This window comes from Helianthus annuus, chromosome 12, assembly GCF_002127325.2.
Source record: "Helianthus annuus cultivar XRQ/B chromosome 12, HanXRQr2.0-SUNRISE, whole genome shotgun sequence".
NCBI classification, from domain to species: domain Eukaryota; kingdom Viridiplantae; phylum Streptophyta; class Magnoliopsida; order Asterales; family Asteraceae; genus Helianthus; species Helianthus annuus.
Window position 1 is genome coordinate 77436475 of NC_035444.2, and position 72089 is coordinate 77508563.

The window sequence follows — 72089 nt, forward strand, 5'->3', positions numbered from 1 at the left end:
GGTATTTGATGTGTTGTAAATCCAAACATGGTTAAAAATTATGTTGGCAATGATAAGATAAACGCTTATCGCGTAACGAACAAAATGCGAAACGAATGTCGGTGACCGCCCGATAATGTTAAAATCTTAAAAATATTCTGTTATGATTAAAATGGTATTTTTAATCATGTTCGTAAGGAAAAATTAACTAAAACACTCAGAAACTCTATTTTTCAACTTTAAGCTCGTACCGCGCGTATATGACAAAATACTGTCAACGCAGCCAGTCGAGGCAACTGATAATTATTTCAATAATAATATGGCGAGTTTATTTTTATAGAGTGATAAAAATAATTTAAAACGCCTTAAAACAGGATTAAAACACGAGTTAAAATACCCGGTGATCAGTAAAATACCAGTTTAAAGCATATGAATTATATATATATAGGTGCGTGTATATATGAGAGAGAAGGAGGCAAGTGGCAGCTTGAGGAGCCACCTTTCCTTGGGTCTTGACAAGTGTTGAGTATTGGACCTCACAATAATGATTATAACTTCTTGAACACACTAAACATCACCAATTATAAATCAAAACCATTTTCATCTTCCTCCTACACTACTCTAGGCCGAACACCCCTTCGGCAACCCATTTTCGAAAATCTTGAGTGTTCTTGAGAGAACCAAGCTAAATCCAATGTGTTTTCAAGTTCGGGTGAAGATCTAAGAAGGATTCCAAGGTGATTCCAAGAAGAAGCAAGCTCCAAACATCAAAAATCTTGTCAAACCCCACTTGAATCTTGAAGGTATAAAAGTTTACTTTTAAACACGTACTCTTGATTCTTGGTGTTGTTCTTGATGTTGGAAGTTTCTCTTGAATCTTGGAATATTTTCCAAACTTGAAATCTAAAACAAATGGGTTTTTATAGAAAATTAAAATGGAAACTTGTGTGTTTGATGGTAGGGCCAAAATTGTTGATGTGTATGGGTTAGAGATTGAGTATTGATGTTAGTTGTTTTTGATGATGTGATTCATGAGATATTTGATGCATGCATGATCAAAGGTTGATTTTATAAAAAGTTCTATGATTAAAGATGGTTATGAAAAGTGGATTTTTGGATGTTTATGTGCACGTGTGTGTGTCATGTATGTATATATATGTACACATGCATGTGGGATTTTTGTCATATGTTCATAAATAAGAAGTATATCTTGCATTTATGTTAACATGATGATATGATGATGTGATAAATATGTTTTGAATTATATTAACTTGAATTAAATATGTGAGTAGTCGCATTTAACTTCATGTGAAATGATGATGTTATGATGACATGCATTAGAAGCTTGTACATAAGCATGCATGAGGACTATGTGATCAAGAAATGATGAAAATGTTATGATATGACAAATGTTGTTTAAATCAGATTATGAACACTAAAAATGGTATTATTTGAAGTGTTATAATGGTATGAAACTTTGTCATAGGTTAGATAGCTTTACATGTGGTACATGTAGCTTGAAAAGCGGTAAAATGGGTGAAACTTGTATGATTTATGTGGTTTGCATGAAATCTGAGTTATCATGAGTATGAGCACCATTTTATTCAGTAAATAACATGCATTATGTTAAAAAATCAAGTCGTTACGATTTGAGATGATTTTAGTAACGTTTGGTATGAAATTATGCAGTAAAAACGGTTAAAATCGACTTTTTAAGTGATTTTTATAAAACTGTTTTAGATCAGTAAATAAACTGATATTTTTGATATAAATATAAGTATTTTAACTTATATTAAGTATCCTTGGTGTTTGGTTAGTCATATGTGACTTTCGACGCCCAAAAACGTTATATGTATTGGATGGTCATGTTATTCAAGGAATAAATTGTGTGGCTAGTAAGAAAGATAGTGATCTTACTGTTTTGTGGCATAATAGAATGGATCATATCAGTATGCAAGGGCTAAATGAATTGAACAAAACAACTCAAAAAAGGTACCACAAATTTATGTGAACATTGTATAATGGGAAAGGCTAAAAGAGTTAAGTTTGGGAGCAAAAGCATTTTGGACTATGTTCATGCTAACCTGTGGGGGTCTGCAAAAGTAGAATCTCTAGGTGGTGCAAGGTACTTCTTGAGTATAACCGGATATTATTCAAAAAGGGTATGGGTACATTTATTGAAACACAACGATGATACATTTGAAAATTTTAAGAGTGGAAGGCCTAGTAGAACATCAGACTGATAGAAAGATTAAAAAGCTAAGAATAGACAATGGACTGAAATTATGTAATGGTTGGATCAACAAGTTCTGTAGGGAATAGGGGATAGCAAGGCATTTGTCTGTACTAGGGACATCATAACAAAATGGCCTTGTTGAGAGAATGAAAAGAACACAACTCAATAAGGTCAGGTGTTTACCAGTATGTTCAGGGTTACCCGAAACATTTTGGGTAGAAGCAGTAACTACTTCTTCATACTTGATAAACAGATCCCCTTCGACTACTATTGATTTAAAGACACCCATGGAGATGTGTACATGGAAAGACAGTGATGTTACTGATTATGAGCATCTAAAGGTGTTTGGTTTATTATGTTATGCTCATATTCGTAAAGGGAAATTAGAACCATGGTTTGAGAAATGTATTATCCGAGGATATCCTGAAGGCACAAAGGGATACAAATTATGGAGGTTAGAAAGAAGTCCTAAAGTTAAGAATAACAGAGATGTGGAGTTCAGAGAAAAAGTTATGTATTAGGATGTAATGGGTAATGGTAAAAACAAAGAAGTAGAAATCAGGAGGTTGAAATTGAGGTGGAGAAGTCTAAAAGTAAGAGGTTTGAAGTTGAGAGTAGTTCAGGTCACCCACAAGAGTTTACGGGTGCACAAACACGATATAGTTTGGCTAGAGACAAGGCGAGAAGAGAAATTGTCAAACTTGCTAGGTTCAGATCAAATGAAGATATCTCAGCCTTTGTGTTTAATGCGGCTGAGATGGATGCAGTCAATGAACCTTTGACATATCATGAGGCAACTACATCAATGAACAAAAAGCTTTGGATAAAAGCTATGGAAGATGAAATGGAATCTTTGGACAAGATTAAAACCTAGATTTTGGTTGATAAGCCAGAAGGGCAGAAGCTTATGGATTGTAACTGGATTTTCAAGTTGAGAGAAGGCATTCAAGGTGTTGAAAAACCATGGTTCAAGGCTAGGTTGGTGGCTAAAGGATATAAACAGAGAGCTGGAATAGATTACAATAAAATATTTTCACCAGTTGTGATACATACTTTCATAAGGGTAATCTTGGAATTAACTGCTTTATATGTTTATGAGTTGGAATAGTTGGATGTGAAGACAACTTTCCTGCATGGTGTGTTAGAAAAAAGCATTTACTTGAAGTAGCCTTTAGGTTTTGAGGTTGCAGGCCAAGAATTCAAGGTATTTTTATCGAAAAATCACTTTATGGGCTAAAACAATCTCTTAGGCAATGGTATAGGAGATTTGATGATTATATGATCAGTTGTGATTTTGTGAGAAGTAGCTATCATAATTGTGTGTACTTTTTGGAATACAACACATGGGAGTTCATTTACCTGCTGGTGTATGTTGATGATATGTTGATTTCCTGCAAGAATAAGGATCAGGTTAAGTGTACAAAGGAAATGTTAACATGTGAGTTTGATATGAAGGAGCTAGGAAATGATAGGAAGATTCTAGGAATGGAAATACATAGGGACAGAACATGTAGTATACTTGTGTTATCTCAAAAGGCATATGTAAGGAAGGTACCCAAAGCTTACTATATGAAAGTTATAAATCTATCATTACACCTATGGCACAACATTTCAAAATATCAAACCAAGATTGTCCTAATAGTGATGAAGAAGTCAAAGAGATTGAAAGTGTTCCTTATTCCAGAGCAGTGGGCAGTTTGATGTATTTGATGGTCTGCACAAGACCGTATATTAGTTATGCTGTAAGCATGGTTAGCAGGTATTTAGCCAATCCTGGTAGAAATCACTAGGAAGTGGTCAAGTGGATATTGATATACTTAAAAGGTACAAAGGATTATGGGTTAATATTTGGTTTAAAAGGGCATTGTGAACATGCGATTAGAGGTTTTGTGGATGTTGATTTTGCTGAGGACCTTGATAAGGGTAGGTCTCTCATAGGATATAGATTTATGGTCATGAACAGTCTAGTTAGCTGGAAGGCTACATTGCAACAAGTAGTTGCATTGTCAACAACTGAGTCCGAGTACATAGCACTTACAGAAGTTATTAAAGAAGCTATGTGGCTGAAAAGATTTGTTGCTAAGTTAGGAATCCAGAACACAACTGTAGTGGTGTTGTGTGATAGTCAGGAGCCTTACAGTTGTCTAGTAACTAGGTATTCCATGAATGCAATAAGCACATTAGTGTTAAGTTTCATGTTATAAGGGAGATTGTTCAATCAAAGGAAGTATTGGTTGAGCAGGTAGATACAAAAAAATAATGGTGCAGATGTGTTTAAGGCTTTGCCAAGTAACAGTTTTGAGCATTGTTTGGATCTTTTAGGTATTGGTTGACAGATGCGAAGGTGAGATTGTTAAGAATATTGCATTGAGTCAATTCTTTAATTCAATTTAATAAGTAAAATAAGTATAGGGACTATAAAGAAACTCGAAGGACCAAAGATGGCATTTCTTATGCAAAGTTAGTTAGAGGTTGTTAAGCAACTTTAATAGGGGGAATCAAGTTAGGTTAATCAGTTCATTCTTTTCTTCTTCAGAAATCAATAGTGTAATCTTGTTGATACTAATAATACAATGAATCATTGGAGAGTTGAGTTGATCTTTGATTGTTTGTTCTCGTGTGTTAGTGTTTTCTTTGTGATTTTCATTAACCGAAAGGCACATAATTATAATGCTACTGGTGTGTGCATTTGACTTCTCAGTCTCTTCATTTATTACTTGGATAAAAGTTTCACATGTTGTTTGGTATAGAGAATAAACTTTTTAATTGGATTGTATTGAGAAGAACATCAACTAGGGTTACAAAAGAAGGGTGTTTATATATAACACCATATTACACATTTAGCCCCTATACTATGACATATTTCTCACTTTCTGACACTCGCCCTCATGTTGAGTAGTGGGATCACCAATACTTAATTTGCTCAAGCAGCTACTAAACACGTTTCCATTAACGGCTTTTGTAAGAATATCTGCAAGTTGATCTTTTGACGATACATATGGGAGCTCTATGATACCTTCCTCCAGTTTCTCCTTGATGAAATGCCAGTCTACTTCCACATGTTTTGTTCGATCATGTTGGACTGGATTTTCTGAGATCTGTATAGCAGCTTTATTATCGCACATGATGTTGGTTGCTGTAGTGGGGGGGGGGGGAAAGCCAATCTCAGTTAGGAGCTTGCGAATCCACAGAATTTCTGCTAGGCCACATGTGTAACACCTCGTAAAATCACGTCCAATGATATATTGACACGTGTAATAAACTCTAATAAAGTCCGATGTTGAATTTAAGGGACTAATTTTTCGAAAAATCGAAAACTTTGATAATAAAAGGACTGGAAGTGTTAGCATACCTAAAATAAGTTCCAAATAACCTCTCACGATGTTTATATTCCCAAATGTGCCACTTGATGAATAAGTGTAGTCGTTTGCGTAATTAATTGAAAGTTTGCGCAATAAAGGGATTAAAAGCGTCAACATGTTAATTCTTACCTCTGAGTGACCTTCTAACAAACCGGGAGCTTAATAATATTTAATTATACTCTCGGGAATGCCAAATGATGGCCATCTAAGGTTTTTATGCCTATAAGTAAAGTTACGCGCAACTTTGCAAGTTAGAGGGGCTAAAAGTGTCAATATGTTTAATTATACCTCTGAATGACCTTTTAGCGAACCCGAAGCATCGTGATGTTTAATAATACTTTCAAGAATGCCTAATATGGATTAGATGAGGCTTCAATGCTATTAAATATTGTAATGCGCAAGTTTGCGCAATAGAGGGGCCTAAAGCGTCAACTTTTGAATCTATGCCTTTCGGTGACCATCTAAGCGAGCGAGAGCGCATTAATATTTAAGTATATGCTTGGTAAGGATAAATATGGGTCATGGAAGGCTTAAATAACATTAATCGGTATTTCACGCTATTTTGCGCAATTTAAGGACTATTTGCGTCAAACTGTAAAACTATGGCGATTCGTATGGTATCGGACCTTCCGGAAAGTGTCCATGAGTTAAACATGGCCTAATTATCATTTCTATAGCTTATATATAGGCCTAGAGGTGTTCGGTGCGCAAAAATAAACTTTTATGTCATTCAGGGGCTAAAAGTGTCAAAAAGGGCACAAGTTTGCACTTTCGCGCATATCTCACATTCTGAATATCCCCGGACACCCAAAAATTTATGTAAGCACTAAAATATTTTATTTTAGTGATCGCCTTGATAAAATCCCTTTCGTCGCGTCGTTTGGTTCGTTTTTAGCATCCGTCCGTGTTTCGTCGTAATTCGACGCATATCGTGACCATACGGCCAAACGAACCGTTGTCCGACATGTTTTTGAACATGTTTCAGGTCCCCTATATTCTAACATCATAGTGGGGCCTTTATACGAGGTTAACGGGCCTTGAACGTGCTTAAAATAGCCGTATAAGCTGGCAGGGACCAATTCTGTCGATTTTTAAACTGTTTTGTGCATACCAGACCTGTCAGGCGGGCCGCGTGAGTCTGATGTGCCCTCTACGCGGGCCGCGTGGCCTGGTCAGTCGTGCAAACAGCAGATTGCAACCTGTTTCCAGCTGTCTTTATGTGCAAATTAGTTCTAATACCATCAACTTGAGTCTAGGGGCTGCCCACAGGTTTTGAAAGGTGGTTTAACACCTGTCCTAATCTGATTTCATGTCCCCGACACTTGTCGCGATCATACGAAGTCCCGAAAGTATAAATAGGTGATGAGTTCACTTGTTACTCCACTTACATTCACAATTCTGAAGATCTCTGATCAAACTCGGGCTTTCTAATGATCCATAATCGTAATTAAGGCTGTTGTAAGTATTCCTAACCCTCTCTAATTCGTTCTAGCTTAGTTATTTAATCAAAAGTCAAACCACCGTGAATTAAGTTTGACTTTGAGATTAAACGGAAATTACTCAGTCATTTCTCGAATTGAAAGTACCTACAAGTTGGTATTTATGTGGGTAACAAACCCTTAAAAGGGTATTTTCAGATTCCCACTCTAAGCATGATGATTGTCGAGTCAAAGCTTTTCTTAAAAAGTCAACAGAATGGGTTTTTTTGCAAAATTTAGCATAATTAACAGTGTAGATCACATGCAACCTGTTTGATCATCAAAATAACTTTGTAAATAAAGTAAGAACGTGTTTCATCATGACCAACTCGACAAATTTTCAGTTTGAACCCGGATCGGAACCGAAAGTCTCATAAAATGACTTTTTCTTTGAATCTCAATTCGGATCGGTGCATGCATGTTTGAGATCTGCCTTAGAGCTTATTTGGACCATTTTTATATATGTACAACTCTCTAAGATTTTAAGGCTTGGTTCAACACTTATCCGATTCATATGCATGTTACCGGTTTATGCTTAAATATGACTATTTTGCCCTTTTTGCTATAAAACACGATTTTTGAAAAAGTGAAAGAGTAGAAACCTTTATTACTGATTTATAAACTTGCACCAAAAATTTGATATCAGTTTGAGGTCCAGATTAAGAGTTATGCCCGATATCGTAATTTGAAAGCTTTATGTTAAATAAACGGCGTAATTAGCATATAACCTATTTAAGCCTACTTTTTGATACCAAACTTTTTACCCACTGATGTTATATAATATTTTGGGATTTTTGAAGATTTTTATTTAATTTTTGGATGATCATATCATAGGTCTCTAAGTTTAATTCGGTTAATACCGGTTTTGACCTTTTTGGCCATAAAATGAGTTTTATAGATCTTTTTGACCCCAAACCTTTTTCTACTGATTTTGTTTGTTAAATAAATTATTTTGAGCATTCTAGAAATATAAAAATATCAGCTTTCTTTTGAAAACCCGGAAACGGCTCTAAATCGCCTTTTTAAGCGTTTTTAACGCCTAGTATGCACTATAACCATATTAAGCGTACAAGGGTTATATCTACTGATGTTTTTAACATACTTTTATAAAATAACAGTAAATATAAGTTTTTGAACTCAGGTTTCCAGTTTTGACCATTTAAGCCCTTGTGAAATTACCAAAATACCCCTAAGGTGCATAGTTCGATTTTAAATGATAAGTTTCATATATGGGTCATACCCTACTGTTATAACATGTCAAATTAAGTGTATTTACTGTATAAATCAGACCTGTAACTCAGATTTCAAATTTAACTCTTTTATAATCTTTTAAATGACCAAAATGCCCTTATGAGGCGTAAATTGAGTTTATTTCCGTATGGGGCAAAATAGAAGTTATCTTACTGATATTATAACATATTTAAAGCATATTATCTCAGGGAACTTGCATATGACTCTTATGGTTACCCGTAACGCTCTTTTAGCGTTCGGTTCGGTTTATGTAACTAGTTTGCATAAATTGACCGAAACGGGTCAAACATTATCATTTTTGTCTCAAATCCAGAATGTATTTAGCATACCCAAATTATACAAGTATTCAAACTTGTCGGGTCTAAATCACATTCTATCCGGTCTTCGCTTAATCGTGCGCTTGAACCGTATCGTCCTTAAAACTAACCGGTCTAAGCTTAGGCTTAAATAAAGACCCGTTAGAAATCTAATAGGTTATTATAAACCTTTGTTCCAGAATAGGAGACCCAGTAAAAGCTACCTTCACTTGCTAATTGTGATTCATACTTACCAAGGTAAATACTTTTAACTTATTTTCCCTATACGGGCTTGGGGTACGGTATATAAAATACCGCTTGGTCCGGCATTGAATTCTTTAATCGAATAGTGGTTAAATTTATTGAGATGACCCGGTTTTGAAGGTGTTCTATTACTTGAAGCCTTTGGGGGGTTAATGACCATGTCCCGGATATCCTTGGCATCATCTTACGAGATGGCCACGACCTGAGCACGGGGTGTAGGCGTACACCCGTCAGTGTATAACTCTATATTGTGGTGTGTCTATTAATCTTTAACCCGGTCTACGGATCGGGCTACTGAACGCGGAGTAACATGTAAATCCCTTACAAGATTATATTGTATAATTATCCCAAGTTATAAAAATATTTTATGCCATGTGCATTTAAATCAATTTTCAATCGTTTTCAAAATGAGTCAGTTAAATTGTATTTACCAGTGTAAACTGACGTATTTTCCAAAAGGTTAAGTGCAGGTACTACACGTAATAGGCTGGCTGTCTTCTAGAGCGTCCACAATAAGTCTCGCAAGCTTGGATGACAATAAGTCTGTTGAACAATATCCTATTTTACTTTTGATCCCCCTGTGGATCCTTTACATGCCGTTTGTAATACTTGATATTACTTTATATCGGTTTGTATTACATTTATCTCTTGCTTCCGCTGTGCATTTATATATTGTGTTGTTTGTCCATGATGATGCCAACTACGTCACTATACTCCCCACCGGGCCCACCGGTGACACGTGGAAAATTAGGGGTGTGACGGGTTGGTATCAGAGCCAACATTGAGTGAATTAAACACTAGCTTTTTGTGTTTAATCTCAATGACACGATAGCACATTCTTTGACCTTCCGAGTCTAGACTTAACATAGGAATACTCTCGACTCTATTCAGAGGATTGTTACTTTCAATTATATATATTTTAACATGTCGCCAAGCAAGGAGCTGTAGTGAAATTTCTCCCCATTTGAAGCCTAAGAAAGGCCGAGCTTCGTATTGCGATTAGGATTAATGTACAACCGATAAGAAGGCATTCAGAAATAAAATAAAGAAGAAACTCGTTTTGCTGAAGTTCGTTTCCTTAGAAATTCCTTGTAAGGACATTTTTATCTTTCAGTCTCTTTGAGGACAACATCATTTCTTTTAAGTCCCTTTTAGGGCAATTCTATACCTCTTTTAAAACCATTGGGATGTTTTACCTAAATTTCAATTATATCATTATATATGAATATAATATATAAAATAAATTAAAATAATATTTCTGTTATAAGATCTACCATTATAATAAAATGACAAAATCTAAAAGGACAAGACCTAGCCTCGTGTCATATTAAGACCCGGCCAAGATGGCAGTTCCTCAATTTAGATTCAGATCCTTATCAACATTTCAATTTAAAATTTGTTCTGCATTAATTATTAAAAAAAAAAAGAAATCTTAAGGGTAAACCTAGCCTGTATGACGAGGCCAAGATGGTAGGACCCATTCAAGAGATTCAAATCCTTAACATCCGTAATATGTTAACACTCCTAGCAAACGTGGTTCGATAAATTCACGTAAATCATCCCTATAAGGGGTTATTCCAAACCTTCCTTATTAAAATAATCATTCCTTAAGGATGAAGTGCCACGGGCTATAATACACTGTCCGATTGCGACATCGACAGTTGTGATCTTTTAAGATTCCCCGTCCTAAGGGGGTGAGCTATGCTCAAAGCCTTCTAGACGATAATCTGGTCGTCATGTCATTATTATGACCGCTGAACGACAATTGATTTAAATTAAAGTACTAATCCTGTCGTTATGTCATTATTATGACCGCTGAATGACAGTTGATTTAAATTAAGTGCTAATCCTGCCGTCATGTCATTATTATGACCACTGAACGACAGTTGATTAAATTAATGGCACTGATCATGTCGTCATGTCATTACTGTGACCGCTGAACGTATCATCAGTGCAATGACTATATGTCTTAACATCTTACGAGATGTTAATTGATAGGCCCACGGGCCAGAAATTTTAATAAAGACAGTCGTAACCTACAACTCCCTGTCAGGAAAAGGTAATGAACTTTGATTCAAACCTTAATGCCACGACTCTCTGAAATCATGGATTAAAAATCTAACTTGTCTACGCGACTAGGCCATTTGTGCTATTATTAACTTATAAATTAGGGTTTATGACAAAAATCCTGAATAAAATAAATATCCTTCCTTCCCTGTCAGTATGCATTTTAAAAAGAATCTTAAAGGTGAGACCTAGCCTTCGTGGCCAAGATGGTGAAATCTACTCAAGGGATTCAGATCCTTGTTAACACCTAAGAACGTGCTAGCACTCTTGACAAATGCGATTCGAAAAATCACAACAGTCATCCTTATATTGGATTCTTCAAATTCTCTTGCCTAGCCTAGCAATTAGGAATCATGGTTTATGTCATCCTATAAGATGATCATATTATAAACATCCGTTAGTGATGAAGTGCCTACGGGCTAAACTTGTTGCCCAATAAGACAACACGACGGTTGTGGTCTACGACTCCCTGTCTAAAAATATTGGACTAGGTCCAAACATAACAGTCTATAAGATCAATGCGATCATGACTAATATCATCTAATATGATGATCATGTTATTTAACATCCCTTAGTGATATTTTGCCTACGGGATATAATATATTGTCCAATAGTAACAAGGCAATCGTAATCTTTTATAATTCCTTGCCCAAGGGGGTGAGCTATGCTCAAATCCCATAATCTATATGATCAATACGATCCTGACCAGTATCATCAGTATGGTCACCATAATATTAACATCCCTAGTGATGAAAAGCCTACAGGCTATATTTTTGTTCTATTTGAGATTGGATAAGGCTAGTGGTGGTCTTTATGGTCCCCTGTTCAAAGTGGTGGGTTATACCCAACCCTAACAGTCTATATGATCAGTGCGATCCTGACTAATATCATCTGATACGATGATCATACTATTTTATAGGATATTTGAAGTACAGTCTTGGGCCTTCCTATCTTCATAAGGGGATTTTAAGAAGTACTATCCGACTCAACGGTTATGATTATATGCATCTTGACGGTGATTTGGATAACGAAACTAGAGTAATACAATAAACACATGGTGGATACGCTGCTGGTACTTCCTATATATAAGTGTGTTTATTGTACCACCCTTCGTGGCGTTATCCTGAATCACCGATAAGATCTATATCACCCACGGGTTATATATTAGATTGTCCATTAGAGACATTGTCAAATATGACCATTATGGTACATCGTCGAAGGTGATGGGCAATGCCCAAGCCTTAAGGTCTGTGAGATAGATAAGATCATGACTGATATACTCAATGATGATAATTATATATATACATATATGTATATATGTAAACATCCATTAATGATGTCCTAAGATGTGCCTATGTGCCAAAATAAATCGCCTTTCAAGACGACGACAATGGTAGCCTATGACTCCCTGTCCAACGGTGAAGAACTAGATTCAAATCTTAAAACCCCTAATCTAATAAGGTTACGGATTATAAATTAATGCCCTCTATGACAGGCATTTGTTGTCATATCTTATAACGTCCTATGCAACAAGGTCTTCGAGACATATGATTATTTATGTCCTTCCTGACGGACTAATGTTTCATATTTTAGAAAGCCTGTATGGCAAGCCTTCGAGCTATCTAAAATCATCTATATGCAAAAGACAGTTGGGACATTTTGATCCCCTGTTAAAAGGGTAATGGACTCGGTCAAAACCCTAAAGGCCATTAATGATCCTTTTGTGTCTTAGGCTGAATATGATTGATGTTCAAGCAAATAACACTCCTTAGGAATGTTTATATGGTTTAATAATACCATGGTTAATGTATGATAAGTCATCAGAGCAATGACTAGCTGTTGAAATGCACACAAATTGTTACATTTGGCATTTAATACCAAAAGATTCGAGTATGGAAAACTCATATAAGACAAATAACAGTCGCAATGCTAGAGATGCGACAAATGTTAACGGTGCATCAAGAGTGAACTTCAATATTAATGGAGTTAATCCCCAAATCGGTAATTAGCGCAACCATTAGAAAGGCTGGGAGAAGAGCCATGAAAAGGATCGAGAAAGCTGAATGTTGTTTGCTGTTTGCTCTAAAACACATGTCGCTGCTCATGAGAAAAAAAACTTTATTCGCACTTCAAATGCGAAGAATAAACCCAGCAAAACCATAAATGGCAAGGAGCCCATTCTTTTTGGATGTACTTAAAAGTACTTCGTCTCAGGGAAGTCCAGAGACTTCAATAAGTAAAAAGGAGCCATCGATTGTAGGAAATTAACTGATGAAGTAGAAACCATTAGGTGTATCAGTGGTTACGTTGAAAAGAACACTGTGAGGTATGCATCACAGCCATTCGATGGTAATACCCTTAATTAATAAGGACATTAATGAAGTCCACTAGAAGGATTCTCCTATACACTATGGGATGGACCAAGTGTTAAGGACCTTATTAGAAATATCTATTATTCGCATCGAAATGGAAAAAGATGGAATAAGAATTTTCTGACTCTCACCACAAAAGTTTAGACTGTCGACAGTATGTCGCAGATTTTAATCCATTGGCTGAGATAGTACCTTATTCCAATTACCCAAAGCCTAAGCTTAATGCAATAGTTATTGGTGGTTAGCACCGGCGATAAGAGGGCACATTAAGGTTCAAAGTCGGCTTGTCATAAATCCATTATGGATCTACCTCAGCTACTCGCGTTATATGGATTTAGAAATAACCAGTCAAAGCTAAGACTGCCCCGAAATTGTTAAAGATTCTGCAGCTGAGTTTAAAAGGATTAAGAATAGAGGCGTTTAACCCTCCTGATAAATGATTAGAGGCAGTTCGCATTAATAATGATATTAGATAAATCCCCTATTGTGATTTTTAGTACTGAGAATTTCGTTTGGGTTCAGGTACTGATAAGTTTCTCATAAAACCATAAGCTTAGCAAACTTTTAGAAAATATCCCGTAAGAACCCCAGATATTAAGTGTAAGGTAAATCATACAAGCAAATCGTAAGAACCATTTCTTCTGTCCCCATCAGAAACCTTCAGCCGTAAATTTTTGAAGTATCTTCTCTATAGAGGAAGTGCGTCGGCATATACAGTTGATATCTCCTTGATCTCAATCGATTGCGAATACCAGACGGTATGATAAAAGCGCCATATGGGGATTTGTGTATCTTAATATGTTCCATAGATTGCTTCCATGCCTGATCAGTATGGAGGTTTAATGCATGGGACCACAAAGATATCCCGATGGTCATATGGTACAAAAGTCTACTAATGGTATTCAAAGAAGATATCCGGAATGGGAGCTTTCATGCAAATGTTCACGATTAAGGAATTCGTGGACTTATAACATGAATGTGTCATTTATTTGACTCAAGCAAGGATGGATAAACTGGAGCCTGAGATATGGAAAGTCTCTATAACCTCCTTGTATCTTGATCATCTTCTCCTAAGAATACCCTGATACCTCCGGAGAGGCAAGTAGGGTTAAGATTTATATCCCATTTAGGGCTGTGTCAATATGAAATCTCCAAGACGGCTGGTACCATCATTGGATAAATCGAAACCCTGATTAAGTAAGTTTTAAAATAGAGGATTCATATAGCCTAACTCAATAATATGAGGATTCGATATAGTTAAGTAAGAAAGACGGTTCATTTTGCTTATGCATTGATTACCGCAACCCTAATTAGGCAACAATTAAGAATTTCCATCAGCCGCCCAGGATCGTCGATTTATTCGACTGACCGAAGGGATTAGTTATCCCTTAAGATTAGTTTTAAGCAGTGATTGGAATAACCATCTCACCTTAAGATCAGTTTTTCTATAATAGTTGTTATATAAGTATCAAGGCTGCTCCTTGGGAGACCTTGTATAAATGGGATGTTAACCATCTATTGTTAGACAGAAAATTGGTAAGTCCAATTATCAGGACCTGAAAGTTGCCTTGGAAACAACGAATAAGATCGGGCAATTCCATAACCATCTATAAGTTGTTAGTATTCGGCAGAGAATCAAGGATTCATGGAAATAGCAAACCTCCTATGTTCCTGTTAAGAAATAAGGTTCAACAAAAGATATCACCCTGGAAAGGTGTGCCAATCGGTTAATTGTCAGGCGAAGCTCTGAATATATGAAATCGTTCGAAGTAATCGAATATATCGAGATAAAATAACTTATGAGCTAAAACCTATCTAAAGAGCTTGGTGGAGCTCGCAATGTATTACACCCTAAGGATTAAAGGATATGTTCGCCAATAAGTCAAGAAGCGCTATCACATAACGGTTGGCGGACTTGTGATATAATGATAAACCTGTATCGAATGCAGATCGCCAGGATAAGAAACCTCAAAAAGGATGCATGAACCTATTACATAGAGGTCAAATTGGGAGTTTGGAGAGACTCCAGATATGCTATAGAAGGTAAGTCCGTTATGTGACAAAAGGTACTTCCAGCATTTTAGCAAATCTCGAGGTCGAGATTTCTTTTAAGGGGGTGAGGATGTAACACCTCGTAAAATCACGTCCAATGATATATTGACACGTGTAATAAACTCTAATAAAGTCCGATGTTGAATTTAAGGGACTAATTTTTCGAAAAATCGAAAACTTTGATAATAAAAGGACTGGAAGTGTTAGCATACCTAAAATAAGTTCCAAATAACCTCTCACGATGTTTATATTCCCAAATGTGCCACTTGATGAATAAGTGTAGTCGTTTGCGTAATTAATTGAAAGTTTGCGCAATAAAGGGATTAAAAGCGTCAACATGTTAATTCTTACCTCTGAGTGACCTTCTAACAAACCGGGAGCTTAATAATATTTAATTATACTCTCGAGAATGCCAAATGATGGCCATCTAAGGTTTTTATGCCTATAAGTAAAGTTACGCGCAACTTTGCAAGTTAGAGGGGCTAAAAGTGTCAATATGTTTAATTATATCTCTGAATGACCTTTTAGCGAACCCGAAGCATCGTGATGTTTAATAATACTTTCAAGAATGCCTAATATGGATTAGATGAGGCTTCAATGCTATTAAATATTGTAATGCGCAAGTTTGCGCAATAGAGGGGCCTAAAGCGTCAACTTTTGAATCTATGCCTTTCGGTGACCATCTAAGCGAGCGAGAGCGCATTAATATTTAAGTATATGCTTGGTAAGGATAAATATGGGTCATGGAAGGCTTAAATAACATTAATCGGTATTTCACGCTATTTTGCGCAATTTAAGGACTATTTGCGTCAAACTGTAAAACTATGGCGATTCGTATGGTATCGGACCTTCCGGAAAGTGTCCATGAGTTAAACATGGCCTAATTATCATTTCTATAGCTTATATATAGGCCTAGAGGTGTTCGGTGCGCAAAAATAAACTTTTATGTCATTCAGGGGCTAAAAGTGTCAAAAAGGGCACAAGTTTGCACTTTCGCGCATATCTCACATTCTGAATATCCCCGGACACCCAAAAATTCATGTAAGCACTAAAATATTTTATTTTAGTGATCTCCTTGATAAAATCCCTTTCGTCGCGTCGTTTGGTTCGTTTTTAGCATCCGTCCGTGTTTCGTCGTAATTCGACGCATATCGTGACCATACGGCCAAACGAACCGTTGTCCGACATGTTTTTGAACATGTTTCAGGTCCCCTATATTTTAGAATCATAGTGGGGCCTTTATACGAGGTTAACGGGCCTTGAACGTGCTTAAAATAGCCGTATAAGCTGGCAGGGACCAATTCTGTCGATTTTTAAACTGTTTTGTGCATACCAGACCTGTCAGGCGGGCCGCGTGAGTCTGCTATGCCCTCTACGCGGGCCGCGTGGCCTGGTCAGTCGTGCAAACAGCAGATTGCAACCTGTTTCCAGCTGTCTTCATGTGCAAATTAGTTCTAATACCATCAACTTGAGTCTAGGGGCTGCCCACAGGTTTTGAAAGGTGGTTTAACACCTGTCCTAATCTGATTTCATGTCCCCGACACTTGTCGCGATCATACGAAGTCCCGAAAAGTATAAATAGGTGATGAGTTCACTTGTTACTCCACTTACATTCACAATTCTGAAGATCTCTGATCAAACTCAGGCTTTCTAATGATCCATAATCGTAATTAAGGCTGTTGTAAGTATTCCTAACCCTCTCTAATTCGTTCTAGCTTAGTTATTTAATCAAAAGTCAAACCACCGTGAATTAAGTTTGACTTTGAGATTAAACGGAAATTACTCAGTCATTTCTCGAATTGAAAGTACCTACAAGTTGGTATTTATGTGGGTAACAAACCCTTAAAAGGGTATTTTCAGATTCCCACTCTAAGCATGATGATTGTCGAGTCAAAGCTTTTCTTAAAAAGTCAACAGAATGGGTTTTTGCAAAATTTAGCATAATTAACAGTGTAGATCACATGTAACTTGTTTGATCATCAAAATAACTTTGTAAATAAAGTAAGAACGTGTTTCATCATGACCAACTCGACAAATTTTCAGTTTGAACCCGGATCGGAACCGAAAGTCTCATAAAATGACTTTTTCTTTGACTCTCAATTCGGATCCGTGCATGCATGTTTGAGATCTGCTTAGAGCTTATTTGGACCATTTTTATATATGTACAACTCTCTGAGATTTTAAGGCTTGGTTCAACACTTATCCGATTCATATGCATGTTACCGGTTTATGCTTAAATATGACTATTTTGCCCTTTTTGCTATAAAACGCGATTTTTGAAAAAGTGAAAGAGTAGAAACCTTTATTACTGATTTATAAACTTGCACCAAAAATTTGATATCAGTTTGAGGTCCAGATTAAGAGTTATGCCCGATATCGTAATTTGAAAGCTTTATGTTAAATAAACGGCGTAATTAGCATATAACCTATTTAAGCCTACTTTTTGATACCAAACTTTTTACCCACTGATGTTATATAATATTTTGGGATTTTTGAAGATTTTTATTTAATTTTTGGCTGATCATATCATAGGTCTCTAAGTTTAATTCGGTTAATACCGGTTTTGACCTTTTTGGCCATAAAATGAGTTTTATAGATCTTTTTGACCCCAAACCTTTTTCTACTGATTTTGTTTGTTAAATAAATTATTTTGATCATTCTGGAAATATAAAAATATCAGCTTTCTTTTGAAAACCCGGAAACGGCTCTAAATCGCCTTTTTAAGCGTTTTTAACGCCTAGTATGCACTATAACCATATTAAGCGTACAAGGGTTATATCTACTGATGTTTTTAACATACTTTTATAAAATAACAGTAAATATAAGTTTTTGAACTCAGATTTCCAGTTTTGACCATTTAAGCCCTTGTGAAATTACCAAAATACCCCTAAGGTGCATAGTTCGATTTTAAATGATAAGTTTCATATATGGGTCATACCCTACTGTTATAACATGTCAAATTAAGTGTATTTACTGTATAAATCAGACCTGTAACTCAGATTTCAAATTTAACTCTTTTATAATCTTTTAAATGACCAAAATGCCCTTATGAGGCGTAAATTGAGTTTATTTCCGTATGGGGCAAAATAGAAGTTATCTTACTGATATTATAACATATTTAAAGCATATTATCTCAGGGAACTTGCATATGACTCTTATGGTTACCCGTAACGCTCTTTTAGCGTTCGGTTCGGTTTATGTAACTAGTTTGCATAAATTGACCGAAACGGGTCAAACATTATCATTTTTGTCTCAAAATCCAGAATGTATTTAGCATACCCAAATTATACAAGTATTCAAACTTGTCGGGTCTAAATCACATTCTATCTGGTCTTCGCTTAATCGTGCGCTTGAACCGTATCGTCCTTAAAACTAACCGGTCTAAGCTTAGGCTTAAATAAAGACCCGTTAGAAATCTAATAGGTTATTATAAACCTTTGTTCCAGAATAGGAGACCCAGTAAAAGCTACCTTCACTTGCTAATTGTGATTCATACTTACCAAGGTAAATACTTTTAACTTATTTTCCCTATACGGGCTTGGGGTACGGTATATAAAATACCGCTTGGTCCGACATTGAATTCTTTAATCGAATAGTGGTTAAATTTATTGAGATGACCCTGTTTTGAAGGTGTTTTATTACTTGAAGCCTTTGGGGGGTTAATGACCATGTCCCGGATATCCTTGGCATCATCTTACGAGATGGCCACGACCTGAGCACGGGGTGTAGGCGTACACCCGTCAGTGTATAACTCTATATTGTGGTGTGTCTATTAATCTTTAACCCGGTCTACGGATCGGGCTACTGAACGCGGAGTAACATGTAAATCCCTTACAAGATTATATTGTATAATTATGCCAAGTTACAAAAATATTTTATGCCATGTGCATTTAAATCAATTTTCAATCATTTTCAAAATAAGTCAGTTAAATTTTATTTACCAGTGTAAACTGACGTATTTTCCAAAAGGTTAAGTGCAGGTACTACACGTAATAGGCTGGCTGTCTTCTAGAGCGTCCACAATAAGTCTCGCAAGCTTGGATGACAATAAGTCTGTTGAACAATATCCTGTTTTACTTTTGATCCGCCTGTGGATCCTTTACATGTCGTTTGTAATACTTGATATTACTTTATATCGGTTTGTATTACATTTATCTCTTGCTTCCGCTGTGCATTTATATATTGTGTTGTTTGTCCATGATGATGCCAACTACGTCACTATACTCCCCACCGGGCCCACCGGTGACACGTGGAAAATTAGGGGTGTGACAACATGCATCCCCTCGGAATTCGGCTTCTGCACTAGTAGGGCGATTACTTTTTGTTTTTTTACTTCTCCAGGTGACTAGATTTCCTCCGACCATGGTAAAGTATCCTGAGGTTGACCTTTTCGTTCCTTTATCCCCTGCCTAGTCGGCGTCTGTATATGTTTGGATTTCTGAGTGCCCATTTGATTTGAAAAGTATACCGTGACCCGTTATTCCCTTGAGATACGTGATGATTCTTAAAACTGCTTCCATGTGACTTGCTTGGGGCTGGTGCATAAACTGACTCATCACTCCTACTGCATAAGCTATATCTGGGCGAGTGTGGGAGAGGTATATCAGTTTTCCCACCATTCGTTGATATATCTCCTTATCTGCTAGTTCTGCTCCATCTTCCATATGTAGGCCGTGGTTAACCACCATTGGGGTGTCCGAAGGTTTGCACTCAATCATTCCGGTTTCGGCTAAGAGATCAAAAATATATTTCTTCTGACAAATAAAAATCCATTGTTTAGATCTTAAAACTTCAATTCCAAGGAAATATTTTAATCTTCCGAGGTTTTTCATCTCGAACTCCAAAAAAAGTTTATCTCTTAACATTGACATTTCCTCTTCATCGTTCCTATAAGTATCATGTCATCAACGTAGATACTTAAGCAGGTCACATGATTGCCCCTTTGTTTCAAAAATAGAGTATGGTCAGAATTGCTTTGTTTGAAGTCATATTTCCTCATAGCAAGGGTAAACCTCCTAAACCAAGCTCTAGGAGACTGCTTAAGCCCATATAGAGATTTCTTTAACCGACATATTTCTCCAGCCTTGAAATTCTCATTGAATCCCGGTGGGGCATCCATATAGACCTCCTCGTTTAGTTCTCCGTGTAGGAAGGCATTTTTCACATCAAATTGATGAAGAGGCCAACCTTTATTGGCGGCTATTGAAAACAAAACTCTGATTGTGTCTATTTTGGCTACTAGGGAGAAGGTTTCAGAGTAGTCAATTCCATATGTCTGAATATAACCCTTTGCAACCAGCCGTGCTTTGTATCTTTCAATCGTGCCATCGGGCCTGTGTTTGACTGAAAACACCCAACGACATCCCTAGTTTTTTTCCTGGTGGAAGGGTGCATTTCTCCCAAGTGTTATTCTTATTGAGTGCTTCCATTTTGGTCTCCATAGCCTTTTTCCACTCTTTTGACTTCAAGGCTTCTTGTGTTGCAGATGGCGTTTGTTCTAAGCACAAGGCAGCGGAAAATGCTTTAGCTTCCTTAGACAAATTTCCAGTGGCAATGTTTGCCACAGGGTACCTAGACCTTGGAGCCACCTTTTCTGGTGAGTATCTCTTGGGAGGAACTCCTCTATTTTCTCTTGGAGGGAGAGAGTATCTTCCGATTGTCTTTGCTGCAACTGGTTCAACATGTTCAACAACTGGTTTAACCTCTTCAACATCTGGTTCAATCTGTTCAGCATCTGGTTCAACATGTTCTGTAGGTTCTGTTGTTGTCGGTTCTATGTGTTCCCTTGTTGTCTCATAGTTATAAGACGTAGGACATTCAGGGTTCTCAGTATTTCTTACCTCTGGTATCACGTTGGATGGACTTTCTTCAGTGGTACTGTGCTCCGCAAATTGTGTGGTTATGTTTGAAGGTGACTGACTCGAAGTACTGTGATGGTCTTCTGTTGTTACTTCTTCAGATGATGGAAGTTGACTTAGCCAACTCAGAGTGTCTATATATTCATTCTCCCCCTGACCACTGAGTTGGGTGTTATAAAAGTATTTTGTTTCAAGAAAGTCACAATTCATTGCGGTGAACATTTGACGAGTTTTGGGATTATAACACCGGTAACCTATTTGATCAATCCCATAGCCGACAAATACACATTTCTCAGCACATGGGCCAAGCTTGTTTCTGTTGGTTTTTGGTATGTGTACAAATGTTGTACACCCGAAGATTCGAGGCTCAAGTGTAAGAGGATGGGGAATACTGGCAGACTTAGATAGACAATCTAAGGGAGTCTTAAACTTAAGAGCTTTGGTGGGAAGCTGATTTAGGAGATACACAGAGATTGCAACCGCCTCCGGCCAGAAAGATGTAGGTACATGAGATTCAATTAGAAGAGCTCGAGTCATTTCAAGAATAATACGGTTTTTCCGCTCGGAAACACCATTTTCTTCGGGGGTATGAGAACAAGAGGTTTGATGAACTAATCCTTTGGTTTTAAAGAATTGTTTCATGGATGTATTGACAAACCCCCCCCCCCCCCCCATTGTTGGATCGAAGGATTTGGATTTCCCTTTTGAACTGAGTATGAATCATAGCATAAAACGCGGTAAATTTCTCATAAACTTCAGCTTTGTTTTTTTTTTTTTAAATATACCCATGTCATACGAGTGCAATCATCCACGAATAGTAGAAAGTACCGAAAACCCTGCCCCCCCCCCCCATAACAGGAGCAGGACCCCACACATCAGAATTAATTAGTGAAAAAGGTAAATCAACTTTCGTATTGCTAGGTTTAAATGGTTGTTGATGGCTTTTGGCACGAAAACAGGTTTCACAATCTATTTTACCATTTGAAGGGAAGAGTTTTGGAAACAAAAGATGCGAATAACTAGTGGATGGGTGTCCCAAACGTCTATGGCATAGCCAGGCTTCCCGGTTTTCAGTTCCATGTGCCAACATCAGAGTACCCTGTTGAGCCACTTCATCCATGTAGTATAGTCCTTGGCGCTCAGTACCACGTCCAATAATCACACCCGTCCTGATATCCTGTAGGAGGCAAAAAGTAGGATGCATTAGTACCTTACAATTTAGTTCTTTGGTAATATGACTAATTGAGAGCAGTTTGTGTGATAATGATGGAACATAAAGGCAATTTGGTAATTTCATAGTTGGTGAAATTTCAATTATTCCTCCTCCTTTCACTTGAATTGTTCCGTTGTTTGCGGTATGGATTTGAGTTTTTTTGAGGTTTGATCATTGACCGTATGTCCAATGGTTCAAACGTCATGGTGTTAGTGGCACTAGAATCAAATATCCAAGAACTGTTTTTTCCATGATTGATTGCCATATTAACTTTTCTGACATGGAGAGTGACAAATATGTGTTTTTTGTAACTACGCTGTCTTTACAAAACTAGCTGACCTGCATATTTAATAAATACGTTGGACACTTGAACTCGCGTTCAAGATTTATCAATTACGCCAGAAACATATACGTTGGGCCACTTAAGGTTGTCCAAATACGCTGGGCAACTTAAATCTGGCAGAATAACAACGCCAGAAAAAACGATATCTTACCAGCGTATTTATCAAATACGCTGGGTAACTTGAACTCTAGTTCAAGGTTTAATGTTGGTTTATCAAATACATTGGGTAAAAAATACGCACCAGATTTGTTGACAGGGTGTGGTGTGCAGCGGACTTGTGTAACAGATTAGGGTTTTGTTGAAAAAGAAAGGTGTCGGCTGCAACTGGTTGAATCCCCAGCAGATATATCGGTTGAACTTAATGAGTCCCCACTTCCTGGAGACGATAATCTTTTGACGGCCTGGAAATAATCAGCACGACTGAACTTAGGGTTTCCGGTGTGCGGCTGAGAGGTTATTGATGCGGCGGCAGTTGGTGTTACATGATGCGGTTGATGTTGTTTCAATGGGTTCGTTTTTCGGAGTTTGATTTTGATTGTCAAGTTTTTCTGATTTGAGGCTGGGGTAGATTGTAGATGATGAGTAAAGTGTTCAAGAATCAGAAACACTGCTCTGATACCATGTTGTCTGGTATTGAGAATAAACTTTGTATTTGGGGTTTGAATTGTATTGAGAAGAACATCAACTAGGGTTACAAAAGAAAGGTGTTTATATAGAACACCATATTACACATTTAGCCGCTATACGGCTATACTATGAAATATTGCTCACTTTCCGACATCACAATATTTTTACGGTTCCTAAACTTGGATAAAAGTTTCACAATCTTTTTACGTTACTAAAATGATACAAAATGAATCCATAAGAATATGTGTTGTGAAATAACTAAACCATTGTCACATTACCATATCACTTTCACGTAAAAATCTAGGCAATAACTAAACATCTGATACCTAGGTGTAGTGGAATAACTAAACACTGAATATCAATAACTAAAACAAAAATAAAAAATATATAAAAAAGAAGGGTGTGTGATTGGTTGGAAAAGGCACAGCCCCCCCCCCCCTTTTCTCCTTTGGCCATCATTAACCGAATGACATCCCCAATAACTAGGCGGTGCACTGTTTCACCAGTTATTGGCTGATGTGGCATGCTTAGTTATTCAACAACGCTCAACCTAACCCTGATTGATGGTTAAAATTTCATATTGTGAGGGAACATTCACTAGTTTGTGCGTGATACGTGCCCACGTAGTCACACCACAACCTCACCTTAAAATCAGTTTATTTCATGCATGTTAATGTTTTTCATTGCATCAGTACTACCCACGTAGCCATTACCATCATTCATGGATTTGTTTATTAATGACATCCCCAATAACTAGGCGGTGCACTGTTTCACCAGTTATTGGCTGATGTGGCATGCTTAGTTATTCAACAACGCTCAACCTAACCCTGATTGATGGTTAAAATTTCATATTGTGAGGGAACATTCACTAGTTTGTGCGTGATACGTGCCCACGTAGTCACACCACAACCTCACCTTAAAATCAGTTTATTTCATGCATGTTAATGTTTTTCATTGCATCAGTACTACCCACGTAGCCATTACCATCATTCATGGATTTGTTTATTAATGACATCCCCAATAACTAGGCGGTGCACTGTTTCACCAGTTATTGGCTGATGTGGCATGCTTAGTTATTCAACAACGCTCAACCTAACCCTGATTGATGGTTAAAATTTCATATTGTGAGGGAACATTCACTAGTTTGTGCGTGATACGTGCCCACGTAGTCACACCACAACCTCACCTTAAAATCAGTTTATTTCATGCATGTTAATGTTTTTCATTGCATCAGTACTACCCACGTAGCCATTACCATCATTCATGGATTTGTTTATTAATGACATCCCCAATAACTAGGCGGTGCACTGTTTCACCAGTTATTGGCTGATGTGGCATGCTTAGTTATTCAACAACGCTCAACCTAACCCTGATTGATGGTTAAAATTTCATATTGTGAGGGAACATTCACTAGTTTGTGCGTGATACGTGCCCACGTAGTCACACCACAACCTCACCTTAAAATCAGTTTATTTCATGCATGTTAATGTTTTTCATTGCATCAGTACTACCCACGTAGCCATTACCATCATTCATGGATTTGTTTATTTCAATATTATCTAGTAGTTAATAGTAGTTGGTTATTTCCATATTATAATTTACCATTTACCAACATGTTGATGCTATATGTTGTTGTATCTTATGCATAGGAAGTTTTTCAAAAAAAGAAAAAGTTGATTTTCCATTTCTAACCCAAAGGTTTTATTTTTGTATTTTAACCCATTGATTTTTTAATTTTAATACAAAGGTTTTCATCTTATTAATTTTAACCCCAACACTTTTTATTTTCAACTTTGGTCCCTCACACTTTTCATCTCTAGCAAGTTTTTCGTTTTACGTTTCGTTTTAAATTTTGCGAGTTAACACGCCACGACGTGCGTATGAGGTTCAACGTTTTTTTCGTCTGGTTTACTTTTCTTTTTATTATTTTATTTTTACAAGCTTTTGCGCTGTTGGTGGTCCTGGCAGTGTGTGGCATTGGTGCAACTTGACACGGTTTTACAAACGTTTTTAACGTATTAAGTTTTTTACTAATAGTTTGTTTTGAGTTTACCCTTGTACTTCCTTTACTTAAAAAAAACTAATTTTTTACGTGCGTATATTTATGTATGTGTCGGTATAAATTTGATATGTTCTACGTTTCGACGTAAATTTTTTTCCGGAAACGAGTCAGGTCAAATACAATATATTTTCGTTTAAAAAACATTGTTACGTGCTTAGTTTATGTACGTTTTGGTATAAATTCAAGTTGGTCTACGATTGTACGTTAATTTTTTTGGTAATGAGTTAGGTCAAATATAATATGTTGTTGTTCTTATTTTATGGATGTTTCGTAAATTTTGTTTCCAACCGAGTGGAGTCCAATTGTGGTTTCTTATTTTTTTCAAAAGCTTTAATTAATCCTTTTTGATTAAACGTGTCAATTTTTCTTTTATAACCGTTATGTTTTCTTTATATGAGTTGGATCACATATAATACGTTATAATTGTACGAAATAAATTCGATTTACTTTACGTTTTGATCCAATCGCAATGCTTATATAGGTTTACATTGAGTTCAATCGGATATGTCGAAACACACATTTTCATATGGTTAACGCATCCCATAACGTTTGAATTAATTCATTCGATGTTTACGATGTACCCGCGCCACAACGTGCGCGGATGTTATTGCTAGTTTTCTATATTTTATAGCCTATAAAAGGCGAATTACGTTTGAGAAGGAAATAGGCAGAATATTGAAGTTAAAAAGAGTCTCTTCTTTATCTTTTGTTTTTGGAGCTTGACTGCTCTAAGGGTTATCCATCTTGGAACTTGATCCACTCTACGGATCTCTGTCAGTGCGCAACCCGTTTGTCACATGAATTCGAATCATGTAAAGATGAGTTCGTGTGTAGCTTGTTCCTTACATGAATTCAAGTCACGCTAAGATGAGGAGTTCGTGTACAGTAGTGTTGGATATAAAAACAAGTTTACGCGACATGTTCACCACATTCTACTTTGCATTGAATTCCAGTACTTATCTACTTCTTTGCATAATGTCATTCTTATCATCATCATACTCAGTAAATCCCACCAATAGTAAAAGCTAAGCTAGGGTCTAAGGAGGGTAAGATGTAGACAGTCTTACCTCTATACCTCTACCCTGTCGAAATAAAGAGGTTGCTTCCAATAAGACCCCCGACTCAATAGTAGTTTTGTATCAAGCCTTGGACATGAGACACATAACACTCAACAATCTAGACAAATGCCGATTTATGCATGTACCCCCTTGTCTTTCGGCTATCAACGCCACCACATGATGAATGATTAATCGTCTGCCGCCGCTAAGCCGCAATTTCACTTTTGCCCCGATAACACGCTGTCATTTCACCAAATAGTTCATTTGCTTTTGGATACATTGTTGCATTCCATTTTCTATTTAGTACTTGAATTTCATTCAATGACTGTCAACAATACATAGTCATTTAGTTTAAATAGATAATGGATGTGTTGAACCAGAACAAGAACTCAATGGAACAATATTAGTTTAAATGATCATGTCAAGTGACTAGATTATCCTCATCCATTAACTACCATCAAACCAAACAAATCACAACCAAATCCAAATACAACTCAAATAATCTAAAAAAAACTGTTGAACAGTAAAAACATCAATGATGTCACTCAGCCAAGCAACACAAAATCTAAAACAAACAAAATAAATAAATGGAACACACACACATCTAATCTGATCTTGATCTGATTTAGTTGCTAGGGTTGCTCCTGAATGAACCCAAAGCCTTGATGGCTGCAGCCCTCAAGATATACTGGTGATATGCTGCTGCAGCCATTGCTCCAACAAATGGTCCCACCCAGAAGATCCACTGCATCCACACACCAAAATAGTTACTTGTAAACTTCAACTAATCAAAATTCACCCAAGAGCAGTAAATCATATGTGTACCGTACAAGTTATTAATGCATCAAATTGTTAAAATTTTAAAATCATGACCTATACACTTGTAGCTAATGCAATATAAGTTGTATGCTACATTGGTATTTTAAGCTTTAAGGGTGAACACTAGAAATTATTGGGTATTTAGAGAAAAAGCCTAGCCTCTCTTTCCATTGGAAACTTTAAATTCAGTTGTACTTAATGCAATAGAAGTTGTATGGTAAATTGCTACCAAACTTAAAAGTCTATAAAAAAGATGGCTAGCTTCTCATTTCATTTATTTAAATAGAAGAATGAGTAAAACGCTAAAATGGTCCCTGAGTTTAGGCCACTTTTGTCACTTCGGTTAAAAAATGAAACCTTTTGTATCTGGGTCCCCAAGATTTCATTTTTGTTGTCATTTTCATCCAACTGGCAAACTTGGTTAGAATTTTCAGTTAACTTCTTTTTTTTTGTCGTTTTTTCTCATTTAATTAAAATTAAAATATATTATGGCATAAAACGACGATTATACCCCTCATTTAAATGAGAAAATGACAAAAAGGGAGAAATTGACGGGAAATTCTAACCTATTTTGCCAATTTGATGAAAATAACAACTAAAATGAAATCTCAGGGACGCAAATATAAAAGGTTTCATTTTTGAACTAAAATGACAAAAGTGGTCTAAACTCAAACTGTTGGACCATTTTAGCATTTTATTTTCAAATTCAAAGCAATGTACAACATTAATTGCACACCGTACGACATTTATTAAATAAGGTACAAATCATAAAAAATGCATGTTCAAATATATGAAAGTATTATCACGGGGCTTGTATGGTTGTAACTAATGCACTAAAAGTAGTACATTGCAATTCCCTTGTCCTATTTTGAAGCTCAAGAAAAAGCCCCACCTCAAAACAATGTACAACATTTTATGCACCACTTCCAAGTCATGATTATAAAGTTGTATCTAATGCATCAAAAGTTGTACATTGCACTTTCCCATGTCAGAACAAGTTTGAACAAAAAACACCCTCAAAAGTAAAAAAACCAAATTAACACACAAGTTACAATGCACATGGTACAAGTGGTAAAAGCATGAGAAATCTTACATGATCATCCCAAACTTTTCCATTGTTGTAGATAACCGCAGCACCAAAGCTCCTAGCCGGGTTGATCCCGGTTCCAGTAATGGGTATAGTGGCTAAGTGAACCATGAACACAGCAAACCCAATAGGCAATGGAGCCAAAACCTAAAAATAAACCAGTTAAACAAACCATCACTAAAACGTACAAACAACAAAACCAAAGGTACAAGTGATACATACTGGAACGTGAGAGTCACGTGCACTCCTCTTAGGGTCGGTAGCAGAGAAAACAGTGTAGACAAGTACGAAGGTGCCGATGATCTCAGCACCCAGTGCCGTACCCTTGTTGTAGCCTGGTGCAACCGAGTTGGCTCCACCACCCAGTGAGTTGTACGGGTTTCTCATGAACCCTTTGACCAGACCCACACCACAGATCGCACCCAGACACTGAGCCACCATGTATCCCACTGCCCTTAGTAATGACACCTTTCGCGCCAGAAATAACCCAAATGTCACCGCGGGGTTTATGTGACCACCTGTTCAAACAAACATTTTTTTTTTCAAGAAAATAATAATAATAATAATTTCAAATGTTCATGTTGAGGTAAACTTTGGAGCAACGCTAAGGTTGTTCCGAGTATAGAAACAAATGGCCCGACAGCCGAGACCCTACACATAAGTGAGGGTCTTAAGGTGTTCATCGGTTCGATTTTCAGTTTATTCAGACATAACTGAAACCCGAACCAGATAATGAACACCAAGAAAAGAAAGTCTGGTGCACTAGGTTTGCGCTACTAACTAAAAAGATTTTTTTTGCTTTTTTTAAATAATTCCTAGATTTTTAAAAATAAACACACCGCAACCTGATCTGAGCTTGCTCAAGTACAGATTGTGATGTGTTTATTTATAAAAACATGCAGTTTGTACTAACTAAAACCTGACCTGAGCTGCATGTCGTTGTTAAAAACTTGAATTACAAAATTTATTTAACTATAATTTCCTTACCGGAAATACCGGCGGTGCAGTAAACAAGGATAAAGATCATGCCACCGAAGGCCCAGGCGATACCAAGAACACCAACGCCACCGCATGGGTCAGTCTGGTTTTTATAACCAATGACGGTGGCGACGGTGATGTAGAGGAAGAGGAGGGTGGCGACGAACTCAGCGATGAGAGCTCGGTAAAATGACCACAGTTTGAGCTCCGCTGTGTCGAAGATGGGTGCCGGTGGTGGGTCGACATAGTCTTTTCTTGGGGTTTCTCCGATCTCACTTGCTTCTTTGGACATGGTTTCTGTTTCTCTCTCTAGAATATGGTACTGGAGTGGAGATGTTGCTTTTGGAAGGTTGTGGGTAGAGTGGAAAGATGATGGTGGTGAGTTGTCTTTATAGGAGTGGGATGAGGAAAGGTGGGGGTGTATGGTGAAGTTTGTGGATAAGTAAAGGGCTTCTTTTGAATAACTTGAGTGTGGTGTTTGAATTCTACATACCAACTTGATTTAGAAAGAAAGAGGCCTAACGATATTTCAAAGTTCAGAATGTAAAATAAATTGAGATGCATGGAAATATTAAAGAGAAAAACATGTTAAAATGTTTTTGAATTATATGTTTTTTTTTTTGTATTTACACATGCTTCTTTTTTTAGACTACAATATTTGTTTGATGCACTTAGCATTATATCTACCTTGTGTTTAATGTGTTTAAATTTGTAACTTGTGATAGATTAAATATATTTATTATATTTAGAGTAAATTACAAAAATCGTTCTTTATTCATTTATTGCAAACTGTGTCATTTGTCTTCAATAATTACAGAAAACGTACTTGATGTTTGCAAACCCTTGCAAGTTATGTCCTTTAACCCTAACTCAGTTAATTTTTATGGTTAAATCTGACCAAATGGATCTCACATGAGGGTATTTTGGTCATTTTACTCTCACGTGGGGTCAATTTGGTCAGATTTAACCACAAAATACCATCATGTGGGGTCCATTAGGTCATATTTAACCACAAAAATTATCTGAGTTAGGGCTAAAGGACATAACTTGCAAGAGTTTGAAAACATCGAGTACGTTTTCTGCAATTATTGAAGACAAATGACACAGTTTGCAATAAGTGACATACATAAAGGACGATTTTTGTAATTTACTCTTATATTTAATATATCACCATTATAATCATTTATATAATATTTAATTAAAATATAATTAAATTTTATTATAATATTATTTGATAACTGTTTATAAATCGTATTACCTTTATTAAAGGTTTCTCATTGGATGTATTTAAGAAGATAACTTAAAAGGGTTTTAGGTTAGACATTCACATAAACATCAGACAATAATCTCGACCTCCTTTTCGTCTATAATCACGAGTTCTTCACCCTTAAGAACTCGGAACTACCATCACTTATATACATCCTAAACGGGAACCAGATCAAGTTGACTGACATGTCGAACTCCATGGTTGCATATGTTTCTGAATTATCTATTGGCCTGAATGTTGTAAGAGTATTACTTTTACATGTTTTCCATTACATATTAACAGATCTGATAAACATGTGGTGGGGGTTTAGTTTTTTTTTTTTTTTCTTGAGGGGGGGTGTTAGGTTTTTGGGTGGTGGTTAGGTGAGGGGGTTCATTGTTTGTTTGGGATTTTAGTTGTGTTCACAAGTGGTTCTCGTGGTTCCCACGATAAATAGTGGTACCGGCATAAACCCTACCTATATATATAGGTACGGGATCAGGAGAAAACGCCCTAAAGTGTGAGAACGGTGAGAACGCATCCTGATGGAACACGTGGCGCGGATGTAATCAAGGTCTGAGGGGTTTTTTATCTTGTCAATATTCTTTTTTTTCCCGAGTCTGCGCGTCACATGCTGCTTCAGTTTTGGCGTCTAAGATAATTTTGGCGTTAACTAGCTTCATTAATTACTTGGCGTTTTACTTTTTTATCTGTCTCGTTGAATTAATTCTTTTTGTGTCACACAGTCAATTTTTTTGGCGTTATGGGGTTTTCCAGGTCACTGTTTTGGCGTTCGTGGCGTTTGTTAATAATTGATTACCATTGATTAATATTTTATATGATTACAATAATACGAAATTAAAACAAACTAATAGTCTTCTGTGGATGGGATTACATCAGAGTTGTACCCATCGCTTTGTTCCTCATTTTCTTCAGATTCATCATCATCAAGTTTAGATTGGCGTATAACGCCATCATTTCGTCTCTTCTTTGCCGCAGCTTATACTTGAATATCATTGCAACCCTGGACTTTGCACCGTTCGAAGGTGCTAAATCACAGAGTTGTTCAAGCAGATGTAGCCTCTCTGTCTTCAACATTTCCTCCATCGGCAATGAATATTTCACCCCGTGTTGATAAGTCACTTCAACTGTTCCTGCTTCTTCATGCACCACCCAACTGCTAACTGTTGGTAGAGGAGTATCGTCAATATCATCATCATCATCATCATCATCATCATCATCATCTTCTGCCTGAAATTTTCTCTCCAATCCTCTTATTACTATTCGAGTTCTTTCACAATCGTTGGCCCTTGGAACCCCAAGGGCCAGAATATCCCTCTGAACCCCTTCAGACATACCAAGTATGGCTTTGATTGTATAACAACCCTCCAAAATATTTTCGACACCCGTAATATAATTAGAATACCCCAATATGTCTTAAAATACACCCCATACGCGAAAACGAACCCCGAATACCTTTATTTTATTAAAATTAAATAAAAACAAATTTTAATGGTCTCTCGCGGGGCGCGTAGCCCTTGGCTACCACCTACGCGAGCCGCGACAGCAAGGAGATCAGGCCGAAACCCTAGGGCGCCACGTGTTGAGACGCGTATGGAGGCTACGAGTCAAATCAGCAACCCTAGGGCCTACCCTAGGGAGCCTCACGGGCCACGAAGGCCTTGGCCAAAGTTTACGCGGGGCGCGACGAAGCCCAATTTCAGCCCTATAAATTGAGGGCATCGGCTTCAGTATCCGATCGCTCATTTCCTTTTCTCGAATTTCTTAAGTGTAGAAGCTATTCTCGGGTATAATACCCCCCTAAATAACGAAGTTCTGCTCCGTTGTAAGTATCATAACCCCGATTACGTATTAGATACGATGCCCGATTGATCCAGGGTTCCGTAACGGCTGTCGAGGTTCTGCCCGACGTAGTCGTTGGAATGCCGTCTCGGGGAGGGTATTACTAATGTAAATATTAAGGGTTATTATACTAACACGTATGCATTTGTGTAAATTATAGATAATCACCAGGAAACCCTTACAGAAAACCTAAGACAGCAATGTGAGTAATCTCCTTTTTGTAAACTGTTTTTACAAAACCTTAAATATTTTACAATGTGATTAAGTAGTGATTGAGTCTTTGTAATTCTTCAATTACTGCCGGTATTAGGGGGTTTTGTATACATTACTTGATAATCTTCACAATTGAACAACGGGTTAGCCAATGTGTGATATGACCATAGCCACATATACGGTCGAGTAGCAAGTACTGAATGAGTAATTGTGTAGATATAAACATTGTAATCGCTCTCAATACTGTTTTAATTAATTAAACTCTTCTTGATTAAACTGAGATTCACTCACCAGTATTTCCCACTGACAAAATGTTTTTAAACGCATTTCAGGTAACAAAATGTGAAAGCCAACTAGAAGCCAGCTGGACAGCACTGAAGGCTTGGAAAAGTGGCTATAAAAGTTACCTAAATAAAGAAGATGTTTTATTTCAATAAAATGGGATTTATTCATATAAATCAGTTTGTAATGAAAACTTGGGTTATCCCAATATATTTATTTATATAAAATGTAGTGTTTTACTCTGATAAAATATTTCCTAACTACGGTCTTGATGAAATTTCCGCTGCCAAATTAATAAACACTGATACCACCGACACTAATGCTCGCGGCCGCCCGTTCCCGGGACAGATAGGGGGCGGGGGTTGCGACAGAAGGTGGTATCAGAGCTAAGCCACTGATTCAGCCATAGAAGTGTTCTGCTGACACCCAGATATTATTCAAAGTGTTAGGAAATAAATTATGGAACTACGTGCATATTTGTATTTTATTGTTGTGTGTTATTTGACTATTTGTTAGTTTACAGTATGAGCGACCAAGGACCTTCCGACGCGTATCGTCAGTTGTCCAGCTCGCCTAGGAGCGAAGGCACCTCTTCACAGCTTGCCCTCTCAGGGTATTCTGCTGATAATGAAGACGGGACATTCGTGTTTAAAGCTCAGTCTGAAGAGCCATTCCCTCCTAAAAAGAGAGGATGGTCAGTATGGGAGCACATGAGCGTAGGAAACGAATGAAAAAGTTGCAACAACAAAGAGTCCTAGCAGCCGCTAAGAGAGAAAGTGATGCCCACACACAGGATATGCTTAATAGAAGTTTAGCCAATTTCCATATCCTAGCAACCACAACTGCCGACCCTAACCTGGAACAACTAATAGCACCCCAACCACTTCCACTGTTCCCTAACCAGCTAATGGAAATAGAAAACAACCCAGAAAATCAAGTTGAAATGCATGATTTTAACCCTGAAGAAATACCTAGGGTACCAGCACCTAATCCCTTATACCCAGACTACAACCCGTGGTTAGATTATAATAGGGACTATGTGCTACGTTACCCAATACCAGAAGACATGCCCATGCCGAATCTAGGAGCTTACCCAGGTTTGGACCCTCTAGATCCCTACTATGATAGTGATCAATACATTAGGGAAATTTTAGAGAATCCATACTCATACCAGGAACCCATGCCCCAATACCCAAACCCAGTCCCAACACCTGCACCCCCAATGAGTGCAGAAAATGTGCAAGAGCTCCGAACTTTCGGAGAAGAGATTTTAGAAAGTAGCGAGAGGATGAGACAGGTGGGAGAGCGACTCGTCTGGAAGTACGACGAGCGCAATATGGAGTTCTGGATGAACCCATATCCGTGAAGGTGATGGTGGAGGTAGTAGTAATAATAATAACAATAATAATATAATATATAGTATGTGTGTATGTTGAAAAAAAATATACATATATATATATATATATATATATATATCTAGATAATAACTACGGATGCCTACTAGTAGTGTAATTTCAATTCCAGTTGTATTGTAATTTTAATTTTCAGTATTGGTTTGTATTAGATGCATAATATGTATAAGAAAAAGTAAGTCGCAATGCTCGACGTTTTTGATCAATATGCGTGTTATGTGATTGGTTGTATTATATATTACCTTGTGATATTAATAATTGACAAATGTTTAAAATTCAGATGGACAACGAAGTGAACCAGGAAAACCAGAATGATAATAACCAGAACGACAATAACCCGAATAATGATAATCCGAATAACAATAACAATGGAAATCAAGTGGATAATAGTGACATCCAACACATAGTGGCACAAGGAATCATAGATGCAATGCCATTTATTATTCAAACAGTTAGGGAAGCGGATAATAAAAGTAAACATAGCAGTAAGCGACCAACTAAACCAGAACACAGCGTAAACAATGGACCCGTACTTCAAGTGCCCATTCCCAAAAGAGGAAGAACCATGTCTTATGGTTGTTCTTACAAGGAATTCTGGTCCTGCAAACCAATAGAATTCTCGGGCAATGAATGACCCATTGCTACCCTACGCTAGATAGAAAAGACTGAGGCAGTCTTAAAAATAAGCAAATGTGCGGAAGAGGATAAGATAATGTTTGCTTCCAATCTATTTAAGAATTCAACCTTAGAATGGTGGAATACTATCCTCCAGTCTAAAGGAAGTGACAGGGTTTATAATATGGAATGGGAGGAATTTAAGAATATGGTGAAAAGGAAATTCTGCCCTCCCAATGAGAAAGAACAGATAGCAAATAAATTCCTAAACCTTAGGTCGACTGGAGTACATAGCAAAGGGTACACTACGTTATTCTTTGAATATGCTAGAATAGTGCCAACCCTTGCATCACCTGAACCAGTATTAATCTCCCGTTACATCTGGGGATTAATCGGGGAAATTAGACATGTAGTCAAGGCAGCTAGACCCCAAACCATAGAAGAAGCCGTAGAATTAGCAAACACCTTGACAGATGAGTTAGTGCGTACACGGGAAGAGGATCAAAGGAAAAACCTAGCTCAAAGGCTTACCCAGGAATTCCGTTCCGGAAATTCCAACCGTGGGAAAAATGTAGGTTCTACCTCTGCACCTTATTGCAGGTATTGCAAAAGGAAGCATTCTGAAAGATGCTCCATATACTGCAATTTCTGCAAAATGTCTGGACACAAGGAAGAAGACTACAGGAAGAAACTTAACAACAGGATATGCTACAACTATGAAGAACAAGGCCACATCAAGCCAAACTGTCCGAAACTAGCTCCAGCTACAAACAACAAGAATACTAAAAATACTAGAGCATTTGTTCTGACTGCAGAAGAAGCAAAGATGATCCCGGACGTGATAGCCGGTACGTTTTTAGTTAATGATGTTTTTGCTAAAGTATTATTTGACTCTGGTGCGAACCAAGGTTTTATTAATACTTCATTTTGCAAAATTCTCAACCAACCATTAACTAAACTCCCACAAGAATGTCTAGTAGAAACAGCGAATGGGGAAATCGTTAGGATTTCTGAAATCTTGCAGGGAGCAAGAATAGAATTTTTAAACCAACAGTTTATTGCAAACCTTTACCCAATGAATCTGGCAGGATTTGATGTTGTATTAGGAATGGATTGGTTAATAACCAATAAAGCCAGTATTCTATGTGATCAAAAGTCAATCCAGGTAAATTCACGAAGGGGTGAAAAGATCACAATTAAAGGAGATAAACCCTCTAGATCCACAAAATTCATCTCTGTGATGAAAACAACAAGTTGTATAAGAAAAGGATCTATAGTATATTTGATTTCCATAATCACTAATACTAAAGGAAAAGAACTGAAAGATATTCCAGTAGTATCTCAGTTTTCAGATATATTTCCAGAAGAATTACCAGGATTACCACCGGACAGGGAAGTTGAATTCAGAATCCACCTGCTACCAGGAACAACACCGATTGCCAAAGCACCTTACCGTCTGGCACCCGCAGAAATGCAGGAACTAAAGAAACAATTAGATGAATTTTTGGAAAAAGGATTCATACAGCCAAGTTCATCGCCATGGGGAGCGCCGATTTTATTCGTCAAAAAGAAGGACGGATCAATGCGTATGTGCAATGACTACCGTGAATTGAACAAGGTAACGATTAAGAACCGGTACCCATTACCGAGGATCAATGATCTGTTCGATCAACTGCAAGGAGCTCGATTTTTCTCTAAAATCGATTTAAGGTCAGGATATCATCAATTAAAGGTACAGGAAGAGGACATCCTTAAGACCGCATTTAGAACAAGGTATGGCCATTATGAATTTACTGTCATACCATTTGGGTTAACCAATGCCCCAACTGCATTTATGGACATGATGAACCGAATATGTAAGCCATATTTGGATAAATTCATAATTATCTTTATAGATGATATTCTTATTTACTCTAAGAGTAAAAAGGAACATGCAAAGCATTTGCACGCATTGCTAAGTTTATTAAGGAAAGAAAAGCTTTATGCAAAATTTTTAAAGTGCGAATTTTGGTTAGAACAGGTACAGTTTCTTGGACATCTTAGGAATTCATGTGGATCCCACCAAGATCGAGGCTATTACCAAATGGAAAACCCCTGAGTCACCAACTGAGGTTAGAAGTTTCTTAGGATTGGCCGGTTATTATAGAAGATTTATTCGAGATTTTTCTAAAATAGCCATTCCCTTAACTAAGCTAACCTGTAAATCCATTAAGTTTGAATGGGGACCAAAACAGGAAGATGCCTTTAGAATCCTTAAGCAAGACTAACCAACGCACCCATACTAGCATTGCCAGAAGGAACTAAAGACTTTGTAGTCTATTGTAACGCTTCTAAATTAGGCTATGGATGTGTACTGATGCAACGACAAAAGGTTATAGCCTATGCATCTACACAACTTAAGAATCATGAAGAGAATTATTCAACCCATGATTTGGAATTAGGAGCCATAATTTTTGCCCTTAAGATTTGGAGACATTACCTTTACGGTAGTAAGTTTACCATTTTCACTGACCATAAGAGTTTAAGGTATGTTTTTGGGTAAAAGGAGCTGAATATGAGGCAAAGACGCTGGATGGAAATTCGTAGTGATTATGATTGTAATATCCAGTATCATGCAGGAAATGCCAATGTAGAGGCTGATGCTTTAAGTCGAAAGTATCATGAAAAGCAAAAAAGGGTACGTTCTCTTAAATTAAATCTACAAGTAGATTTAAGTGAGCAAATTAGAAAAGCACAAGAATCAGTAATCAAGGATGATGCTGAAAAGTTAAAAGGAATGATTAAGGAATTGGAACAAGGAACGGATGGAATTTGAAGATTCCATAAGAAAAGAATGTGGATACCCAAATTAGGAAACCTACGTCACCGTATATTAGAGGAAGCCCATAAGTCTAAGTATACGATGCATCCTGGAAGTGATAAGATGTATCAGGATTTAAGAAAGAATTTTTGGTGGATAGGAATGAAAAAGGATATAGCAGCTTATGTTTCTAAGTGTTTAACCTGTTCACAAGTCAAAGCTGAACACCAGAAACCCTCAGGTTTGTTGCAGCAGTTAGAAATGCCAGTGTGGAAATGGGAATTGATAACAATGGATTTTGTTACCAAATTACCCAAACAAGGAAAGGTAATGATACAATCTGGGTGATTGTAGACAGGCTAACTAAGTCAGCTCATTTCCTACCAATGAAAGAAACTTTCAGTATGGAAAAGTTAGCCAAGTTGTATGTAAATGAAATAGTTTCATTGCATGGAATTCCTTTATCAATTTTTTCTGATAGGGATAGCCATTTTACCTCTCATTTTTAGACAAGTTTCCAAAAAGCAATGGGAACCAAGTTGAATCTAAGCACAACTTATCATCCTCAAACGGATGGACAAAGTGAAAGGACGATTCAGACAATGGAGGACATGCTTAGAGCTTGTGTAATTAATTTTGGAGGTAATTGGGACGATCACTTACCATTAATAGAATTTTCTTATAATAACAGTTATCACACAAGTATCAACGCTGCACCATTCGAAGCACTATATGGATGAAAGTGACGAACCCCAGTCTGTTGTGCAGAAATTGGGGAAAAGCAATTATCTGGATCAGAATTAGTGCAAGAAACAATCGACAAAATCATTCAAGTCAAGGAACGACTGAAAGCAGCACGTGATCGACAAAAGAGTTACGCAGATAACAGGCGAAAACCATTGGAATTCCAGGAAGGTGACAAGGTATTATTAAAAGTCTCTCCTTGGAAAGGAGTAGTAAGATTCATCAAAAGAGGGAAGCTAAGTCCCAGGTATGTTGGACCTTTTGAGATTATTAGAAGAATAGGACCTGTAGCTTATCAGCTACAACTGCCAGAGGAAATGGTAGGAATACATGATGTATTCCATGTATCTAATCTCAAGAAATGCTTAGCTGATGAATCACTGGTAGTACCTCTTAAGGATATAGAGGTAAATGAATAACATAAGTTTGTAGAAAAGCCTCTACAAATTGAAGACAGGAAAGTCAAGAACCTCAAGCACAAGAGATTAGTTCTGGTCAAAGTGAAATGGGACTCCAAAAAAGGACCAGAATACACATGAGAGCTTGAATCAGAAATGCAAAGGCAATATCTACACTTGTTCCAGTAGATCTCGAGGACGAGCTCTAAAACAAGGTGGGGAGGATATAACAACCCTCCAAAATATTTTCGACACCCCTAATATAATTAGAATACCCCAATATGTCTTAAAATACACCCCATACGCGAAAACGGACCCAAAATACCTTTATTTTTATTAAAATTAAATAAAAACAAATTTTAATGGTCTCTCGCGGGGCGCGTAGCCTTTGGCTACCACCTACGCGGGCCGCGACAGCACGGAGATCAGGCCGAAACCCTAGGGCGCCACGTGTTGAGACGCGTGTGGAGGCTACGAGTCGAATCAGCAACCCTAGGGCCTACCCTAGGGAGCCTCGCGGGCCGCGAAGGCCTTGGCCGGAGTTTACGCGGGGCACGACGAAGCCTAATTTCAGCCCTATAAATTGAGGGCATCGACTTCAGTCTCCGGTCGCTCATTTCCTTTTTCTCTCTCGAATTTCTTAACTGTAGACGCTATTATCAGGTATAATACCCCCTAAATAACGAAGTTCTGCTCCGTTGTAAGTATCATAACCCCGGTTACGTATTAGATACGCTGCCCGATTAATCCAGGGTTCCGTAACGGCTGTCGAGGTTCTACCCGACGTAGTCGTTGGAATGCCGTCTCGGGGAGGGTATTACTAATGTAAATATTAAGGGTTATTATACTAACACGTGTGCATTTGTGTAAATTATAGATAATCACCAGGAAACCCTTACAGAAAACCTAAGACAGCAATGTGAGTAATCTCCTTTTTGTAAACTGTTTTTACAAAACCTTAACTATTTTACAATGTGATTAAGCAGTGATTGAGTCTTTGTAATTCTTCAGTTACTGCCGGTATTATGGGGTTTTATATACATTACTTGATAATCTTCACAATTGGACAACGGGTTAGCCAATGTGTGATATGACCATAGCCACAGATACGGTCGAGTGGCAAGTACTGAATGAGTAATTGTGTAGATATAAACATTGTAATCGTTCTCAATACTTTTTTAATTAATTAAACTCTTCTTGATTAAACTGGGATTCACTCACCAGTATTTCCCACTGACAAAATGTGAAAGCCAACTAGAAGCCAGCTGTACAGCACTGAAGGCTTGGAAAAGTGGCTATAAAAGTTACCTAAATAAGAAAATGTTTTATTTCAATAAAATTGGATTTATTCCTATAAATCAGTTTGTAATGAAAACTTGGGTTATCCCAATATATTTATTTATATAAAATGTGGTGTTTTACTCTGATAAAAAATTTTTCTAACTACGGTCCTGAAGAAATTTCCGCCGCCAAATTAATAAACACCGATACCACCGACACTGATGCTCACGGCCGCCCGTTCCCGGGACAGATAGGGGGCGGGGGTTGCGACAGATTGTCCTTACCTTCACCATTCTCCTATTAGAGAACTTTAGGATGAATCGTCTCTCCGACCTTTCAAACTTCCATGCAATAACCTTAGCCATTTTTTTAAGTTTTTTGGCGTTTTGGACAAAATGTGGCGTTTTAGACAATTTTTGGCGTGTTGAGTTGTGTTCTCATACTTTTATGATGAACTTTTTCCCGCGCACTGACAGTTAATTATGACGTTTTAAAAAAATAAATAAATTCAATGCCACAAGTATTTGGCTTTCAATATAATAAATGTTAGTAATTATGTTTCCGTCGTTTCATTTTACTATTTGCAGTTACTGTGTTTTTGTTTCAGATTCATCTGTTTATGGATGTAACACGTCCCATCTTTACGGCTGTAATTATGACGTTTTGTTTTCCAGTGGCGTTTGGATAAAGATGACACTTTTTGTTTTATTCTCTTTACACATTTTTTTAACCTTTTTTTTAGATTTATTATAATAGTACTTGTGCAAAGTAATTTTATTATTGTTTGGTAGTTTTTGGGCGTTTTATGGCATGATGACGTTTCACAAGCATTTGCCCGTTTGGCGTTTTGTTATATTTTTCATTACAGAATTAATGTATTGTTGTTCTTAGCTGAAAATTACATAACAAACAACAGAAAAAGAAAATTAAAAAAAACAAATAGAAGCAATTTATGATCTAAATCTTCAGTGTTATCAGTCTCTTTCTTCTTTTGAAACTACAAGAATTGTCACAAATAAATGTCATTTTGGGTTTGGCGTGGTTTTTTTTCTTGTTCGTGTGTTGAAGTGGGTTTGTGGATGTTGGAGACATAGATCGACTCCTGTGGGTGGATGTTATTTGCCTGCCATCTTCATTATCATCATCGAGGCCAAAGTAGCATTTACACTGGGAATTGTCTCTTCTCCTCATCCACACCTTCTTCAAGAACAAAGAAGACAAAATGACATATGGGTGTCATCAGTCCCTCTTTCTTGAAATTTGTTCATCTCTTGCAGCAAAATCTTACTCCCCTCACCGAACAAACCATTCAGCGAAACTTCATGCAGAACATTACTGAGTATCAAAGAAAAGATGTTTGTCATCGTTGATTTCTCTCAACTTTTGGTGTTTTCCAGTGAGTAGTATTTAGGAACCATTGTCTTTTAGGCTTAGTTTAGTTTAGCTTTCATGGGGTTTAGGTTTTTTCGTATTAAAGCACATGTGTAGCACTTTTTTCTATAAATTAAAAATAGTGAATTTTAGGGAAAATAGTGTGTTTTTTATGCTTTTTTATGTAGTTTTTTGTTTTTCTCATTTAAACTAGTTTTCTCATGATCAATATATATATATATAAGGGGAGGTTCATTTGAGAAGAAAATTAAATTGAGAAGAAAAAGAACAAAGGGTACAATTGCAAAACATTAAATAGTTTTTCTTTCATCTCATTTATTATTATTTTTTACTAATAATTAGTCATATGACTAATTAATTAGTCATAAAGACTATCATCCTCCACACTAAATTTTTTGCCTACACATATCAAAATTTATTCTACACATTTTGAAATTTATCCAACACATATTGAAATTTAGCCTAAACAACTCGTAATTCACTTACTCGTCCAACTTGGGGTCTTGTAATTTTGGCCTTCACAGTTGGTTTACAATCAGTTTTCGCCTTCTTAGGTGGCAGGTTGAGAAAGTCGTCATCAAAATCTTGTTGTACAACTTTTGAGTCAGCAACTAAACACACGAAGATATAAAAGTGATGTTAGCATCGCAAACTTATTCAATAACAAACGATAAATATTCAGTGTGTTATTCCAACATACTTTACTCCACTACAACAGGTTGAATATTCGCGACTTCAGCAGGTTTGTCAGTCTTCGCTTTCTTAGGTGGTGGGTGTGAAGATGCAACATTATAGTCTTGTCGTACATTTTTTAACTCAGCAACTAAAAAACACGAGATGTAAACTAATGTTAGCATTATAAATTCATTCAATAATAAATGGTTTTTAACACACGAAACTTACTTTTTGCCACAGGGTTCTTATTCGTCACATCATCAAGTTTTACATTAGTCAGGCCTAGTTAAAACATAAATCCAATTCAGAAATAATGATCGTTAGTCAATACACCCCCTATACATCGTTACCTTCGGTTCCTGTTCTGTTTCCGAATCTTCCAACACAAGTGGGTTATCAGATTTGGTTTTGAACTTTTTGGAGCAAGTGTTTTTTAGTATTCGTTCACTCCTCCTTACTGAAAGTAGTTATTTTAAAACATTTAGTATTACAACATTCAGAATACATATTGAGTATATTCTACTATCAGAACACATAAAAAAAGGATAGCCTTAACATATCGTTACATAAATCATTAATGAAAATAATATCAGATTCTTTCGTACAATGTTGTTAAAAATATATCAATGTTCATTTAATCGTATAACACACCATTAAGAACAACAAAACAACTTACGAACTGACAGATTTTGAAACCCTAACCCAGTTTTATGCTTAAAACACATACCTTTGCCTGCCGAATGCTTCTTGGGGTTTTTGTTTCTACTGGTCGTAGTTTCCATTCCCTCCATTGTGACGTTGTTTTTGAATCGCTTGCCTGTAACCAAAAACCTTGTCAAATAACAAACCGATCAAGATTTTTTGAGTTGTAGAACACAATAATCAACTTAAATAGTCTTTTGAGCTTGTATTTCATTCTGAATTTGCTATCTTGATCCATAATTCTAGCTGATTTTGTTATGCAAGAGGGTTGTCGATATTGGGTTTGAGAGAGAGGGGGGAGTGCGAGATTGTAGGACGTGGGTTATTTTTGACAGTTATCTGATTGATTCAAAACACATTAAATGACAGACCACTCCTATAACAATTAATTAATGACACACAAATATTACAAAAATGCCCCAAACTTGATCTCAACCATTAAACACACCCATTGGATGGCCAAGATCGCTTCCTACACTTTGTAAGAAAAACACACTTTGCGCACGAACCCCACTATGTATATTATTATACTGTAAAAATTTGCTCAAGAAGAAATGAATTGAACATATCACGCACATTCATGAGTTAACACGTCAATGACCCGTTTATTTCGACTTTTTATTATATTTTTTTAAGACTCAACTTTATAAACATACAACTAAAAATACAAATGTGACAGAACAATTATATATTTATTGTTGACGAGGATTGATGGATAGTAATTTTATTTTTATAATAATATATAGCTTTTTTATTATTTTATTATTTAATATATTATAATAGTTTATTATTGTATTTACTTTTAATAACATATTTTTATTTTTTTTCCTTTTTAAAAAAAATACATATTTACTTTACCATTTTTAATAATTGTTTTTCATTTTTTATAACATATATTAATTTATCGATTAATTTGATACATCTTTAATAATTTACGTTATAACTTTATTCTAATAACTTAAGTACGTAGTTGTGTTTAATTTTTTCTCTGACATTCTGTTATAAGTTTTGTTAAAAACAAAGTTGTACTCAAAATAAAGTATTTATTTAGTATCATAAAATGATGCGATGATAAACCAAATCGTTCTAATGGTTTAGCTTTCTAAACAAAATATGCTTCATTTTCAAATCACGTTTGTTTTACATTATCGTTTACTCGGTTTCGTCGCAATACGCAACGTCCAAAAAAAACTAGTTACAATTAAACTATGGAACTTCATAAATATTTCTCTTTTAACTTTAAATTATGATATATATCGAACAATTTTAATTTATAAAATAAAACACATATCAGAGGTCTATATCAAGCAAGTAAAGGATCCAATTACAGTTGAGAGACACGTAAGCGAGCAACAAGTTGCTCCGCAACCATCAAAACCGCTCTTACTGAAAACACATTTAAAAAAAAATAAAAAATGTTAATCAATGAACCCCTAGATCGACCTAAACCGGAGCACTTAACAAAATATCTTTCCAGATTCGAACTCAAAGTATCCTAACTCATTTACACTAATGACAGAATCTTATCAAGCGAGAATCGAAACCCTGTTTAATATGTACATTTTTGCTTTTGACAGTCCTTGACTCGTTGTCATTAAAAGGGGCTTGAGAGTCCAAAAGTGAGGGGTCCATTTGGAGGTTAGTGGAAAGTGTGGGGGGCCAAGAGTACAGAAACAGCATGTGAGGGTGATAAATATATGTCGCAATGTTGTGAGATTATCATGACCCTCTGTTTGCACCTCTTTTGTCATTTATCCAATCACACAGTTCTCTCCTTATCTCTTTTTGTTTCTTTATGTGTATATTCCATTTCCATGCATCCTATGTTGAAATTTCCAAATAGATGTTTTATTTTTTTGAAAATAAATTGTTTCTTAGGGTGTAAGGGGTGCTCACCTAAGAGGTGAGTCCCCTCTCTTACGCCCAACCAATCCTCGTGTGTCACGTCAACTCACCTCTTAAACTCCCCTAACACCCTAAATTGATGGCGGCACTCCCCTCTTAGGTTTTTTTTTTTTTTTTAAAAAAAAGCATTGATTGGTCCCCTCTCCCTCTCTCCTCTCTCTCTCCTCCCCCTCTCTTCGGCACCTCCCCATCGGATTCACACCCTCTCTCTACCTCACCTAATTGTTGGCAGTGCTCACCTAATCGGTGACTTGAGTCACCTAAGGGGTCACCGAAGGGTGCCCCGGACACCCTTAACTTTGTAAAAACATAGAACCTTGTTCATGTTCATTTAGTCTTGTAGATATGCCTTGTTGTAACCTCATTGTATATCTAGAGACGGCTTAACCTTTTCGTAAAATAATATCGGTTTGTTTAAAATTTTTACAAGTCAGACTATGTGTGCCTTGGCACCGCTAGTCACATCACCTCAAGGGGGCGCCAAATACTAAGCCAAAGAGGCGCCAAGGGCGAGCCCGTGAGAGGGGTTACAAACAAGTGTTAACAATTAGTGGTGTGGATATGTGTGCTCACTTAATTTCTCACCCAAAACTCAAAATTCTATTTTGCCCCAGTACACATTATCTCATAAGACAATGAAATTCACTTATGGCGATTATATATATATATATATATAGGGGAGCGCTAAAATGAAAACCACCTTCAGTTGTAAGAACCGCGTGAACTACTTTCTGGCCATTAGATCAAGTAGATGGATGGATGAGATTAAAAGTATTTAAAAAATAATATTAAGTATTTTTTGTCTTATTATGTCTTTAATATTTTAATCAAAAAATGTAATTTAGTAAAATTACTTATTTTTGTCTTTTAGTATTTATTATTTTTTTATTACATTTTTGTTTTATTATATTACTTTTTATTTTTTAATCAGAATCTTTTTATTAAAAATCATTTTTACATTCAGATTTTTTAACAAAACAATTTACGTTTTTTGCGAGCCGAGCTTTTTCAAACGTCGTTTTTTTTACACGCCGTTATTTACGCCGTCATTTACGTTAAAAAACTTTACGTTTTGCGTTAAAAATTACGTTTTCCGTTTTTTCACCCGGCTTTTTCACGCCTCGTTTTTTGACGCGCCGTTTTTTCGCCCGGCTTTTTCACGCGTCGTTTTTTCAACGCGCCGTCTTTGCGTTTTACGCCTCGGTTTTTTACGTTAACGTTATTTACGTTTTACGCGCCGGTTTTTGGCGTTTTACGTCCAGGTTTTTACGTTAACGTTATTTACGTTTTACGCGTCGGTTTTTTGCGTTTTACGTCCCAGTTTTTACGTCAACGTTTTTTTTGGCGTTTTACGCACCGGTTTTTTACTTTAACGTTTTTTTACGTTTTACGCGCCGGTTTTTTACGTTAATGTTATTTACGTTTTACACGCCGTTTTTTTGCGTTTTACGTCCCGGTTTTTTACGTTTTACGCGCCGGTTTTTTATGTTAACGTTTTTTACGTTTAACACGCCGGTTTTTTACGTTAACGTTTTTTACATTAATGTTTTTTACGTTTTACGCGCCGGTTTTTTACGTTAACGTTTTTTACGTTTTTACGTTTAACACGCCGTTTTTTACATGCCTTTTTACGTTAAACTTTTTAAGTTTTTAAATGTTAAGTTTTATGTAAAACTTTTTACGTTTTAAGTTTACGTTTTACTTTTTTAAGTTTTACGGTAAGCTTTTTACGTTTTAAGTTTTACGTTTTATTTTTTTAAGTTTTACGTTTTACTTTTTACGTTAACGTTTTTTTCGTTTTAGTAAAAAAAAATTTACGTATTTACGTTTTACCTAAAATTTTTTACGTTAAAAAGTTTACGGTTGACGTAAAAAAGTTTACGGTTTAATTTTTTTTTACAAAAACTTTTTTACGCAAAAATGAACGGACCCAGAAATCGCAAACTCAATGAAGCGTCACAGATATATTGTTATCATCATCGACGCCTAAAAATAAAAAAATAAAAACCCAACAAACAAAAATCAAAAGAACGAGTGGATTCTAGAAAAAAAACGAAGTTTTGGCTCAGATTTTCTGATAATCAACGGCTGCAAAATGGGGTTGCAGGTTCAAAAACCTACCCTCCGCCGTCCTTGCCGCGCCATTGTCAGTTTTTTTTACATCATCACTGCCGATTCAAAAGGAGGCACCATATTCAACTGTTTTAAACATTCAAAAGGGACAAGAAACATCATTCAAACATATTTCAAGCCCAGATTCAACATTCAAACATATTCAAACGATTTGAACATTCAAACATTCAAACCCCATAGATCAAGAACACAGGCCAAAAGATTCAACCGATTCAAACATTCAAAACCCAGAAAAAGAAAGAACAGATCAAGAACACAGGCCAGGATTCCCACGGATCAAAACCCACATCCCACCACCGTCTTCCACCACCTACCAACCACCTCCCACCACCGACCAAACACCTCCCACCATCGCCTCGCCACCGAACAAAACGCCACCACCACAACACCCGTCGCCCACCTCTGCCAAAACACCACCGCCAGCAGCATATTAACCACCAAATGACATCACCTTTACGACATCCCCTCAAACCGTCATCACAAAAAATCCCCAAAAAAACTGAAATAAAAAGACAGATAGTAGCAGATCCCATGTCTAAAGAGAGATAGAGAGAAAACATATCTTTGGCGATGGATGCAGCGGCGGAGGGGTGGTTGTGGGGCGGCGGAGACGGCGTAGAGGAAGGGAGGCTGGTGCTTGTCGCCGGAAATCGGAGGGGGGGGGGGCGGCCGTTCAGTTCTGTAACAATGGGGGGCGTTGGGTGGTCAGATCTCCGGCTCCAGTCGCCGGTTTCTTCACCGATGGGAGAGAGAGAAAGAGAGGAATGAGGTAGCAGATTTTTGGGTGTGTTGTCTGTAGGTATTATTGAGTGGAGAGGAGGAGTAAATTAGGTGAGAGGAGGAGTAAATTAGGTGGGTGTTGATTAGGGTTTTCAAAAATTGAAGAAAGGAATAGCAGAGAAGGTCTGGTGTACGCAAGAAAAGAGGAGAGAGACTACTACAACTATTAATAAGGAGATGGAGTTTTAAAATGGTGGAGGAGAGAGACTACTGACAACTATTAATGAGGAGAGAGGGTGGGGAATGACATTTGGAGTAAATGACCATAATACCCTTTGGGGTGTCATAATCTAATTGGTTGAGATTGGTTCTCACGGTTCTTACAACTGGAGGTGGTTCTTATTTTAGCGGCTCCCTATATATATATATATATATATATATATATATATATATATATATATATATATATATATATATAGTTGTCCTGAAAATTTGGCTTAGCGATTAATTGGCCTGTTCTCCCTTGTGGAGACGCAGGTTCGATTCTTGCTTAGGCCATTTTTGATGGATTACTGGGTGAGGGGATGAATCGGGGCTTTAATCCTGTGTTCGACCTAATGGGGGACGAGGGTTTACAGATTCCATTCGGTTCCTGCACATCAGGGGTCACGTTCTCATGACGGTCGAGGAGTCGACCTTGGACATAGCCCCGAACAGGGTGGGTTTACATGTGAGATTTTTTGCCGTTCAAATATATATATATATATATAGGTAGAGGATCCTGTAAAAAAGGCCCAAAGTGTGAGAAAGGTAAGAAAGAATCTTAACCATTAGATCTTTTGATCTAATGGTTGAGATCAATAGGGACCAAAATGGTTAATATTTTTCTTAATTTGGACTGAATTGAAAATTATAGGGGTAATAAAGTCTTTATATCCATTCAAAATAGGAAACTGTAAATCAAAATTCCTATAATTCCGATCTCTCTCCAATTGATCGTACAGTTTCTCTCTCTCTCTACAATTTCAAAACCCTAATACTGATAAACCTCCATATCGATAGAACAGCGGCGACGACGAGCGGCAGCGACGACGGCGAGCGACGAGCGGCGACGGCGAGCGGCAGCGGCAGCGGCGATGGCGAGCGGCAGCGGCAGCGGCGACGGTGAGCGGGCAGCGGCAGTGGTTGTGCGGATCGGCAGCGGTGGTGCAGCAGTGGTGGTGCCGGAAGTGCCAGTGGTGGTGCCGGAAGTGGAGAAGATGATACAGAGGTGTTTTTTTGTACTGAATGGTGTTTTTTTTATTTACTGCTGAATGGTGTTATTTTTGTGCTGAATGGTGTTATTTTTGTACTGAATGGTGTTGTTTTTGTACTGAATGGTTTTTTTATCTAATGCTGAATGGTGTTATTTTTGGGCTGAATGGTGTTATTTTTGTGCTGAATGGTGTTATTTTTGTGCTGAATGGTATTATTTTTGCACTGAATGGTGTTATTTTTGTGCTGAATGGTGTTATTTTTGTACTGAATGATTTTTTTACCTAATGCTGAATGGTGTTATTTTTGTACTGAATGGTGTTATTTTTGTGCTGAATGTTGTTTTTTTTATTTACTGCTGAATGTTGTTATTTTTGTGCTGAATGGTGTTATTTTTGTACTGAATTGTGTTATATTTCTTGTGCTGAATGGTGTTATTTTTACCTGAATGGTGTTATATTTTCTGAATTGTGTTATATTTAAAACACCATGTATGAACATGCTCTGAATGGTGTTATATTTATGGACGGTTATAAGTCCTAAAATCCAGGTTTTTCTCTCTCCAAATCCTTAAATCAAGGATTACCATATTTGAATTTGTTAATGCATTTACAATCCTACCCTTTTCAATTAATTTTAATCTAATGGTTGAGATTCTTTCTTACCTTTCTCACACTTTTGGTCTTTTTTACAATAACTCCACCCTATATATATATATATAGGGGAAAGTGAATACGGTGTTGTTAGACGTATAAACTTACGCGCCAAACCCATCAAAACTACGTAGTTTTGATTAAAATCTTTAAAAAGTTAAAATAAATCTTTTATTTCTCAAAAGTCAAATCCCTAAATACCTAAAACAAAAAAGAACGTGGTTCTCTTCTGGTTCATCCCCAAAACCAAATCCCCAAGCCGACAATGGATCGCGATCTCGAACAAGAGATATGTTCCCTCGAGGATTCAGGAAGAAAGGTACCATCCATCTCTCCACCTACCTTCGAAGCTTGGGCGCAAATTAACGATGCAGAAGACCAAGGTAGGGTTTCCATTTTGAAATGCTTTCCGTTGTTAATTGCAAGTGAGTTAGGGTTTGGTGTTGATTAACGGTTAATACTACGTTTATTTCTGCTTTGATTGTCAACTGTAACCGTGCAATGTCATGAATTTAGCTTTTAATACTGAATAATAGTTGTGGAAGATGAATTCTAGAAAGTTGAATTTGTTTTTGTAATTTGAGGTTAACTGGTTTGAAATTATGCTGTAAATCGAATAGAAAGCTGCCATTGGTGAGATAAGCAATGCTGCTAGGGTTTATTCAATGCTAGGGTTCATGTGGTTTTGTTTTTACTCTTTCAGGATATGCAAGATATGAGAAACTGTTATGATGGATTATTATCTGCAGCTGCTGCAACCGCAAATAGTATATATGGAACGTCACGAAACGCGCCATTAGCGTCGAGATGAACAAACAGCCAAACAGGTTTAGTTGAGAAGGAGGCGTAAACAGAGAGGATGGGTCAATAATGGAAGAGGCGTAAACAAAGAGGATGGGTCAATAATGGAAGAGATTGTGGCGACCCGCTTTGGCTGGATTAATAGCAGGTGCAAGGAGTTGAAATGTGGCTGGGAAGTTTGGAAGATAGATCCTTGTAACAGTTTTTCTTTTTGTAACATGTAGGTTGTGTGTTTTTTAGCCTTACTGCAGTGTCGTTTTGTTTTTTTTACTTGTGATTCCAGCACTTCGCTAGTCTTCCTTTTTAATAATATGTTGTTGTTCTCGAGACTCTTGTACTATATCTTGTATACTATGAAGTGGTTATCTTATATAAGTTTTGTTTATTAATTTAAAATCAGCCGTAATATTAATTTAAACAAGTTGGGTCAAAAACTAGTCTGAATCGGCGAAAAGTAGTTACAAATGATCTGAACCAAGCCAAAAAAACAGTCTAAACCAGCCGAAAACAAGTCTTAAAACAGCTAAATCTGAGCTACAGCAGATGTGCACATTGCTTTTCTCAGGAGACAGGCTCACCCTTTGCAGTGCAACAATCTAAAATAACAGTAGTTATCTGAGTGGAAATAACTTCAATTAACTGAAGCAAGTAAAGATCATTAACTGAAGTCTCTTTTAGTGTTAAGTAACTTCAATTACTCAATTTACTTTACGTTTTTAAACTATGCACTTCATAGTTTTTGACCATTAATGTAACTACTTATGTCACTAGACATAAACATCTGTACATCAAACATGTTAAAATCATATTTTGATCCATTTCATATTACTTAACTATATTTTGACGCGTTTCATTTTAATTCACCATATTTTGACCAGTTTCATTTATTTCAATATATTTTGACCCGTTTCGTTTCATTCACTATATTTTGACCCATTTCTTATTAATTCACTATATATTCACCTATTTCATTTAATTCACCATATTTTGACCCGTTTCGTTTTAGTTCACCATATTTTGACCCGTTTTGTTTTAGTTCACTATATTTTAACCCGTTTCATATTAATTCACTATATATTGACCCGTTTCATTTAATTCACCATATTTTGACCCGTTTCATTTAATTCACCATATTTTGACCCAATAATATCAAAACTATTGTAATAAAGAAATTGCAAAACTACAAAAATAAGTTTACTTTCTACAAGACTGAAACAAGTGCCACCATAACAAATTTGCAAACTTGCTGATTCTTCAAGCCGATTCACATTTCATCCTTCTCTTTCTAGTAACGACTCTTCCATCTGAAAAAATTTAATATAAGTATTATACTAACATCAATTAATTATTTATAAATATATAGATCTTACCTTCTTTTTTGGACAACTGCTGATGTAATGACCCACTTTCTTGCAGTGAGAACAAGCTCTCTTTTTAGGTGCTTCAAGGGATGATTTGATTCTAGTTGCACTTTTAGGTCGACCTTTAGTATTAGTATGGACTAGTGGATCCCGAATAGAAATTTGAGGTATTATGTTCACTTGAGACTTCCTGCCATAGAATCTTGTGAAGCGGTCTCTAATTGTTTCGACCTTGTTCGAATACTTTGCTCTTCTAAAAACTTCAAAAGGATAATGGCTAGTTTCTTTATCTCAACCGGGGAGTCTCTTGCTTGTTCGATCGCTTTTCTAAAATTTGATTGAACATACCATAAAGTTAACGCACTTACTTCATTCTCATTGTGTGTGTCTTCGAGCCCAATCGTGCAATTATCCACCTTATACTTTGCATCTAGAGTCCACCTAGGTAAAATATAATGATCAGGTAGAGTTTCAACATGTCTCTTCTTCAAGACATACAAGATATGCTTGCATAATATCCCATATGTTTCAAACTTTGCACATGAACATGTAACATCTATCTTATCTGAGACACGAAAGTTAACATTTCTCCAATATATTTTATCTATATCCACTTGTCCAACCTTATATATGATTTCTTTAGAAGTCTTGCTTATGGTCTCATGAGTTAAATTGAAGGTAGCTTCAATCCATTCTTTTTTGAATACATCAAAGAGTTTTCTTGTGTAACGTGAACTCGCTTTTGCCTCTATCAAATTAACAGAAGAAAGAACTGGCTTGGAGTTCATGGTCTTGAAGTCTTCATCTTCTTCGGCAGCCCTTCGAGCCTCAACAGCTTTATCATACTGTACTACGAACTCATTCAACATGGTCTTGGAATTTACATGTCCATCAAAAAAAGAGTGAATACTCTCACTTCGTCCACTTGATGTCATGCCAGCAAAGAAACAATCTTTCAAGAATGCTTTAGCCCAATATTTACGTTGGTTATACATCTCCGTTATCCAACTGCCGCTTTGAAAATTATATTTAGCACATAAAAATTCCCAACGACTTTCAAATTCTTCAAGTGTATTACTCTTTACCCACTGCTTATGTAACTCTTCAAAGTCACTATAATGAACTTTTAGAGGTCGAAGATGCTCGGTCTCATGTTTCTTAATATGCCATGAACAATAACGATGTCGAGTGTTTGGAAAAACACTTTGTATTGCATTACATATAGCTTTATCTTGATCTGTAATCATCGCTAAGGGATACTTATCAAACATGCACTTCAAGAAATTTTTAAATAACCGTTCAAAAGTATCTTGCTTCTCATTCTCCAATAGCGCACCACCAAAAAGTATTGACTGGCGATGATGATTCACCCCGACAAAAGGAGCAAATGGTATCTTAAATTTGTTGGTCATGTATGTGACATCAAACACAACAACATCTCCAAACTTTATATATGCGTCTCTTGATCTCCCATCAGCCCAAAAAATATTTCTTGGAGATCCATCCTCAAATAAATCCACAACAAAATAGAGGTTTCGATCTTCTATTAGTTTATCTTGGAAATGCTTAATAAGCCCATAAAACTCCTTGCCTTTGTATTGTTTCCTTTCAACAGCTAAGATATCAGCACATTGCTTTGATGTGACATCATTTTCACATGGACTTTTCATGGTGTTTACGACCTTCCTGATTTGACTAGGTTTCAACCCGGATTGACTAAGTTCCGACATTAGAGATTTGCAAGCTTCTGCGCGGTGAAACTTCCCATGAGACCGGTGTTTCATAACTTTGGTCGGAGTAACGGTTAGTTCATGATTGTGTGAATCATTAAATTTATCTACTAGCCATTTTCCATATTTACCTTTTGAAATCCTAAGAAATGATTCACATCCGGTCCTTAATTCCCTACGACGTTTGACATCTCCTTTAGAACTATCACGCTTTAAATCTTTAAACCCCTCTTTGTTGCATACATATTTCCTTCTATACGGCTCATTTGTTGTCTTATCCTTAAAAGTCGAACGAATACGTATTCCAAACCCATGTACAAATGCATAGCGATTGTAGAAATCATATGCGTCACCAAGAGTATCAAAAACCTGCCCGATCACATCATCATTTACTTCTTTCTCAAACTCAAAATCCATGTCGAAGTCTTTTATATTCTCTACTTCAACATCGGAATCACTATGTACGACTAAATACCCATTTGCATCAATATCATCAATCAAATTCGATTCTAAAGCTTCCTTCTCTGGTTGAACTCTTGAATCCATTAGCTTAGCTTCTGAATGTTCTGCATCAACAAAAGTACATGATATTTAAGGTAATTTTAGTCAAAACATGGAGATTTATTGCAGAATACATAATCGATTAGCAAATCATCACCAGTACTAAATCCATTCTAAGGAACTTTTAAATACAGAACAGGGAGATTAATTAATTGAATACATGATATATTAGCAAATACCTGATGGGTTACCTGAATCGTCGAGCGAAAAGCTTTGTTCTTCGAGATCGATATCCATGGCCGGCTGGGAATTTGGATTTAGGGATGAACCAGAACCAGAACCACGTCCTTTTTGGTCTGTTATTTAGGGATTTGAAAAATAAAAGATTTATTTTAACTTTCTAAAGATTTTAATCAAAACTACTTAGTTTTGATGGGTTTGGCGCGTAAGCTTATACGTCTAACAGCACCGTATTCACTTTCCCCATATATATATATGGTTAGGTTAACGTACAATATCCCTTATCGTACAATATGTACGCGTTCATCTCAGCCGTCAGATTTTCATCCCACATTGAAATCGCATGTTAGTTTTTTAACATGCGATTTCATCAAAATTACCACATGCGAAATTGTTACAAAAAACGAACATGTAATTTCATCAAAATTATCACATGCGAAATTGTTACAAAAAACCAACATGCGATTCATCAAAATTATCACATGCGAAATTGTTACAAAAAACCAACATGCGATTTCATCAAAATTATCACATGCGATTTCATCCATGTTATTTTATAACATGCGATTTCACTATATCATACGTATTGTACGTTAAGGGATATTGTATTTTACACTTTCACTATATGTGTATACACACACACACACACACACACACATATATATATAGGGGAAGGTTCATTGGGGAACACTAAAAAAGTGGGGAACAGCGGGGAACCGACTCAAACGAACTCCGATTGGACTCATTCCAGCGGTGTTGGAACCGGCTCGCCAAACCCTAACTAGAATCTCTTAACAGTCAGGTTTTTTTTGTCTAAAATATACACTAAATCTTTTCTTTCAAGAGGTGTGGCCGTCCACCTTGGCCAAAGGATGGGTCTACCCCTGGTGTTATACGAAGAGTAGTGAGTTCTGAACTTTGAGTTTTGGACTTGAAAGACCCATTTGTGTTTTAAGTAATTACCTATCCTGACCCATCTTGTATTTCCATGTGGCCCATCCTGACCCATTACCTTTTTAATAAATTTCTTTATTTACCCATTTCTACCCCCTTAAGTATAGTTGTCAACCCAAAAGAACCCATGGCTCCTTCTTTTAAAGTCCAAATCAACATCCTCACCTTTGATTTATTTTAGATGCACCGTTGTAGCAAAGTAACACAAAGTCCTCACCCTTAATTTTTTTGAAATGCACCGTTGTAATCTGCATCAGCATACCAACAAATTCCCTACACCATTTACAAAGAAAATGCATGTGTGTATATATAGTGATCACTTAAAAATTAAACAAAACATTGAAAAGATATGTTTGAGAATTTAAAATAGCAACATCATAGTTGAAAGGTAATAGAATTTGAAGTCCACTGAAATGCCCAAGTGTTGATGATCATCATTCATCAACACAAGAATTTTCAGTGATGTTAAACATGATACGTATCTCTTCAACACTCTTCCCTAGCATCATATGGCCTATTCTTCCGCCTACAACATCCCACAGCTTTTTTATCCTCAATTCATTTGCAGCCTGTATTAACATGCTTTGCATTTTCAGCATAAATGTCTCAAGATTATAAAAAAAAAACTTTAATTATATTAGGCAAATTGGAAATAAATAATCCCACCTAACTCAATTTGACCGATAATAATCCCAAGTCAGTTATTGGCCGATAATAATCTGAACTGGTCAATTTTTTTTTTTGTAAAATAGTCCGCCGTTAAAATAGCTTAACGGAGTTAAGTTTTTTTTCGAATTACAAACTGATGTTTTAGGGCTTTTGATCAGAACGAGTATACGAGTCGATTGATGTAAAACTTGCCTCGAAATACTGCCCCAACCCACGAAAATGGTGCTTCAATTCGGGTGTTTAAACTTCCAAATTTCCAATTAACAAAAATCAAGTCATTTCGAGCACATTTTCGAGTTAAGTTTTACATCAATCGACTCGTATCCTCGTTCTGATCAAAAGCCCTAAAACAACGGTTTGTAATTCGGAAAAAAACTTAACTCCGTTAAGCTATTTTAACGGCGGATTATTTTACAAAAAAAAAAAAATTGACCAGTTCGGATTATTATCGGGCAATAACTGACTTGCGATTATTATCGGCCAAATTGAGTTAGGTGGGATTATTTATTTCCAATTCGCCATTATATTACAATTAATTGTTAAAATATTCTTATATATGACAATAACATTGTATTTAAGATGTTAACCGTTCGGTCGAACGGTTTTAAATAACTTTTTGGCCAAAAACTAACATGCTGGTGTTTTAAACAATGACAAACCAAACGAGTCTGGTAGGGCGGGTCTGCTAGACCGGCTGATTTTAGCAGGTTGGCAATCCGTTCTAATGGTCTACGCTGATTAATTTTGTTTTATTGTTAGTTTATTTTAATTTTTGTTAAAATAACAAAGATAGTTCATGAATGTAATACATATATATAACCACATATTTCAAAAATGTAAACAAAACAAAAATAATAAAGGTTAAGCAGTCGGATTGATTTACAATTCCGGTTTCATGTTCCAATCCGTCGAACAGACAATTCAACCACCAAACCAAACCGTTAACTGAACTGCATAAATCCTAAATCAGCCTAACCATCCAACTTGCTTCAGTTTGTGAGATTCATTTTAACACTATGAATGCCATAACTTATATAACATTTATGAATCTTATTAATCAATATTAACTAGAAATCAAATTAGAATAATACTTTGACATTCCCTTATTAATCTACTACTTCTAATAAAGCAAAATAATCTTTAGCCACTTGTCATTAACTTAACCCATTAGTTGACACTTGGCATTTGATTAATACCTCTTTTCCTCTATTGACCGCCAAAACACACCAGATTTCACAATGACGCGGGATCCGACAGTACTTGGGTCGGACTTTAGGTCACGCTTTATATTCTTTTTACTCATTCTTCCTTCTCACACTTTGAGATTCTCCACAAACCCTAGAAACCAAAGCTGTTCATGTGCCATTTCTTCTTCCTTTTTACTCATTCCAATTCTAAACCTCAATTCAATGAGAACCAACAGTTCTTTATTGTTGCTTGAATATCTGACATCTATTATTCGATCGATTAGATTATAGAAGGTTTTGGTTAACATGTATAATCTGATCTTATATATCCTTTCCCACACAACGACAAATCAATACATTGAACCAGAGGGTTGTTACAATCAAAAACCCTAAATCCAGTGTTTTCTTTCATCCTTTGCTTCCCAATTGAAAGAACCCTAGATCTCATCTCTCTACCTGGTAACTGGTAAGTTTTCGTTTAGGGTTTGATTTCATATGATTTATTCGATTGGAAGTTAGTATACAAATTCTAACTTAGATTTCATATGATTTAATTTCATATTTCTCGAATCCATCAAGATATTACCCGTTTTCTCTAGAAGTACTTCAAGGGTATCCAGATGAGGCACCTGTTTCACCGTAATTGAATGGGATATTTATTAAAGAAATTTTTTTATTTTTGATCGATTAAAGTAATTATTTGAGTAACTCACATTAGGCTGAATTATGAGGAAGTTAAGGTTTCGAACTGCAATTTTGTAGGTATGTTTTCAACAACAAGATTGAGAAAATATAGTTTATCAAGTGAAATTGGGGGGGGGGGGTTAATTGGTGTCTTGGAATTGGGGGTTTGCTTCATTAGTTGAGTGACAATTGGGAATTGAAAAATAATAAGAGGCTTATATATTTACTAACTGCTTAATGCATACAAGAATTTGTTAGAATTAAGCAGGTGGGTTTTGATTCTGTTTTGGTTGTTGAAAAATAACTGAATTAGTTATGATTATTGCTGACACATGGTATGCGTTAACAAGTAAATTTAATGTTTTTTTTCTTTTATGATTTGTATTATTATTATTTTTGCAAATTTTGTTTGTGTAGATTGTGGTTGATTGGGTGAAGCAACTTACGCATATACGAGGGTATACCGATCAGATGGTTGAAGATACATATGCGGTGATTTATACTATTGGATCGTATCGGCTCGGGGTAACCGTTAGAGGATTTTAGCTGACGGTAATTGGTTGTGTAATGTCAAACTTTGGTGGTAGGTTCATGATCCTGGGGCAGACATTGACACCTTATGTGTCTGGCCTTCTTATGTGAATCGAGATGTAAGTTTTAGTTTAGTTGGAAAATTAGGAGATTGTTTCCACATTGTTTCCATGTATGCCCACAACTCACGGCACGTATAACATTTATCAGGCAGATTTCTTCTTTGTATTGCACGACATACTAAGCGGGATGGAGGAAGTTACTGAACTTCAACCGATTCCTGATGCTCATGTTCCAGTCATGAAGTTCAAATTTGATGGGATATCTATTGATCTTCTTTACGCCAGTGTTTCACTTTTGGTTGTGCCAGACGTGAGTTTTTGCGATTAGTATGATTATTATGACTAGACAGTATTGTCTCAAATATTTTTTTCTCAACAGAATCTAGACATCTCCGATGTCTCTGTATTGTACGACGTTGATGAGCCTACAGTTAGAAGCCTTAACGGATGTAGGGTCACTGATCAGATTCTTAAACACGTTCCAAATGTTGAGGTGTGATTTCTTAGTCAATCTTGACCAACTTAGTTTGGCTTTTTTTAACTTTTATTTCTATTCATTTCTTAACCTTTTCAGCATTTTCGTACAACATTCCGATGTTTAAAGTATTGGGCCAAAGAGCGTGGCGTTTATTCAAACGTAAGTAGATGGATCTTGGTTTTTTCTAATTTCTTTTTCTTTTTATTGTTGACCATGTGACGTGTTTGTCTTTATCTTCAGGTGACGGGATTTCTCGGCAGTGTAAACTAGGCGCTTTTGGTGGCACGGGTATGTCAATTTTATCCAAACGGTATTCCGAGTATTAGGAATACTATTAAGAATAGCAGTTGTTTATAGGTATAAATTCGTCTTTATTGTATTCATATTTCTTATCTGATGTCAGAGGTTGTTTTTAGAGCTTTTACTAGATCAACTATTTAGACTAGGGATACTGATGCAAAACATCTCGGTAGAAGTTTAATACATATGTAAATTGTTGTTCCATACCAGGTGTAGGTATGTGCTTATGGGCTGTTTGGCTATGTTCTGTTTCAAACACGCTGAATAAAGTACTTAACTGCAAATGGAAAATGAGACATGTCTAAATTTACCAAACTGTATTTGGCATGGTTTTAGTTATGATAAAACGTATTTGCGGGTCAGATTCGATATACCATTTGAGGCATTAAACCTTTCCTTTTTTACAAAAGTAAGGTTCGTAACAAGTGGCTTTTGATTGATTTAATATGAAATAACTTTTGCTAATTTTGTATTTGTTTGATTGATTTTAGTGGATTGTTTCGAAGTGCTTCAGGTCCGCGAGAGGGAGAGCCGCAACAATAACTATGATTTCGAGTAATTTTCTGCCACTGGTTCAGCCCAGCCAGATGTCGAGGAGGACTTGAAAGCTTACGTCGGCAACGATTCTCAAAGGCCTCAACTTATGGACATCAAAGCATGTTATCTATCATTAAATGTCTCGCAAAATAGGTTATCTATCATTACTTTCTCGGGTTTGATTAAGTATTACTTTTATACCTTTCTGAAAAATTAGCATTAATGCTTCACTTTATGAGTTTCGATGTGTATTCACTGGATTGCTTAACTGGGTGTATATGTTATGTTTTCGCACATCAACCGCATTCATGTGTCGACGTGTTGATTTCTGGTATCTCTACCCCTCTGGTGGTTTCCATTTCCTCTGTGGTTTTGGCAACGACTATGCAAATCGCAGACACAGCCAACCTGAAACTCCAAAAAAGTGCTTCACACATCAAGGTAAGCAAAAATTGGAACACTCATTTCATGTAATTCGGGTTGTAATTTATCAAGAATCAAATAGTGGAGGCAACCCGAACCAATGCTTCAGATTCCCGATTGAAGGTATAAACTTAAATAGTATATTTTTATTGCTATTTTGATTGATTACATTAAAGTTATTTTTTTGGGGTTTGACGCGTGTAGCCTTTGGCAGCAGTCGACCTGCTGTTGTATGCATCTTAGCGGTGATACTCTTCGGCGCAGCCATAATATCATCCGTGAAAACTAGCTACAGCAAGATACAATGCCAGATTCAGTCAGAGCTCTAATGGGACAAACAAGAGTATTTGAGTTTCGTTTCAGCAACCCCTTATATGCAACGTCAACACGATTCGTTATAATCAACCGTGTTCTTGACCCAACAGTTCCTAAGGTTCATTACCTACCTGCAATTGCTTCTAGATCTGAGGTTATTGACAACAATTTGATTAAATAGACGTGCTTGCATTTAAAATAGGATTAGAGCAAGTCATCTTCTACCAAATTATAGTTCAGGTTGCTGGCCATTTTGGGGGCTACTTGAAAAGCCAGTAAATGTGTAGATGTGATTAAATTTGTGAAACATTAACCTGATTTTTGATTTTTGATACTTTCATTTTTTTTTATTTGATTATTTTTATGAATTTGACCAATTCAATTTTTTTTAAATCACCCGTTTTGACCTGAACTTATTTTGACTCGAACCCGTTTTGACCCGACCCTTTTGCATGCCGAAATCATTTTGACCAGAACATAAACCTAACTGAACATGTTTTTAAGCAGCTCATGTGGGTGATTTGTAGGGGTCTACTATAGCGAAGAGCTGAAGTTTTCTAGGGACCATGGCAACAATGTGCACCCATTCGCTGGCGAAGAGCCTGTATTTTGTTGGAAAATGACCTCTTTGTCCTCAACCACAAGTAAAGCATGTGTCGCTTTTATAAACTTCGTTGTCTATCCATCTCTGAATTTGGATTTGAATGTTTATATAAATTTCATCTTTTAACTTTTTATGTTTTCATGAAGTTCCATATTAAGAATTTCATCTTCAACTTTTTATGTTTTCATGCAGTTTGTATACTTTATGGATCATGGATTTTCCATGTGGTCTTATTAAAGAAGTTGTCAAAGGATATATGGAAAATAAGCACCTGGGCTATTTTCTTCTTAATGATAAATTTATATTTTTGCACTTTAGATTTCAATCATGTTGGGCAAACGAGGTCCCTAAACCTAAACCATGGCTTTTAAGGGTCTTATATCATAGTCTTGGAGGAAGGTTTGTCTAAAGACTTTATGTTACAAAGCTTTGTTGGCCGTTACAAATATTTTCACTAAGAATGAGAAAGTCTAAATATGTCATGTTTGTTTGATTAAAGGTTTTGGTGGGAGGCTTTTGGAAGGTACCCTATGAATACTTCAGTTCTGAGTTCATTGATTTTTGCATAGTTTTGAAAAAGTATAATGAATATATCATGAATTTTGACTTTTTGATGAGTTACTCACTTTGTAATATATGGACATTTTTGAAACTCAATATATCATATATGAATTCCTTATTACTGAACCTAGCAATGAACATTAGATAAGATAAAGGTAATAATATTGTTCTTCCTTTGCTCATTTGTAGATCGGCAATGATCTTGCTCAATTTGTTGGGCCACTGATTCTGAACCAATTGTTATTGGTGAGTTAGATAACTTATATTTTTAATCTCTGTATCTGAATTATTAGTTTCTGTAGTTTCATTTCTTATATGTAACTAGCTCCCTAAATTTCTGTTCTAATTGATTATACTTTTTAGGCTATGCAAGAAGGTGGTCCAGCTCAGATTGGTTACATCTATGCATTTTTAATTTTTGTTGGAGTGGTACAACTTCTATAACTTTCTTTTTTATTAGCATTTTTGTATACTAAAAGATATGTATGACTTCCAAACATTCTCTGATGCATCCGATTATATGCTTCTTTAGTCATTGTTTGATACTTACTTCTGTTTCTACTACATCGTTTTAACTTAATTTTAAGGTTTACAGATAGTTATTACTATATTGGTTATAAATTTAGGTACTTGGTGTGCTATTTGAGGCTCAATGCTTACTTCTGTTATTATATTGGTTTTAATTTCTTTCTTTTTTAATATTTAAATATTTCTTAGCTCCCTGGCATAGTTTGGACTATGGTGTTGTGCCTGTTTGGGTTGCATCCATGGTTATATTAATATGAATTTAAATAAGAATTTAGATATTGAAATTTATATAAACTTGATGCCAGTCAAAAGATGAAAACCATGACCTTTTGTTGATCTATTAAAGATTCGCTGGTATGTAACATGTTTTTTTAGAGAGGGAAGTGATCACTTTGTTCCGTTTTGGGGGTTATTGCGGACTCCTCAAAAAACAGGTAATGGTTTTTTAATGAAGTGCTATTTGTAATCTGTCGAGCGTCTGAGCATCAACTAATGTAATTTGTTTCTACTAAATATTAATCATATCATTCATAGCATTAACGCATTTCGTTTACAACTTTTGTGACACAATGTTCGTTAGTACCTTTACGTAGATGAATTTGTTTGTATTATGTATTACTCTACCTTCATTTCTTAATGTATTTTTTTATGTTCACACTGCCGGTGCAAGTCATTTTGACAAAAGGCATGAAAACATCATAATGAAGGTTTTATATACAAAAACTTAATGTGTAACGAACATCATGTAGATGTACTATTGGAACGTGCTCAAATCTCTTAAAATATTAGGCTTAACAAATCACACTTTAACGCTTTTATGTTTAAATTATTTTATGTGTTTAGTTAGTGTTTAGCCACCCGCGAAGCTCGCGGGGTCTTAGGCTAGTTAAAGATAAAACAAAAGAAAAAAGTCAATCAAGTAACTTTATCTTTGAAATCTTATAACTATAAACCGTAGACAAATATCAAAAAATGTTTACAAATATAATAATTATTATGTATGCTGTAGTCATATCTTGCTACCCTTAAATCTTTGTTGGTCCAATTTGAGTGGATTGCGGGAAAATGATAAAAAGACAGTAAAACAAACCCGAAACAGATTGAAGAGCGTCTCATAATGGACATCGACAAATTGTGCATCAAACGCTCTCATCTCATCGACAGTGGTGATGTTATTTCGGGCACTTTCGTGATACAGGTGTTTGTTACAATTCTCCAACACCTTAGACATGGTCTCACCGGTTATATTAGGAAAAGAGAGTACCATCTCATCGGACAAGCCTCCGTCGATGATCATTTGCATCATCATCTCAGATTGCAGCGCAACCTGTAACCGCACCTCGAATTTATAGCCATCGGAGCTCATTAAGGTCACATTTTTCGCGAATGGGATGGAGATAATGTTGAGTTCTTTATCAGTGATGATAGGGCGGGAAGAAATCGTTAATAAAAAAATTGTGATTGAAATGAAGAGCAGAGAATGCAGATGAACGAAATTAAGAAACATATTTGTGGTTGGAAAATGAAGCAGAAAATGATGAAGGGGGTATGCTATTATTTGCTTATTGTTGACTTTTATTCATCGAGACTTTGACTTAACTATTCATAGTCAACGAAAGTGATTAGTCAACGAAAGCGAACCTTTCAAAAATGGCTTATTTTGTTATAAGATTATTTCTTTTTGAATTATTTTGATTTTGTAATTTTAATCCATAACTATGAAGACAATAAACCAGATTTGTATTTGACTATTTTCCAATTTCCAGTGTTGGATTATTTCAACCATTTTATTTTTCTAATAAACTACCAGATTTATTCGGTCGATTTCAAATTTCAAATCATTAACCGAACCCGCAACAATTTTCAACTACTAGATTTAGTCATGTAAACCCACAATGTCAAACTTGATGTATTGATAGTCTTTAAAATAATGTCTTATAAACTTATTATGATATGTTTAATAGTTTTAATGAATCAAGTAGTAAGTCTTTAGAGAAACTTTTTAAACAACTAAACATAGTCTACATCATAACCAAAACATTTTAACCCATTTACATACACTAGTTCGGAAGCGTGTTGAAGGCGTTGCGAATAATGTTCATTCCGAGCAAGGCGTGGCCATCTAAGTAGGAGCTTTACCTAACAACACAACAAGAATTGTTAACAATTCTATACAATATGTAATACTAACTTTTAGCAACATAATATTCAACTCAATATTTCATTCTTAGCCTTAGTTCTTGATCGATTAAATACATGATGAACTTGTTGACCCGTTTCTAACGGATCAACATAAGACCAATCATTCCTTTCTCATTCTCATTCTACCGGCCGGCCCGTTCACAACGGATCGATATGGAATCATTCTTCTACATTCTCATTCTAGTTCGGACAACCCGTTCACAACGGATCATCACGAAACCTTACTTTTCACTTTCACATTCTAACCCGGTTGACCCGTTCATGACGAATCAACACAATTTTCTTACTTTTTACATTCTTATCCGGTTGACCCGTTCATAAGAATCAATATGAAACTTTACTTTTTACTTTCTCATTCTAACCCGGTTGACCTGTTCATAACGAATCAACACAATCATTACTTTTTACATTCTATTATGCGAACTTGTTCTTCCATTAATAATCGACTAATAATCAACGAAATATACAACTACAATCCTTCACATATTCATGAAATAAGTTCAACGGCTACTAAACATTAATAGCAAGGAAGTAAACAAACTTATCTCGTTCTTGAGCCTTTTGTTGTTTTCCGGAACTTGCTCCTCTTTCTTTCAATCCTACACATAATCCATTCTTTTTTAGATTATGTCATTCATTTACATAGCAAACACGTTCACGCATAAATCGTATCCCATGTCATGTTTCACAAATATCAAATTTTATACTTTCCTTATACAACACAAAAACCCTCCAAACTCATTCAAAACTACATAATTAATCATTTAGACATTTAGTCGAACACTTGGTATGCGTACAACATTTTAAGCACTATGCACAAGTGTTCTATGCATAACCTACTAGTTCACATCACAATTTATCAATTCAACCAAATTCACATAGTTCCATAATTTATATCAAAATCATCTAACAACACTCTAATACTTATACATTCATACTTCAATTTCACATAAATTTCACTACCTCAAGATCACTATATCTCATCATACTACTAGAACAAGTGGGTTTCACTTCAAATCTTCAATACAATCAAATTCAAGTGTAAGTCATCTTCTACATGATGATACTAATTCATATACAAGCTCAATTTCATACAATTTGACGGATTGATCAAAACCCACTTTATCAAGAAGCATCAAAACACATAATTTAACTTACCTTATATTCAATGCACTTAGATTATAGAGGAATTAGACTCATGCATTCAATTCTTGCTCTAATACACACTTAATTGCTGAATTTCTTGCGATGAGTTGAAGGTGAAGGGTTTTCCTTCTCCCTCTCTTTCTCGCCACACACACCATACCCACAAGCACTGAACTTTTCTTTTCTTTTATTTATTTATCACATTTTACACTTTCAGCTGTTATTTCCATCATATAAATTTCCATCATATAAATTATATGTAGTTGTACAATAGGCTTAGAGAGTATTTCAAAAAAAAAAAGTTGATTTTTCAATTTTAACCCTTTTGATTTTTTTATTTTTAACACAAAGTTTTTTAACTTTTACAATTTAATCACAACTTTTTTTTTATTTTCAACTTTGGTTCCCCATCCGTTTAATCTTTCGCAACGTACGTGTGGGGTTCGACGTTTTTTCGTCTTATTATTATTCCCATTTGACAGGCCCGTCGCAACGCGTCTATTTTTCTCCATTTGACCGGTTCGTCGGAACGCACGGGTCCTAGATCGACTTGGTTATTATTTTCTACGTTTTACGTTTCGGTCTAATTTTTTCATATTAAAACACTATAACGGGTGTGTGTGGCTCAACGATTTTACGTATGCTTTTCGTTTGGTGTTATATTTTCCTTTTTTATTTATTTTATTTTTACGAACCTTTACGATGTTGGTGGTCACTGGCAGTGATGTGGCATTAGTGCTACATGACACTATTTTACGAACGTTTTTAACCTATTAAGTTTTTTACTAATAATTAGTTTTGATTTTACCTTTGTACCTCCTTTACTAAAAATCTAATTTTACGTACATATTTATATGTACATGTCGGTATGGATCTGATTTGCTCTATGTTTCGACGTAAACTTTTTTTAGGAAACGAGTCATGTCAAATATAATACGTCTTTTTTAAAAAACATTTTTACGTGCATATTTGTATGTACATTTCGCTATAAATTTGAGTTGGTGTACGTTTCGACAAATTTTTTTTGCGAAACAAGTCAGATCAAATATAATATGTTTTCGTGTTTATTTTATGAATGTTCCATAAAGTTTGTTTCGAATCGAATGGAGTCAAATTGCGGTTTCATTTTTTTCAAAAGCTCCAATTAGTCCCTTATGATTAAACGTGGCAACTTTTCCGTTATACCCATCACGTTTTCTGTATATGAGTCAGGTCACATATGATACATTATGATTGTACAATATAAATTCGATTTACTATATGTTTTGATCCAGTCACGTTGCTTATATTGGTTACATTGAGTTCAATCAGATATGTCAAAACACGCGTTTTCATATGGTTAACGCATCATATAACATTTTGACTAATCCATTCGAGGTTCGCGATGTATCCGCGTTGCAACGCGCGCGGATGTTATTGCTAGTTATTATTATTGCATAACTTTCATTCCTTTGTATACTACTATCATATCACTAAACTTAGTTAGGGCTGTTTGGTAGCCTCTGAATGGTTATTAAGAGGCTACTTCTTAATGGAACCATTAAGAATTATACCAATGAGAAGGTAGAAGAATGTGACATCTGATGATTTACCATTCAGAGGTTATCTCTTAACCATTCAAACTTGAGGTTACCTCTTATTCATTCAGAGGTTTTAAACCATTAAGAGGTAGTATCTGAATGATCATTAAGAGGCTACCAAACAGCACTAAAGTATTATATTACATCCATATTACAGTTAAATACCAAGATATTATCATATAAGCATTTTGGGGTGTTACAAGAGATAAGCCATCCTAAACAACCCTTTTTTTTCCAATTGAGTTCAGATTCTAGGATATTTACTCATACCTAAAGTTGGATTTAACCTTAACTTTTTCGTCAAAGGATTCATCATCAAAGTGCAGCTAAATTTAGGGTTTCGGAGTGAATTATGTAAGTATCATCTTGAATCTTACATAAATTTTGTTGAAACTGAATATAAGAATTGTTGAGAGGTTTCTTTTTCATTCCTTCATTTTCACTTTCGCATTTTTCACATACGTAGAGAGAGAGAGAGAAAGAGAAAGGATGTCCGATCGGATACACAATTTGGCGGACCCCTGTTTCTGACGACAACGAAATCCGCTGCAAATCCGACTGTTGATTTCATGCGGTGCATCTTAGTGATCATCTACCTGTGGGGCTAAGTGGTATTGCTACCACATACCCTAGAAATCGTCATTACTTTCGAATAGTAGTCCTGCTCTGCCTATTGTCGTTGTGATAATCGTTCGAAGTCAGGAACATCAAGGTATAAATTCCTAGAGGATAAAGTGTTATTGTTGGGCCAGGAGTGTTATTTTTTTCGATTCAGCGTTTTTAGAAGATATGATTATGAATGGTGATGATAATTAGAAGAATCTTTAAATATTGCTATCACAAAACCTAGAAGTCCTCTTTACTTTGACTCTTTTTTACATATTATTGATCATGTTTGTTGCAGCATGTTATAGATGCTATTGGAACAATCAACTTGGTGGTCTAATTTTTGTTTTAATCATTGTACTTTGTATGTGCGTATTTTCCTTTTGAATTCATTTTGTAACCTTATATCTGGTTTATGTAGGTTTAAGTTGATTTTTAGACTGTTGTTATTGAGTTTACTTGGTTGTTGGTTTTGTTGCATTGAAGGTACTGCTTGGGTTTGGGTCGTAAATTTAGGCGTGGGTGATGTTGTCGGTTTTCCATTGCTTTCGCATTTCTAAGTTCTATGTTTTTCTTCTTCAGTTCTCTCTTATTTTGCATCGATGATTTTCGTCAATCTATTTTGTTGCAGGTGGTCAATTTAAAGGGTTGATTTGAATGCCATTCCTACTTCGTGTTTTTGAGGTTCGTCTATCTCTTCTTGATAACGTCTAGAGATCATGATAAGTTAATGCTTAGTAATAAAAAGAGCACCATCCTTCAGCAAAACATGTTTAGATTATAGAACTGTTAATGCCAGAATCTTTATGCTTTATTAGTAACATTTTGTTGCGATTAGTGTTGTACATTGTTCTTTACATTGTTGTACCTATTTTGTTGCTCTTGTCCTCCTATTGCTTTATTTGGGCGGTTGCTGAGTCATCTACCACCCACACTGCCACACATGCGTTACGCCATCCTTATTTCCCTTACCTATCTTAAAACATGTTATGTGTTTTGACACTTTATAGTACCACGTTTTTCTATGTTTGATTATGGAAAAGAAAGAACTAGAGGTGCACAAAAATACGGGAACTGGACCCGGTAAAAAATCAGAACCGGGTATTTATGAATCGAACCCACAACCGACCCTACCCGTATGGTACACATATGTTGTACATTTAGACCTTAATACCCATAACCCGGAGCCGTACCCATTTCATATCCAATTTATACCCGAAATTGGTTTCTATACCTGAACCCGGGTATTAAAATATCCAATACTGGGTTTTAACTGGTAGTTTCATTTTGGTGGTATAATTGTGTTCTGTATTCTTACACTTTGTAATTTTGTTAAAAGTAAAAACCATAAATTAGTCAACATTCGTTAAAAAGAACACCACCTGAAAAGTGGTATAAAGATAAAGGACAAAACTTGTAATTTTTCCTAAAAAAAGTATAGAAATAGTAATTGGCCATTTTCATTGAATCGGGTACAAGTTTTTAGAGCAGTTGTGGGAGAGGATGCTTACAATAAAGGGGATATATGGCATTAGCTGTGCTTGCCTTCAGTTTTGTTCCAGCTTATGTAATTAACTAAATTGATGCGACTCAGTGAGAATCGGCTGAATATCAATATAAATCTCCCGCCGTATTTCTAGTTTCTAAAAAAGGTAACAAGTAGTCAATAAAAACAAAACATACCAACCTGGCCCTAACTATCCCCCTGTTACCCATATCCCCTCAAAAACTTTTAAAAAAACTTTTAAAATTTTATTTTATGCAAACTTATCTCGAAAATATAGCATTACAACTTGATTTAACAACTTCAATAAATGTTTTCACTTAAATATTGCTTTTTAATAAAACTTCGAATAAATAAAAACGGAATGAAAAACCAAAAAAGAGAATTACACTTTAATAAAGTTTTTCTAAGAAAAAAAAAAGATTCATGAATGAAAGCTCCATAAAATGTTGTTGAAATCTGAGAAGTGCAAAATTGAAAAGAAAAATAGAACTTTAAATACACAAAAACAAAATAACGTGAGAGAGTTCAATAACGTGAAAGATTTCAATGATGTTCAAGTTTCTTGTAATGTGGTGGTGGATAGTGTCAAGGCTGGTACGTTTATTTGGCTTAAGGGACGATCAAAGTTTGACAAGTTGGATTGGAACAGGTCGGTGGACTTTAACATATGTTGGTCATGTTCTATAATCAGAGAAACTTATTATAAAAAAGCAAAATAAAAAACCCAAAAAGAGAATAACACTTTAATAAAGTTTAAAAAAAACTTTATAAATTGTATACAATCTTAAAAGACAAAGTCGGTGGGGTTTTCCACCGGCTTTGCCTCCCTGTCCCCGTACTTTCACGATGTTGCAATTTTAGCCCCTTGACTTTAATATATTCAAAGTTTTGTAAAATGGCAAATTTAGTCCCTAAGCCTTCTACTTTGAATTTCCATAACCACTACCTCATCTTTCAAACTTTGTCAGCACCAACCCTCTACTTTGGTTTTTCACCATCACCCCCTTAGCTCTTACACAGTTACGCCACCAACCCTCTTCTTTTACATTTCCACTAATACCCCCTCATCTTTTACACATTTCCGCCACCACCTCTATACTTTTACACTTTGTCTTTTTTAGACTTTGTTTTTTTACCCCTTGCATTATTACTCCCTTTTTACCCCTGCCTAACTTTAAAAAAAATTGCAATTGTAACCCCTAGACTACAACTCATACTTTTGCAAATGTCAATGCATTGTGTTTTACGAAATGTCTTAGGCATTGTGTTTAACACTTTGTGTCTACCTTTGTGTTTTACATTTTTTTTTGTAATTCTCTTTTACGCACTGCGTTTTACGAATCATGTTTTATCTTACTATATGTTTCCATCCGTCACGTGCTTTCGCAACACGCGGTGGACAAAATACTAGTAAAGTTTTTCTTATTAAAAAGATAGTTGATGAAAGTTTCCTCAACTGTTCTTGAAATTAGAGAAGTGCAAAAAAAAAAAAAAAAAAAAAAAAAAAAAAAACCCTCTCTTGTGTACTCCACCGACTTCAACAACAATTGAGGAAAACTCAAGGGGTGTAATCGTATTAAAGTCACATTCCGTAAAGATTAATATTATGAAATCAACCCTATAAATAAACGAGGGCACACACCGTTTTATTCTTCACCCCAATCAATTCCCCCAAATCAACCTCTTCATTCTCCCTAGGGTTTCATAATCCCCAAATCTCCTACCCAATCATGTCATCGCAGAAAACCATCGTCTTGAAGAGCTCCGACGGAGAAACCTTCGAGGTAGATGAGGTTGTGGCGTTGGAATCGCAGACGATCAAACACATGATCGAAGATGACTGCGCCAACACCACCATCCCCTTACCTAATGTCACCAGCAAGATCATCTCCAAGGTTATTGAGTACTGCAAGAAGCACGTGGAATCGGCCAAGAACGAGGACAAGACTGCTGAGGAGGATCTGAAATCGTTTGATTCTGAGTTTGTTAAAGTGGATCAAGCCACCCTTTTTGACCTAATTTTGGTATGATTTTGACTCTTCTAATTAATTATAATTATCGTTAAGTTGTAGTTTAGATAGATTCTTTTAATTGAGTTGTTTTAGTTGGTTTTGTGTGCCCTAATTTCTAGTTTAGATTGATTCATGAATTTTGAGATTGATAATATTTAGGGATATCATATCATATAAGGGGGCGTTTGGATATGCAGTTTTTTTAGAGCTATAGATTCCATTCAATCATGTGAAACTTACACACCTAAATTCCAAATCAAGTTTCAATTCCTATGCAAATTCCAATTCCATTACATTCCACGGAAGGAACCCTACCTTAGAATAGAATTAGGTAGTGTTTGTTTCATGGATTGTAATGGAATTGGATTGGGAATTCACGCAGAAACTGAAATTTAATTTGTAATTTAGGTGTTTTGTTTTGCAAAATGGAATGAAATTTGGGTAGAATTGAAATGTAGATTCCATTCCTTATTTTTTCGTTCAATTCCAATTCTTTTTTTTGTTGAAACCAAGAAAATAAGTAGTGAAATCAACATTCCAATTCCATCAAGATTCCATTCCATACTGTTTCAAACGAACACTACCTTCAAATTCTTTCGAGTATTATGATGATTTGTTATTGTTCGATATCTTTAGAACACAGGTTCCTTTTCGTCTTCTTTTGATATGGGAATGTTGTTTGAAATTGTTATGTACATCAATGTGGCTATTGCTTTGTTACAGTAGAAGTAAATTTACTTTTGGTTTTGATGATTTGTTGTTATATTATATGTTATGTAATGAGCTTGAAAACACAGAGACTAATGTTTTGTGTGTTTTTTTTTTCGCAGGCTGCAAACTATCTCAACATCAAAAGCTTACTGGATCTGACCTGTCAAAC

The 72089-nt window shown here is 36.1% G+C and overlaps 3 protein-coding genes and 3 long non-coding RNA genes across 43 annotated transcripts in view; 3 read left to right on the forward strand and 3 right to left on the reverse strand.

Annotated features, from left to right (window-relative positions):
* Window positions 1–26921: 26921 nt before the first annotated feature.
* On the reverse strand, window positions 26922–29780 carry LOC110895309 (probable aquaporin PIP2-8). The gene is made up of 4 exons (XM_022142598.2): window positions 29412–29780; window positions 28647–28942; window positions 28431–28571; window positions 26922–27263 (listed from the first exon to the last, which is right to left on the reverse strand). Exons 1-4 carry the CDS (start codon window positions 29692–29694, stop codon window positions 27144–27146), a joined length of 840 nt encoding a protein of 279 aa, XP_021998290.1. The 5' UTR covers window positions 29695–29780; the 3' UTR covers window positions 26922–27143.
* A 20110-nt stretch (window positions 29781–49890) lies between these two features.
* On the forward strand, window positions 49891–50866 carry LOC110895310. Its single transcript, XR_002567028.2, has 2 exons — window positions 49891–50073; window positions 50394–50866. It is a non-coding gene; the product is annotated as an uncharacterized LOC110895310 (long non-coding RNA).
* A 769-nt stretch (window positions 50867–51635) lies between these two features.
* LOC110896840 (protein FAR1-RELATED SEQUENCE 5-like) lies at window positions 51636–54144 on the reverse strand. Its single transcript, XM_035980684.1, has 2 exons — window positions 51862–54144; window positions 51636–51795 (listed from the first exon to the last, which is right to left on the reverse strand). The coding sequence occupies exon 1, from the start codon at window positions 54126–54128 to the stop codon at window positions 52029–52031; it is 2100 nt and encodes a 699-aa protein (XP_035836577.1). The 5' UTR covers window positions 54129–54144; the 3' UTR covers window positions 51636–51795; window positions 51862–52028.
* A 3027-nt stretch (window positions 54145–57171) lies between these two features.
* LOC110895312 lies at window positions 57172–62299 on the forward strand. Of its 38 annotated transcripts, none has more exons than XR_004874277.1 (12): window positions 57192–57599; window positions 58235–58467; window positions 58559–58720; window positions 58790–58903; window positions 58985–59047; window positions 59129–59602; window positions 59680–59878; window positions 60123–60271; window positions 60353–60617; window positions 60991–61590; window positions 61818–61874; window positions 61992–62299. It is a non-coding gene; the product is annotated as an uncharacterized LOC110895312 (long non-coding RNA). The 38 variants fall into 38 exon arrangements; XR_004874259.1 differs by having other exon boundaries at window positions 59129–59597; window positions 59680–60271; window positions 60991–61107; window positions 61260–61590; XR_004874250.1 differs by having other exon boundaries at window positions 59129–59597; window positions 59680–60271; window positions 60353–60581; window positions 60991–61466; window positions 61567–61646.
* On the reverse strand, window positions 61086–65732 carry LOC110895315. The gene is made up of 2 exons (XR_004874279.1): window positions 65517–65732; window positions 61086–64957 (listed from the first exon to the last, which is right to left on the reverse strand). It is a non-coding gene; the product is annotated as an uncharacterized LOC110895315 (long non-coding RNA).
* A 5074-nt stretch (window positions 65733–70806) lies between these two features.
* The window catches only part of LOC110895314 (SKP1-like protein 1B), a 1600-nt gene continuing 317 nt past the window's right edge, over window positions 70807–72089 (forward strand). Inside the window, exons 1-2 of the mRNA XM_022142602.2 lie at window positions 70807–71221; window positions 72040–72089. The exon at window positions 72040–72089 is cut by the window's right edge and continues 317 nt beyond it. Of these exons, the coding sequence (XP_021998294.1) occupies window positions 70928–71221; window positions 72040–72089 (344 nt within the window). The 5' untranslated portion in view covers window positions 70807–70927. The remainder of the gene's footprint in view (window positions 71222–72039) is intronic.

Bases quoted from the DNA above. Each gene is read 5' to 3' on its own strand.
- LOC110896840 (XM_035980684.1), bottom strand. From the start codon at position 54,128: ATGGATTCAAGAGTTCAACCAGAGAAGGAAGCTTTAGAATCGAATTTG.
- LOC110895309 (XM_022142598.2), bottom strand. From the start codon at position 29,694: ATGTCCAAAGAAGCAAGTGAGATCGGAGAAACCCCAAGAAAAGACTAT. The intron at 28,572-28,646 runs GTATGTATCACT...GTTTATTTTTAG, and splicing joins CACGTGACTCTCACGTTCCA to GTTTTGGCTCCATTGCCTAT. The intron at 27,264-28,430 runs GTAAGATTTCTC...GTGTGGATGCAG, and splicing joins GAAAAGTTTGGGATGATCAT to TGGATCTTCTGGGTGGGACC.